This window comes from Hyla sarda, chromosome 1 (assembly GCF_029499605.1).
Source record: "Hyla sarda isolate aHylSar1 chromosome 1, aHylSar1.hap1, whole genome shotgun sequence".
Taxonomy (NCBI): domain Eukaryota; kingdom Metazoa; phylum Chordata; class Amphibia; order Anura; family Hylidae; genus Hyla; species Hyla sarda.
The window spans coordinates 421,052,187-421,124,275 of NC_079189.1; the positions used below are offsets into that span (position 1 = coordinate 421,052,187).

At 45.5% G+C, this 72,089-nt stretch overlaps 1 long non-coding RNA gene across 1 annotated transcript; it reads left to right on the forward strand.

Moving 5' to 3' along the window:
• Positions 1-597: 597 nt before the first annotated feature.
• LOC130308987 (uncharacterized) lies at positions 598-51,163 on the forward strand. Its single transcript, XR_008857744.1, has 3 exons — positions 598-617; positions 2,845-3,019; positions 51,082-51,163. It is a non-coding gene; the product is annotated as an uncharacterized LOC130308987 (long non-coding RNA).
• Positions 51,164-72,089: the final 20,926 nt, after the last annotated feature.

Genomic DNA, 72,089 nt, shown 5'->3' on the forward strand with positions numbered 1-72,089 from the left:
CCCGACCTCCTATCCCGTCCTCCTATCCCGTCGTCATATTCCGACCTCCTATCTCGACCCGTAATATGAGTACCAGGTATTGAAATATCTCCAGCCGTATGGAAGTTATGTGGGAACATATATTTCCCATTGATTTGCATGGGACTTTAAACAATAACCCCGACCATCACAAATGGGGGTAGTTAAGGGTTAAATTAACTGTCTAATATTTTAAGTGGACATATACGTAACATGTGACCAAGTGTTATCAAAATACCAGTCATTTGGAAGTTACATATATTTCCCATAGACTTGTATGGGACTTTAAACAAAAGCTCCGACCCTGGCAAATGGGGGTGAGTAAGGGTTAAATCCTATGTTTGTTGTTGACATATAAGTAACATGTGTGCCAAGTTTCATGTTAATATCTATAGCCGTTCGGACGTGATGCTGGAACATACACACATACAAACACACATTGGGGGAGATTTATCAAAAACTGTGCAGAGGAAAACTTGCCCAGTTGCCCATAGCAACCAATCAGCTTGCTGCTTTAATTTTTATGAAGGCCTGTGAAAAATGAAAGTAGCGATCTGATTGGTTGCTATGGGCAACTGGGAAAGTTTTCCTCTGCACAGGTTTTGATAAATCTCCCCCATAGAGTTTTAGATATATAGATATAGATTACTCATGTTTTAAAAAAAAATCAAAATTAAATAAAAAAATAATAAATAAATAAGTCTTTCCTTTGTAAAAGAAATGGCTTTCCTCCTAGTTTGCATAGATTCTACACAGTCCATAATGGCACAAAAAAAAAATCCCCTTTAACCCCTTAACCCCTTAAGGACGCAGGACGTAAATGTACGTCCTGGTGCGGTGGTACTTAACGCACCAGGACGTACATTTACGTCCTGTGCATAACCGCGGGCATCGGAGCGATGCCTGTGTCATGCGCGGCTGATCCCGGCTGCTGATCGCAGCCAGGGACCCGCCGGCAATTGCCGACGCCCGCGATCTCGCGGGCGTCCGCCATTAACCCCTCAGGTGCCGGGATCAATACAGATCCCGGCATCTGCGGAAGTGCGCGATTTGAATGAATGATCGGATCGCCCGCAGCGCTGCTGCGGGGATCCGATCATTCAGAATGCTGCACTGAGATCCCCTCACCTGCCTCTGTCCGGCTCCCGGCGTCTTCTGCTCTGGTCTGTGATCGAGCAGACCAGAACAGAAGATCGCCGATAACACTGATCTGTTCTATGTCCCATACATAGAACAGATCAGTATTAGCAATCATGGTATTGCTATGAATAGTTCCCTATGGGGACTATTCAAGTGTAAAAAAAAATGTAAAAAAATGTAAAAGTAAAAGTAAAAAAAAAATGAAAAATCCCCTCCCCCAATAAAAAAGTTAAACGTCCGTTTTTTCCTATTTTACCCCCAAAAAGCGTAAAAAATTAATTTTATAGACATATTTGGTATCGCCATGTGCGTAAATGTCCGAACTATTAAAATAAAATGTTAATGATCCCGTACGGTGAACGGCGTGAACGAAAAAAAAAAAGTCCAAAATTGCTACTTTTTTAATACATTTTATTAAAAAAAATTATAAAAAATTTATAAAAAGTTTTTTATATGCAAATGTGGTATCAAAAAAAAGTACAGATCATGGCGCAAAAAATGAGCCCCCATACCGCCGCTTATAGAGAAAAATAAAAAAGTTAGAGGTCATCAAAATAAAGGGATTATAAACGTACTAATTTGGTTAAAAAGTTTGTTATTTTTTTTAAGCGCAACAATAATAGAAAAGTATGTAATAATGGGTATCATTTTAATCGTAACCCTCAGAATAAAGAACACACGTCATTTTTAGCATAAATTGTACGTCGTGAAAACGAAACCTTCCAAAATTAGCAAAATTGCGTTTTTCGTTTTAATTTCCCCACAAAAATAGTGTTTTTTGGTTGCGCCATACATTTTATGATATAATCAGTTATGTCATTACAAAGGACAACTGGTCGCGCAAAAAAACAAGCCCTCATACTAGTCTGTGGATGAAAATATAAAAGAGTTATGATTTTTAGAAGGCGAGGAGGAAAAAACTGAAAACGTAAAAATTTAATTGTCTGAGTCCTTAAGGCCAAAATGGGCTGAGACCTTAAGGGGTTAACGACCAGGTGTTTTTCCGTTTTTGCACTTTCGTTTTTTTCTCCTTACCTTTAAAAAAATCATAACTCTTTCAATGTTGCACCTAAAAAGCCATATGATGGCTTATTTTTTGCGCCACCAATTCTATTTTGTAATGACATCAGTCATTTTACCCAAAAATCTACAGTGAAACAGGAAAAAAAATCATTATGACACATGCTCTTTATTCTGTAGGTCCATACGGTTAAAATTATACCCTACTTATATAGGTTTGATTTTGTCGTACTTCTGGAAAAAAATCATAACTACATGCAGAAAAATGTATACGTTTAAAATTGTCATCTTTGGACCCCTATAACTTTTTTATTTTTTACGTGTATGAGGTCTCAATTTTTGCGCTGTGATCTGAAGTTTTTGGCGGTACCATTTGTGTATTGATTGGACTTATTGATCATTTTTACATGATATAAAAAGTGACCAAAATACACAAATTTTAATTTTTTTGCGCGTACGCCATTGTCTGTGTGGTTTAATTAATGATATACTTTTATAGTTCGGACATTTCTGCAAGTGACAATACCACATATGTTTATTTTCATTTACACAGTTTTTTTTAAATGGGAAAAGGGGGGTGATTCAAACTTTTAATTGGGTAATAGGGAATGGGTTAAATGATCTTTATTCCCTTTTTTTTCCCCTTTTTTTTTTGCAATGTTATAGCTCACCAGAGCCCACCACCCAGGTCGCTACCCCCGACACGGCTCGACTACACAGGTAGCTGGGCAAGGCGAGGTACCGAAGTATAGGGCAGTAGCGTTGTCAAATGTAGCAGAAGGTCAAGGCAGGCAGCAAAGGTGCGAAGTCAAACAACGTAGTAGAAGGTCTGGATCCACAGGTAAGGCAAATAGGCAATATGGAATGCTTAAAGGAGATATCCAATAGTGAAAAATCTGAAAATAAGCACTTTTCATTATATGTCTGCCCCATCCCGTTTGTATGCTATGCCACTGTGAAAATAGCAGCACTTCCTGGTTATGGAGCCTGAGCTCCCATCATCCTCTTCACTCTGAAAAAAATGACTTCCTCTCAAGTCTGTAACATAATGTACCCCCCAAAGCCAGCCCATATCACGCCCTACTGTGCTAAATCTCTGCCCTTCTTATTGCTTACAGCTCCTCCCCCCCAACTCCCCCCCCCCCTCTCTGTTTACACAGGACCTAACTTATCATGGGGAGGTTTCAAGTTTGCACAGGGAAAGCACTGAGCAGGAAATGTGTGAGGAGACATACCTCACTGCACGGGCTAGGGATGATTTCTATATGTGAGGAGACATATTACACTGCAGAGGCTGGGGATGATTTCTATATGTGAGGAGACATATTACACTGCAGGGGCTGGGGATGATTTCTATATGTGAGGAGACATATTACACTGCAGGGGCTGGGGATGATTTCTATATGTGAGGAGACATATTACACTGCAGAGGCTGGGGATGATTTCTATATGTGAGGAGACATATTACACTGCAGGGGCTGGGGATGATTTCTATATGTGAGGAGACATATTACACTGCAGGGGCTGGGGATGATTTCTATATGTGAGGAGACATATTACACTGCAGGGGCTGGGGATGATTTCTATATGTGAGGAGACATACTGCACTGCACGGGCTGGGGATGATTTCTATATGTGAGGAGACATACTGCACTGCACGGGCTGGGGATGATTTCTATATGTGAGGAGACATATTACACTGCATGGGCTGGGGATGATTTCTATATGTGAGGAGACATATTACACTGCAGGGGCTGGGGACGATTTCTATATGTGAGGAGACATATTACACTGCAGGGGCTGGTGATGATTTCTATATGTGAGGGGACATACTGCACTGCAGGGGCTGGTGATGATTTCTATATGTGAGGGGACATACTGCACTGCAGGGGCTGGGGATGATTTCCATATGTGAGGAGACATATTACACTGCAGGGGCTGGGGATGATTTCTATATGCGAGGAGACATATTACACTGCAGGGGCTGGGGATGATTTCTATATGTGAGGAGACATATTACACTGCAGGGGCTGGGGACAATTTCTATATGTGAGGAGACATATTACACTGCAGGGGCTGGTGATGATTTCTATATGTGAGGGGAAATACTGCACTGCAGGGGCTGGGGATGATTTCTATACGTGAGGGGACATACTGCACTGCAGGGGCTGGGGATGATTTCTATATGTGAGGAGACATATTACACTGCACGGGCTGGGGATGATTTCTATATGTGAGGAGACATATTACACTGCAGGGGCTGGGGATGATTTCTATATGTGAGGAGACATAGTACACTGCAGGGGCTGGGGATGATTTCTATATGTGAGGAGACATATTACACTGCAGAGGCTGGGGATGATTTCTATATGTGAGGAGACATATTAAACTGCAGGGGCTGGGGATGATTTCTATATGTGAGGAGACATATTACACTGCAGGGGCTGGTGATGATTTCTATATGTGAGGAGACATACTGCACTGCACGGGCTGGGGATGATTTCTATATGTGAGGAGACATATTACACTGCACGGGCTGGGGATAATTTCTATATGTGAGGAGACATATTACACTGCAGGGGCTGAGGATGATTTCTATATGTGAGGAAACATATTACACTGCAGGGGCTGGGGATGATTTCTATATGTGAGGAGACATATTACACTGCAGGGGCTGGGGATGATTTCTATATGTGAGGAGACATATTACACTGCAGGGGCTGGGGATGATTTCTATATGTGAGGAGACATATTACACTGCAGAGGCTGGGGATGATTTCTATATGTGAGGAGACATATTACACTGCAGGGGCTGGGGATGATTTCTATATGTGAGGAGACATACTGCACTGCACGGGCTGGGGATGATTTCTATATGTGAGGAGACATACTGCACTGCACGGGCTGGGGATGATTTCTATATGTGAGGAGACATATTACACTGCAGGGGCTGGGGATGATTTCTATATGTGAGGAGACATATTACACTGCAGGGGCTGGGGACGATTTCTATATGTGAGGAGACATATTACACTGCAGGGGCTGGTGATGATTTCTATATGTGAGGGGACATACTGCACTGCAGGGGCTGGGGATGATTTCCATATGTGAGGAGACATATTACACTGCAGGGGCTGGGGATGATTTCTATATGTGAGGAGACATATTACACTGCAGGGGCTGGGGATGATTTCTATATGTGAGGAGACATATTACACTGCAGGGGCTGGGGACGATTTCTATATGTGAGGAGACATATTACACTGCAGGGGCTGGTGATGATTTCTATATGTGAGGGGACATACTGCACTGCAGGGGCTGGGGATGATTTCTATATGTGAGGGGACATACTGCACTGCAGGGGCTGGGGATGATTTCTATATGTGAGGAGACATATTACACTGCACGGGCTGGGGATGATTTCTATATGTGAGGAGACATATTACACTGCAGGGGCTGGGGATGATTTCTATATGTGAGGAGACATATTACACTGCAGGGGCTGGGGATGATTTCTATATGTGAGGAGACATATTACACTGCAGAGGCTGGGGATGATTTCTATATGTGAGGAGACATATTAAACTGCAGGGGCTGGGGATGATTTCTATATGTGAGGAGACATATTACACTGCAGGGGCTGGTGATGATTTCTATATGTGAGGAGACATACTGCACTGCACGGGCTGAGGATGATTTCTATATGTGAGGAGACATACTGCACTGCACGGGCTGGGGATGATTTCTATATGTGAGGAGACATACTGCACTGCACGGGCTGGGGATGATTTCTATATGTGAGGAGACATATTACACTGCAGGGGCTGGGGATGATTTCTATATGTGAGGAGACATATTACACTGCAGGGGCTGGGGACGATTTCTATATGTGAGGAGACATATTACACTGCAGGGGCTGGTGATGATTTCTATATGTGAGGGGACATACTGCACTGCATTGGCTGGGGATGATTTCTATATGTGAGGGGACATACTGCACTGCAGGGGCTGGGGATGATTTCTATATGTGAGGAGACATATTACACTGCACGGGCTGGGGATGATTTCTATATGTGAGGAGACATATTACACTGCAGGGGCTGGGGATGATTTCTATATGTGAGGAGACATATTACACTGCAGGGGCTGGGGATGATTTCTATATGTGAGGAGACATATTACACTGCAGAGGCTGGGGATGATTTCTATATGTGAGGAGACATATTAAACTGCAGGGGCTGGGGATGATTTCTATATGTGAGGAGACATATTACACTGCAGGGGCTGGTGATGATTTCTATATGTGAGGAGACATACTGCACTGCACGGGCTGGGGATGATTTCTATATGTGAGGAGACATATTACACTGCACGGGCTGGGGATGATTTCTATATGTGAGGAGACATATTACACTGCAGGGGCTGGGGATGATTTCTATATGTGAGGAGACATATTACACTGCAGGGGCTGGGGATGATTTCTATATGTGAGGAGACATATTACACTGCAGAGGCTGGGGATGATTTCTATATGTGAGGGGACATACTGCACTGCAGGGGCTGGGGATGATTTCCATATGTGAGGAGACATATTACACTGCAGGGGCTGGGGATGATTTCTATATGTGAGGAGACATATTACACTGCAGGGGCTGGGGATGATTTCTATATGTGAGGAGACATATTACACTGCAGGGGCTGGGGACGATTTCTATATGTGAGGAGACATATTACACTGCAGGGGCTGGTGATGATTTCTATATGTGAGGGGACATACTGCACTGCAGGGGCTGGGGATGATTTCCATATGTGAGGAGACATATTACACTGCAGGGGCTGGGGATGATTTCTATATGTGAGGAGACATGTTACACTGCAGGGGCTGGGGATGATTTCTATATGTGAGGAGACATATTACACTGCAGGGGCTGGGGACGATTTCTATATGTGAGGAGACATATTACACTGCAGGGGCTGGTGATGATTTCTATATGTGAGGGGACATACTGCACAGCAGGGGCTGGGGATGATTTCTATATGTGAGGGGACATACTGCACTGCAGGGACTGGGGATGATTTCTATATGTGAGGAGACATATTACACTGCACGGGCTGGGGATGATTTCTATATGTGAGGAGACATATTACACTGCAGGGGCTGGGGATGATTTCTATATGTGAGGAGACATATTACACTGCAGGGGCTGGGGATGATTTCTATATGTGAGGAGACATATTACACTGCAGAGGCAGGGGATGATTTCTATATGTGAGGAGACATATTAAACTGCAGGGGCTGGGGATGATTTCTATATGTGAGGAGACATATTACACTGCAGGGGCTGGTGATGATTTCTATATGTGAGGAGACATACTGCACTGCACGGGCTGGGGATGATTTCTATATGTGAGGAGACATATTACACTGCAGGGGCTGGGGATGATTTCTATATGTGAGGAGACATATTACACTGCAGGGGCTGGGGATGATTTCTATATGTGAGGAGACATATTACACTGCAGAGGCTGGGGATGATTTCTATATGTGAGGAGACATATTACACTGCAGGGGCTGGGGATGATTTCTATATGTGAGGAGACATACTGCACTGCACGGGCTGGGGATGATTTCTATATGTGAGGAGACATACTGCACTGCACGGGCTGGAGATGATTTCTATATGTGAGGAGACATATTACACTGCAGGGGCTGGGGATGATTTCTATATGTGAGGAGACATATTACACTGCAGGGGCTGGGGACGATTTCTATATGTGAGGAGACATATTACACTGCAGGGGCTGGTGATGATTTCTATATGTGAGGGGACATACTGCACTGCAGGGGCTGGGGATGATTTCTATATGTGAGGAGACATACTGCACTGCACGGGCTGGGGATGATTTCTATATGTGAGGAGACATACTGCACTGCACGGGCTGGGGATGATTTCTATATGTGAGGAGACACATTACACTGCAGGGGCTGGGGATGATTTCTATATGTGAGGAGACATATTACACTGCAGGCGCTGGGGATGATTTCTATATGTGAGGAGACATATTACACTGCACTGCAGAGGCTGCGGATGATTTCTATATGTGAGGAGACATATTACACTGCAGGGGCTGGGGATGATTTCTATATGTGAGGAGACATACTGCACTGCAGGGGCTGGGGATGATTTCTATATGTGAGGAGACATACTGCACTGCACGGGCTGGGGATGATTTCTATATGAGAGGAGACATATTACACTGCAGGGGCTGGTGATGATTTCTATATGTGAGGAGACATATTACACTGCAGGGGCTGGGGATGATTTCTATATGTGAGGAGACATATTACACTGCACGGGCTGGGGATGATTTCTATATGTGAGGAGACATATTACACTGCAGGGGCTGGGGATGATTTCTATATGTGAGGAGACATAGTACACTGCAGGGGCTGGGGATGATTTCTATATGTGAGGAGACATATTACACTGCAGAGGCTGGGGATGATTTCTATATGTGAGGAGACATATTAAACTGCAGGGGCTGGGGATGATTTCTATATGTGAGGAGACATATTACACTGCAGGGGCTGGTGATGATTTCTATATGTGAGGAGACATACTGCACTGCACGGGCTGGGGATGATTTCTATATGTGAGGAGACATATTACACTGCACGGGCTGGGGATAATTTCTATATGTGAGGAGACATATTACACTGCAGGGGCTGAGGATGATTTCTATATGTGAGGAAACATATTACACTGCAGGGGCTGGGGATGATTTCTATATGTGAGGAGACATATTACACTGCAGGGGCTGGGGATGATTTCTATATGTGAGGAGACATATTACACTGCAGGGGCTGGGGATGATTTCTATATGTGAGGAGACATATTACACTGCAGAGGCTGGGGATGATTTCTATATGTGAGGAGACATATTACACTGCAGGGGCTGGGGATGATTTCTATATGTGAGGAGACATACTGCACTGCACGGGCTGGGGATGATTTCTATATGTGAGGAGACATACTGCACTGCACGGGCTGGGGATGATTTCTATATGTGAGGAGACATATTACACTGCAGGGGCTGGGGATGATTTCTATATGTGAGGAGACATATTACACTGCAGGGGCTGGGGACGATTTCTATATGTGAGGAGACATATTACACTGCAGGGGCTGGTGATGATTTCTATATGTGAGGGGACATACTGCACTGCAGGGGCTGGGGATGATTTCCATATGTGAGGAGACATATTACACTGCAGGGGCTGGGGATGATTTCTATATGTGAGGAGACATATTACACTGCAGGGGCTGGGGATGATTTCTATATGTGAGGAGACATATTACACTGCAGGGGCTGGGGACGATTTCTATATGTGAGGAGACATATTACACTGCAGGGGCTGGTGATGATTTCTATATGTGAGGGGACATACTGCACTGCAGGGGCTGGGGATGATTTCTATATGTGAGGGGACATACTGCACTGCAGGGGCTGGGGATGATTTCTATATGTGAGGAGACATATTACACTGCACGGGCTGGGGATGATTTCTATATGTGAGGAGACATATTACACTGCAGGGGCTGGGGATGATTTCTATATGTGAGGAGACATATTACACTGCAGGGGCTGGGGATGATTTCTATATGTGAGGAGACATATTACACTGCAGAGGCTGGGGATGATTTCTATATGTGAGGAGACATATTAAACTGCAGGGGCTGGGGATGATTTCTATATGTGAGGAGACATATTACACTGCAGGGGCTGGTGATGATTTCTATATGTGAGGAGACATACTGCACTGCACGGGCTGAGGATGATTTCTATATGTGAGGAGACATATTACACTGCACGGGCTGGGGATGATTTCTATATGTGAGGAGACATATTACACTGCAGGGGCTGGTGATGATTTCTATATGTGAGGAGACATATTACACTGCAGGGGCTGGGGATGATTTCTATATGTGAGGAGACATATTACACTGCAGGGGCTGGGGATGATTTCTATATGTGAGGAGACATATTACACTGCAGGGGCTGGGGATGATTTCTATATGTGAGGAGACATATTACACTGAGGAGGCTGGGGATGATTTCTATATGTGAGGAGACATATTACACTGCAGGGGCTGGGGATGATTTCTATATGTGAGGAGACATACTGCACTGCACGGGCTGGGGATGATTTCTATATGTGAGGAGACATACTGCACTGCACGGGCTGGGGATGATTTCTATATGTGAGGAGACATATTACACTGCAGGGGCTGGGGATGATTTCTATATGTGAGGAGACATATTACACTGCAGGGGCTGGGGACGATTTCTATATGTGAGGAGACATATTACACTGCAGGGGCTGGTGATGATTTCTATATGTGAGGGGACATACTGCACTGCATTGGCTGGGGATGATTTCTATATGTGAGGAGACATATTACACTGCAGGGGCTGGGGATGATTTCTATATGTGAGGAGACATATTACACTGCAGGGGCTGGGGATGATTTCTATATGTGAGGAGACATATTACACTGCAGGGGCTGGGGATGATTTCTATATGTGAGGAGACATATTACACTGCAGAGGCTGGGGATGATTTCTATATGTGAGGGGACATACTGCACTGCAGGGGCTGGGGATGATTTCCATATGTGAGGAGACATATTACACTGCAGGGGCTGGGGATGATTTCTATATGTGAGGAGACATATTACACTGCAGGGGCTGGGGATGATTTCTATATGTGAGGAGACATATTACACTGCAGGGGCTGGGGACGATTTCTATATGTGAGGAGACATATTACACTGCAGGGGCTGGTGATGATTTCTATATGTGAGGGGACATACTGCACTGCAGGGGCTGGGGATGATTTCCATATGTGAGGAGACATATTACACTGCAGGGGCTGGGGATGATTTCTATATGTGAGGAGACATATTACACTGCAGGGGCTGGGGATGATTTCTATATGTGAGGAGACATATTACACTGCAGGGGCTGGGGACGATTTCTATATGTGAGGAGACATATTACACTGCAGGGGCTGGTGATGATTTCTATATGTGAGGGGACATACTGCACTGCAGGGGCTGGGGATGATTTCTATATGTGAGGAGACATATTACACTGCACGGGCTGGGGATGATTTCTATATGTGAGGAGACATATTACACTGCAGGGGCTGGGGATGATTTCTATATGTGAGGAGACATATTACACTGCAGGGGCTGGGGATGATTTCTATATGTGAGGAGACATATTACACTGCAGAGGCAGGGGATGATTTCTATATGTGAGGAGACATATTAAACTGCAGGGGCTGGGGATGATTTCTGTATGTGAGGAGACATATTACACTGCAGGGGCTGGTGATGATTTCTATATGTGAGGAGACATACTGCACTGCACGGGCTGGGGATGATTTCTATATGTGAGGAGACATATTACACTGCAGGGGCTGGGGATGATTTCTATATGTGAGGAGACATATTACACTGCAGGGGCTGGGGATGATTTCTATATGTGAGGAGACATATTACACTGCAGAGGCTGGGGATGATTTCTATATGTGAGGAGACATATTACACTGCAGGGGCTGGGGATGATTTCTATATGTGAGGAGACATACTGCACTGCACGGGCTGGGGATGATTTCTATATGTGAGGAGACATACTGCACTGCACGGGCTGGGGATGATTTCTATATGTGAGGAGACATATTACACTGCAGGGGCTGGGGATGATTTCTATATGTGAGGAGACATATTACACTGCAGGGGCTGGGGACGATTTCTATATGTGAGGAGACATATTACACTGCAGGGGCTGGTGATGATTTCTATATGTGAGGGGACATACTGCACTGCAGGGGCTGGGGATGATTTCTATATGTGAGGAGACATACTGCACTGCACGGGCTGGGGATGATTTCTATATGTGAGGAGACATACTGCACTGCACGGGCTGGGGATGATTTCTATATGTGAGGAGACATATTACACTGCAGGGGCTGGGGATGATTTCTATATGTGAGGAGACATATTACACTGCAGAGGCAGGGGAAGATTTCTATATGTGAGGAGACATATTAAACTGCAGGGGCTGGGGATGATTTCTATATGTGAGGAGACATATTACACTGCAGGGGCTGGTGATGATTTCTATATGTGAGGAGACATATTACACTGTAGGGGCTGGGGATGATTTCTATATGTGAGGAGACATATTACACTGCACGGGCTGGGGATGATTTCTATATGTGAGGAGACATATTACACTGCAGGGGCTGTGGATGATTTCTATATGTGAGGAGACATATTACACTGCACGGGCTGGGGATGATTTCTATATGTGAGGAGACATATTACACTGCAGGAGCTGGGGATGATTTCTATATTTGAGGAGACATATTACACTGCACGGGCTGGGGATGATTTCTATATGTGAGGAGACATATTACACTGCAGGGGCTGGGGATGATTTCTATATGTGAGGAGACATATTACACTGCAGGGGCTGGGGATGATTTCTATATGTGAGGAGACATATTACACTGCAGAGGCTGGGGATGATTTCTATATGTGAGGAGACATATTACACTGCAGGGGCTGGGGATGATTTCTATATGTGAGGAGACATACTGCACTGCACGGGCTGGGGATGATTTCTATATGTGAGGAGACATACTGCAATGCACGGGCTGGGGATGATTTCTATATGTGAGGAGACATATTACACTGCAGGGGCTGGGGATGATTTCTATATGTGAGGAGACATATTACACTGCAGGGGCTGGGGATGATTTCTATATGTGAGGGGACATATTACACTGCAGTGGCTGGGGATGATTTCTATATGTGAGGAGACATATTACACTGCAGGGGCTGGGGATGATTTCTATATGTGAGGAGACATATTACACTGCTGAGGCTGGGGATGATTTCTATATGTGAGGAGACATATTACACTGCAGGGGCTGGGGAAGATTTCTATATGTGAGGAGACATACTGCACTGCACGGGCTGGGGATGATTTCTATATATGAGGAGACATAATGCACTGCATGGGCTGGGGATGATTTCTATATGTGAGGAGACATATTACACTGCAGGGGCTGGGGATGATTTCTATATGTGAGGAGACATACTGCACTGCACGGGCTGGGGATGATTTCTATATGTGAGGAGACATATTACACTGCACGGGCTGGGGATGATTTCTATATGTGAGGAGACATATTACACTGCAGGGGCTGGGGATGATTTCTATATGTGAGGAGACATATTACACTGCAGGGGCTGGGGATGATTTCTATATGTGAGGAGACATATTTCACTGCACGGGCTGGGGATGATTTCTATATGTGAGGAGAGATATTACACTGCAGGCGCTGGGGATGATTTCTATATGTGAGGGGACATATTACACTGCAGGGGCTGGGGATGATTTCTATATGTGAGGAGACATATTACACTGCACGGGCTGGGGATGATTTCTATATGTGAGGAGACATATTACACTGCAGGGGCTGGGGATGATTTCTATATGTGAGGAGACATACCGCACTGCATGGGCTGGGGATGATTTCTATATGTGAGGAGACATACTGCACTGCACGGGCTGGGGATGATTTCTATATATGAGGAGACATACTGCACTGCACGTGCTGGGGATGATTTCTATATGTGAGGAGACATATTACATTGCAGGGGCTGGGGATGATTTCTATATGTGAGGAGACATATTACACTGCAGGGGCTGGGGATGATTTCTATATGTGAGGAGACATATTACACTGCAGGGGCTGGGGATGATTTCTATATGTGAGGAGACATATTACACTGCAAGGGCTGGGGATGATTTCTATATGTGAGGAGAGATATTACACTGCAGGGGCTGGGGATGATTTCTATATGTGAGGAGACATATTACACTGCAGGGGCTGGGGATGATTTCTATGTGTGCGGAGACATATTACACTTCACTGCAGAGGCTGGGGATGATTTCTATATGTGAGGAGACATATTACACTGCAGGGGCTGGGGATGATTTCTATATGTGAGGAGACATACTGCACTGCACGGGCTGGGGATGATTTCTATATGTGAGGAGACATACTGCAATGCACGGGCTGGGGATGATTTCTATATGTGAGGAGACATATTACACTGCAGGGGCTGGGGATGATTTCTATATGTGAGGAGACATATTACACTGCAGGGGCTGGGGATGATTTCTATATGTGAGGGGACATATTACACTGCAGTGGCTGGGGATGATTTCTATATGTGAGGAGACATATTACACTGCAGGGGCTGGGGATGATTTCTATATGTGAGGAGACATATTACACTGCTGAGGCTGGGGATGATTTCTATATGTGAGGAGACATATTACACTGCAGGGGCTGGGGAAGATTTCTATATGTGAGGAGACATACTGCACTGCACGGGCTGGGGATGATTTCTATATATGAGGAGACATAATGCACTGCATGGGCTGGGGATGATTTCTATATGTGAGGAGACATATTACACTGCAGGGGCTGGGGATGATTTCTATATGTGAGGAGACATACTGCACTGCACGGGCTGGGGATGATTTCTATATGTGAGGAGACATATTACACTGCACGGGCTGGGGATGATTTCTATATGTGAGGAGACATATTACACTGCAGGGGCTGGGGATGATTTCTATATGTGAGGAGACATATTACACTGCAGGGGCTGGGGATGATTTCTATATGTGAGGAGACATATTTCACTGCACGGGCTGGGGATGATTTCTATATGTGAGGAGAGATATTACACTGCAGGCGCTGGGGATGATTTCTATATGTGAGGGGACATATTACACTGCAGGGGCTGGGGATGATTTCTATATGTGAGGAGACATATTACACTGCACGGGCTGGGGATGATTTCTATATGTGAGGAGACATATTACACTGCAGGGGCTGGGGATGATTTCTATATGTGAGGAGACATACCGCACTGCATGGGCTGGGGATGATTTCTATATGTGAGGAGACATACTGCACTGCACGGGCTGGGGATGATTTCTATATATGAGGAGACATACTGCACTGCACGTGCTGGGGATGATTTCTATATGTGAGGAGACATATTACATTGCAGGGGCTGGGGATGATTTCTATATGTGAGGAGACATATTACACTGCAGGGGCTGGGGATGATTTCTATATGTGAGGAGACATATTACACTGCAGGGGCTGGGGATGATTTCTATATGTGAGGAGACATATTACACTGCAAGGGCTGGGGATGATTTCTATATGTGAGGAGAGATATTACACTGCAGGGGCTGGGGATGATTTCTATATGTGAGGAGACATATTACACTGCAGGGGCTGGGGATGATTTCTATGTGTGCGGAGACATATTACACTTCACTGCAGAGGCTGGGGATGATTTCTATATGTGAGGAGACATATTACACTGCAGGGGCTGGGGATGATTTCTATATGTGAGGAGACATATTACACTGCAGGCGCTGGGGATGATTTCTATATGTGAGGAGACATATTACACTGCACTGCAGAGGCTGCGGATGATTTCTATATGTGAGGAGACATATTACACTGCAGGGGCTGGGGATGATTTCTATATGTGAGGAGACATACTGCACTGCAGGGGCTGGGGATGATTTCTATATGTGAGGAGACATACTGCACTGCAGGGGCTGGAGATGATTTCTATATGTGAGGAGACATATTACACTGCAGGGGCTGGGGATGATTTCTATATGTGAGGAGACATATTACACTGCAGGGGCTGGGGATGATTTCTATATGTGAGGAGACATACTGCACTGCAGGGGCTGGGGATGATTTCTATATGTGAGGAGACATATTACACTGCATTGGCTGGGGATGATTTCTATATGTGAGGAGACATATTACACTGCACTGCAGAGGCTGGGGATGATTTCTATATGTGAGGAGACATATTACACTGCAGGGGCTGGGGATGATTTCTATATGTGAGGAGACATATTACACTGTAGGGGCTGGGGATGATTTCTATATGTGAGGAGACATATTACACTGCACGGGCTGGGGATGATTTCTATATGTGAGGAGACATACTGCACTGCACGGGCTGGGGATGATTTCTATATGTGAGGAGACATATTACACTGCAGGGGCTGGGGATGATTTCTATATGTGAGGAGACATATTACACTGCAGGGGCTGGGGATGATTTCTATATGTGAGGAGACATATTACACTGCAGGGGCTGGGGGTGATTTCTATATGTGAGGAGACATACTGCACTGCAGGGGTTGGGATGATTTCTATATGTGAGGAGACATATTACACTGCAGGGGCTGGGGTGATTTCTATATGTGAGGAGACATACTGCACTGCAGGGGCTGGGATGATTTCTATATGTGAGGAGACATATTACACTGCAGGGGCTGGGGATGATTTCTATATGTGAGGAGACATATTACACTGCACGGGCTGGGGATGATTTCTATATGTGAGGAGACATACTGCACTGCACGGGCTGGGGATGATTTCTATATGTGAGGGGACATATTACACTGCACGGGCTGGGGATGATTTCTATATGTGAGGAGACATATTACACTGCACGGGCTGGGGATGATTTCTATATGTGAGGAGACATATTACACTGCAGGGGCTGGGGATGATTTCTATATGTGAGGAGACATACTGCACTGCACGGGCTGGGGATGATTTCTATATGTGAGGGGACATATTACACTGCAGGGGCTGGTGATGATTTCTATATGTTAGGAGACATATTACACTGCACGGGCTGGGGATCATTTCTATATGTGAGGATACATATTACACTGCAGGGGCTGTTGATGATTTCTATATGTGAGGAGACATATTACACTGCAGGGGCTGGGGATGATTTCTATATGTGAGGAGACATATTACACTGCAGGGGCTGGGGATGATTTCTATATGTGAGGAGACATATTACACTGCAGGGGCTGGGGATGATTTCTATATGTGAGGAGACATATTACACTGCAGGGGCTGGGGATGATTTCTATATGTGAGGAGACATATTACACTGCACGGGCTGGGGATGATTTCTATATGTGAGGAGACATACTGCACTGCACGGGCTGGGGATGATTTTTATATGTGAGGAGACATACTGCACTGCACGGCCTGGGGATGATTTCTATATGTGAAGGGACATATTACACTGCAGGGGCTGGGGATGATTTCTATATGTGAGGAGACATATTACACTGCAGGGGCTGGGGATGATTTCTATATGTGAGGGGACATATTACACTGCAGGGGCTGTGGATCATTTCTATATGTGAGGATACATATTACAACGCAGGGGCTGTTGATGATTTCTATATGTGAGGAGACATATTACACTGCAGGGGCTGGGGATGATTTCTATATGTGAGGAGACATATTACACTGCAGGGGCTGGGGATGATTTCTATATGTGAGGAGACATATTACACTGCAGGGGCTGGGGATGATTTCTATATGTGAGGAGACATATTACACTGCAGGGGCTGGGGATGATTTCTATATGTGAGGAGACATATTACACTGCAGGGGCTGGGGATGATTTCTATATGTGAGGAGACATATTACACTGCACGGGCTGGGGATGATTTCTATATGTGAGGAGACATACTGCACTGCACGGGCTGGGGATGATTTCTATATGTGAGGAGACATACTGCACTGCACGGGCTGGGGATGATTTCTATATGTGAGGGGACATATTACACTGCAGGGGCTGGGGATGATTTCTATATGTGAGGAGACATATTACACTGCAGGGGCTGGGGATGATTTCTATATGTGAGGGGACATATTACACTGCAGGGGCTGGGGATGATTTCTATATGTGAGGAGACATATTACACTGCAGGGGCTGGGGATGATTTCTATATGTGAGGAGACATATTACACTGCAGAGGCTGGGGATGATTTCTATATGTGAGGAGACATATTACACTGCAGGGGCAGGGGAAGATTTCTATATGTGAGGAGACATACTGCACTGCACGGGCTGGGGATGATTTCTATATGTGAGGAGACATACTGCACTGCATGGGCTGGGGATGATTTCTATATGTGAGGAGACATATTACACTGCAGGGGCTGGGGATGATTTCTATATGTGAGGAGACATATTACACTGCAGGGGCTGGGGATGATTTCTATATGTGAGGAGACATATTACACTGCACGGGCTGGGGATGATTTCTATATGTGAGGAGACATATTACACTGCAGGGGCTGTTGATGATTTCTATATGTGAGGAGACATATTACACTGCAGGGGCTGGGGATGATTTCTATATGTGAGGAGACATATTACACTGCAGGCGCTGGGGATGATTTCTATATGTGAGGGGACATATTACACTGCAGGGGCTGGGGATGATTTCTATATGTGAGGAGACATATTACACTGCACGGGCTGGGGATGATTTCTATATGTGAGGAGACATATTACACTGCAGAGGCTGGGGATGATTTCTATATGTGAGGATACATATTACACTGCAGGGGCTGGGGATGATTTCTATATGTGAGGAGACATACCGCACTGCATGGGCTGGTGATGATTTCTATATGTGAGGAGACATATTACACTGCACGGGTTTGGGATGATTTCTATATGTGAGGAGACATATTACACTGCAGGGGCTGGGGATGATTTCTATATGTGAGGAGACATATTACACTGCACGGGCTGGGGATGATTTCTATATGTGAGGAGACATATTACACTGCAGGCGCTGGGGATGATTTCTATATGTGAGGGGACATATTACACTGCAGGGGCTGGGGATGATTTCTATATGTGAGGAGACATATTACACTGCACGGGCTGGGGATGATTTCTATATGTGAGGAGACATATTACACTGCAGAGGCTGGGGATGATTTCTATATGTGAGGAGACATATTACACTGCAGGGGCTGGGGATGATTTCTATATGTGAGGAGACATACCGCACTGCATGGGCTGGGGATGATTTCTATATGTGAGGAGACATACTGCACTGCACGGGCTGGGGATGATTTCTATGTGTGCGGAGACATATTTCACTTCACTGCAGAGGCTGGGGATGATTTCTATATGTGAGGAGACATATTACACTGCAGGGGCTGGGGATGATTTCTATATGTGAGGAGACATACTACACTGTAGGGGCTGGGAATGATTTCTATATGTGAGGAGACATACTGTACTGCACGGGCTGGGGATGATTTCTATATGAGAGGAGACATATTACACTGCAGGGGCTGGGGATGATTTCTATATGTGAGGAGACATATTACACTGCAGGGGCTGGGGATGATTTCTATATGTGAGGAGACATACTGCACTGCAGGGGCTGGGGATGATTTCTATATGTGAGGAGACATATTACACTGCAGGGGCTGGGGATGATTTCTATATGTGAGGAGACATATTACACTGCAGGGGCTGGGGATGATTTCTATATGTGAGGAGACATATTACACTGCAGGGGCTGGGGATGATTTCTATATGTGAGGAGACATATTACACTGCAGGGGCTGGGGATGATTTCTATATGTGAGGAGACATATTACACTGCAGGGGCTGGGGACGATTTCTATATGTGAGGAGACATATTACACTGCAGGGGCTGGTGATGATTTCTATATGTGAGGGGACATACTGCACTGCAGGGGCTGGGGATGATTTCTATATGTGAGGGGACATACTGCACTGCAGGGGCTGGGGATGATTTCTATATGTGAGGAGACATATTACACTGCACGGGCTGGGGATGATTTCTATATGTGAGGAGACATATTACACTGCAGGGGCTGGGGATGATTTCTATATGTGAGGAGACATATTACACTGCAGGGGCTGGGGATGATTTCTATATGTGAGGAGACATATTACACTGCAGAGGCTGGGGATGATTTCTATATGTGAGGAGACATATTAAACTGCAGGGGCTGGGGATGATTTCTATATGTGAGGAGACATATTACACTGCAGGGGCTGGTGATGATTTCTATATGTGAGGAGACATACTGCACTGCACGGGCTGAGGATGATTTCTATATGTGAGGAGACATATTACACTCCACGGGCTGGGGATGATTTCTATATGTGAGGAGACATATTACACTGCAGGGGCTGGTGATGATTTCTATATGTGAGGAGACATATTACACTGCAGGGGCTGGGGATGATTTCTATATGTGAGGAGACATATTACACTGCAGGGGCTGGGGATGATTTCTATATGTGAGGAGACATATTACACTGCAGGGGCTGGGGATGATTTCTATATGTGAGGAGACATATTACACTGCAGAGGCTGGGGATGATTTCTATATGTGAGGAGACATATTACACTGCAGGGGCTGGGGATGATTTCTATATGTGAGGAGACATACTGCACTGCACGGGCTGGGGATGATTTCTATATGTGAGGAGACATACTGCACTGCACGGGCTGGGGATGATTTCTATATGTGAGGAGACATATTACACTGCAGGGGCTGGGGATGATTTCTATATGTGAGGAGACATATTACACTGCAGGGGCTGGGGACGATTTCTATATGTGAGGAGACATATTACACTGCAGGGGCTGGGGACGATTTCTATATGTGAGGAGACATATTACACTGCAGGGGCTGGTGATGATTTCTATATGTGAGAGGACATACTGCACTGCAGGGGATGGGGATGATTTCTATATGTGAGGAGACATATTACACTGCACGGGCTGGGGATGATTTCTATATGTGAGGAGACATATTACACTGCACGGGCTGGGGATGATTTCTATATGTGAGGAGACATATTACACTGCAGGGGCTGGGGATGATTTCTATATGTGAGGAGACATATTACACTGCAGGGGCTGGGGATGATTTCTATATGTGAGGAGACATATTACACTGCAGAGGCTGGGGATGATTTCTATATGTGAGGAGACATATTAAACTGCAGGGGCTAGGGATGATTTCTATATGTGAGGAGACATATTACACTGCAGGGGCTGGTGATGATTTCTATATGTGAGGAGACATACTGCACTGCACGGGCTGGGGATGATTTCTATATGTGAGGAGACATATTACACTGCACGGGCTGGGGATGATTTCTATATGTGAGGAGACATATTACACTGCAGGGGCTGGGGATGATTTCTATATGTGAGGAGACATATTACACTGCAGGGGCTGGGGATGATTTCTATTTGTGAGGAGACATATTACACTGCAGGGGCTGGGGATGATTTCTATATGTGAGGAGACATATTACACTGCAGAGGCTGGGGATGATTTCTATATGTGAGGGGACATACTGCACTGCAGGGGCTGGGGATGATTTCCATATGTGAGGAGACATATTACACTGCAGGGGCTGGGGATGATTTCTATATGTGAGGAGACATATTACACTGCAGGGGCTGGGGATGATTTCTATATGTGAGGAGACATATTACACTGCAGGGGCTGGGGACGATTTCTATATGTGAGGAGACATATTACACTGCAGGGGCTGGTGATGATTTCTATATGTGAGGGGACATACTGCACTGCAGGGGCTGGGGATGATTTCCATATGTGAGGAGACATATTACACTGCAGGGGCTGGGGATGATTTCTATATGTGAGGAGACATATTACACTGCAGGGGCTGGGGATGATTTCTATATGTGAGGAGACATATTACACTGCAGGGGCTGGGGACGATTTCTATATGTGAGGAGACATATTACACTGCAGGGGCTGGTGATGATTTCTATATGTGAGGGGACATACTGCACTGCAGGGGCTGGGGATGATTTCTATATGTGAGGGGACATACTGCACTGCAGGGGCTGGGGATGATTTCTATATGTGAGGAGACATATTACACTGCACGGGCTGGGGATGATTTCTATATGTCAGGAGACATATTACACTGCAGGGGCTGGGGATGATTTATATATGTGAGGAGACATATTACACTGCAGGGGCTGGGGATGATTTCTATATGTGAGGAGACATATTACACTGCAGAGGCAGGGGATGATTTCTATATGTGAGGAGACATATTAAACTGCAGGGGCTGGGGATGATTTCTATATGTGAGGAGACATATTACACTGCAGGGGCTGGTGATGATTTCTATATGTGAGGAGACATACTGCACTGCACGGGCTGGGGATGATTTCTATATGTGAGGAGACATATTACACTGCAGGGGCTGGGGATGATTTCTATATGTGAGGAGACATATTACACTGCAGGGGCTGGGGATGATTTCTATATGTGAGGAGACATATTACACTGCAGAGGCTGGGGATGATTTCTATATGTGAGGAGACATATTACACTGCAGGGGCTGGGGATGATTTCTATATGTGAGGAGACATACTGCACTGCACGGGCTGGGGATGATTTCTATATGTGAGGAGACATATTGCACTGCACGGGCTGGGGATGATTTCTATATGTGAGGAGACATATTACACTGCAGGGGCTGGGGATGATTTCTATATGTGAGGAGACATATTACACTGCAGGGGCTGGGGACGATTTCTATATGTGAGGAGACATATTACACTGCAGGGGCTGGTGATGATTTCTATATGTGAGGGGACATACTGCACTGCAGGGGCTGGGGATGATTTCTATATGTGAGGAGACATACTGCACTGCACGGGCTGGGGATGATTTCTATATGTGAGGAGACATACTGCACTGCACGGGCTGGGGATGATTTCTATATGTGAGGAGACATATTACACTGCAGGGGCTGGGGATGATTTCTATATGTGAGGAGACATATTACACTGCAGAGGCAGGGGATGATTTCTATATGTGAGGAGACATATTAAACTGCAGGGGCTGGGGATGATTTCTATATGTGAGGAGACATATTACACTGCAGGGGCTGGTGATGATTTCTATATGTGAGGAGACATATTACACTGTAGGGGCTGGGGATGATTTCTATATGTGAGGAGACATATTACACTGCACGGGCTGGGGATGATTTCTATATGTGAGGAGACATATTACACTGCAGGGGCTGTGGATGATTTCTATATGTGAGGAGACATATTACACTGCACGGGCTGGGGATGATTTCTATATGTGAGGAGACATATTACACTGCAGGAGCTGGGGATGATTTCTATATGTGAGGAGACATATTACACTGCACGGGCTGGGGATGATTTCTATATGTGAGGAGACATATTACACTGCAGGGGCTGGGGATGATTTCTATATGTGAGGAGACATATTACACTGCAGGGGCTGGGGATGATTTCTATATGTGAGGAGACATATTACACTGCAGAGGCTGGGGATGATTTCTATATGTGAGGAGACATATTACACTGCAGGGGCTGGGGATGATTTCTATATGTGAGGAGACATACTGCACTGCACGGGCTGGGGATGATTTCTATATGTGAGGAGACCTACTGCATTGCACGGGCTGGGGATGATTTCTATATGTGAGGAGACATATTACACTGCAGGGGCTGGGGATGATTTCTATATGTGAGGAGACATATTACACTGCAGGGGCTGGGGATGATTTCTATATGTGAGGGGACATATTACACTGCAGTGGCTGGGGATGATTTCTATATGTGAGGAGACATATTACACTGCAGGGGCTGGGGATGATTTCTATATGTGAGGAGACATATTACACTGCTGAGGCTGGGGATGATTTCTATATGTGAGGAGACATATTACACTGCAGGGGCTGGGGAAGATTTCTATATGTGAGGAGACATACTGCACTGCACGGGCTGGGGATGATTTCTATATATGAGGAGACATAATGCACTGCATGGGCTGGGGATGATTTCTATATGTGAGGAGACATATTACACTGCAGGGGCTGGGGATGATTTCTATATGTGAGGAGACATATTACACTGCACGGGCTGGGGATGATTTCTATATGTGAGGGGACATATTACACTGCAGGGGCTGGGGATGATTTCTATATGTGAGGAGACATACCGCACTGCATGGGCTGGGGATGATTTCTATATGTGAGGAGACATACTGCACTGCACGGGCTGGGAATGATTTCTATATGTGAGGAGACATACTGCACTGCACGTGCTGGGGATGATTTCTATATGTGAGGAGACATACTGCACTGCAGGGGCTGGGGATGATTTCTATATGTGAGGAGACATATTACACTGCAGGGGCTGGGGATGATTTCTATATGTGAGGAGACATATTACACTGCAGAGGCTGGGGATGATTTCTATATGTGAGGAGACATATTACACTGCAGGGGCTGGGGATGATTTCTATATGTGAGGAGACATACTGCACTGCACGGGCTGGGGATGATTTCTATATGTGAGGAGACCTACTGCATTGCACGGGCTGGGGATGATTTCTATATGTGAGGAGACATATTACACTGCAGGGGCTGGGGATGATTTCTATATGTGAGGAGACATATTACACTGCAGGGGCTGGGGATGATTTCTATATGTGAGGGGACATATTACACTGCAGTGGCTGGGGATGATTTCTATATGTGAGGAGACATATTACACTGCAGGCGCTGGGGATGATTTCTATATGTGAGGGGACATATTACACTGCAGGGGCTGGGGATGATTTCTATATGTGAGGAGACATATTACACTGCACGGGCTGGGAATGATTTCTATATGTGAGGAGACATATTACACTGCAGGGGCTGGGGATGATTTCTATATGTGAGGAGACATACCGCACTGCATGGGCTGGGGATGATTTCTATATGTGAGGAGACATACTGCACTGCACGGGCTGGGAATGATTTCTATATGTGAGGAGACATACTGCACTGCACGTGCTGGGGATGATTTCTATATGTGAGGAGACATATTACACTGCAGGGGCTGGGGATGATTTCTATATGTGAGGAGACATATTACACTGCAGGGGCTGGGGATGATTTCTATATGTGAGGAGACATATTACACTGCAGGGGCTGGGGATGATTTCTATATGTGAGGAGACATATTACACTGCAAGGGCTGGGGATGATTTCTATATGTGAGGAGAGATATTACACTGCAGGGGCTGGGGATGATTTCTATATGTGAGGAGACATATTACACTGCAGGGGCTGGGGATGATTTCTATGTGTGCGGAGACATATTACACTTCACTGCAGAGGCTGGGGATGATTTCTATATGTGAGGAGACATATTACACTGCAGGGGCTGGGGATGATTTCTATATGTGAGGAGACATATTACACTGCAGGCGCTGGGGATGATTTCTATATGTGAGGAGACATATTACACTGCACTGCAGAGGCTGCGGATGATTTCTATATGTGAGGAGACATATTACACTGCAGGGGCTGGGGATGATTTCTATATGTGAGGAGACATACTGCACTGCAGGGGCTGGGGATGATTTCTATATGTGAGGAGACATACTGCACTGCACGGGCTGGGGATGATTTCTATATGAGAGGAGACATATTACACTGCAGGGGCTGGGGATGATTTCTATATGTGAGGAGACATATTACACTGCAGGGGCTGGGGATGATTTCTATATGTGAGGAGACATACTGCACTGCAGGGGCTGGAGATGATTTCTATATGTGAGGAGACATATTACACTGCAGGGGCTGGGGATGATTTCTATATGTGAGGAGACATATTACACTGCAGGGGCTGGGGATGATTTCTATATGTGAGGAGACATACTGCACTGCAGGGGCTGGGGATGATTTCTATATGTGAGGAGACATATTACACTGCATTGGCTGGGGATGATTTCTATATGTGAGGAGACATATTACACTGCACTGCAGAGGCTGGGGATGATTTCTATATGTGAGGAGACATATTACACTGCAGGGGCTGGGGATGATTTCTATATGTGAGGAGACATATTACACTGTAGGGGCTGGGGATGATTTCTATATATGAGGAGACATATTACACTGCACGGGCTGGGGATGATTTCTATATGTGAGGAGACATACTGCACTGCACGGGCTGGGGATGATTTCTATATGTGAGGAGACATATTACACTGCAGGGGCTGGGGATGATTTCTATATGTGAGGAGACATATTACACTGCAGGGGCTGGGGATGATTTCTATATGTGAGGAGACATATTACACTGCAGGGGCTGGGGGTGATTTCTATATGTGAGGAGACATACTGCACTGCAGGGGTTGGGATGATTTCTATATGTGAGGAGACATATTACACTGCAGGGGCTGGGGGTGATTTCTATATGTGAGGAGACATACTGCACTGCAGGGGCTGGGATGATTTCTATATGTGAGGAGACATATTACACTGCAGGGGCTGGGGATGATTTCTATATGTGAGGAGACATATTACACTGCACGGGCTGGGGATGATTTCTATATGTGAGGAGACATACTGCACTGCACGGGCTGGGGATGATTTCTATATGTGAGGGGACATATTACACTGCACGGGCTGGGGATGATTTCTATATGTGAGGAGACATATTACACTGCACGGGCTGGGGATGATTTCTATATGTGAGGAGACATATTACACTGCAGGGGCTGGGGATGATTTCTATATGTGAGGAGACATACTGCACTGCATGGGCTGGGGATGATTTCTATATGTGAGGGGACATATTACACTGCAGGGGCTGGTGATGATTTCTATATGTTAGGAGACATATTACACTGCACGGGCTGGGGATCATTTCTATATGTGAGGATACATATTACACTGCAGGGGCTGTTGATGATTTCTATATGTGAGGAGACATATTACACTGCTGGGGCTGGGGATGATTTCTATATGTGAGGAGACATATTACACTGCAGGGGCTGGGGATGATTTCTATATGTGAGGAGACATATTACACTGCAGGGGCTGGGGATGATTTCTATATGTGAGGAGACATATTACACTGCACGGGCTGGGGATGATTTCTATATGTGAGGAGACATACTGCACTGCACGGGCTGGGGATGATTTCTATATGTGAGGAGACATACTGCACTGCACGGGCTGGGGATGATTTCTATATGTGAAGGAACATATTACACTGCAGGGGCTGGGGATGATTTCTATATGTGAGGAGACATATTACACTGCAGGGGCTGGGGATGATTTCTATATGTGAGGGGACATATTACACTGCAGGGGCTGTGGATCATTTCTATATGTGAGGATACATATTACACTGCAGGGGCTGTTGATGATTTCTATATGTGAGGAGACATATTACACTGCAGGGGCTGGGGATGATTTCTATATGTGAGGAGACATATTACACTGCAGGGGCTGGGGATGATTTCTATATGTGAGGAGACATATTACACTGCAGGGGCTGGGGATGATTTCTATATGTGAGGAGACATATTACACTGCAGGGGCTGGGGATGATTTCTATATGTGAGGAGACATATTACACTGCAGGGGCTGGGGATGATTTCTATATGTGAGGAGACATATTACACTGCACGGGCTGGGGATGATTTCTATATGTGAGGAGACATACTGCACTGCACGGGCTGGGGATGATTTCTATATGTGAGGAGACATACTGCACTGCACGGGCTGGGGATGATTTCTATATGTGAGGGGACATATTACACTGCAGAGGCTGGGGATGATTTCTATATGTGAGGAGACATATTACACTGCAGGGGCTGGGGATGATTTCTATATGTGAGGGGACATATTACACTGCAGGGGCTGGGGATGATTTCTATATGTGAGGAGACATATTACACTGCAGGGGCTGGGGATGATTTCTATATGTGAGGAGACATATTACACTGCAGAGGCTGGGGATGATTTCTATATGTGAGGAGACATATTACACTGCAGGGGCTGGGGAAGATTTCTATATGTGAGGAGACATATTACACTGCAGGGGCTGGGGATGATTTCTATATGTGAGGAGACATACCGCACTGCATGGGCTGGGGATGATTTCTATATGTGAGGAGACATATTACACTGCACGGGCTGGGGATGATTTCTCTATGTGAGGAGACATATTACACTGCAGGGGCTGGGGATGATTTCTATATGTGAGGAGACATATTACACTGCAGGGGCTGGGGATGATTTCTATATGTGAGGAGACATATTACACTGCAGGCGCTGGGGATGATTTCTATATGTGAGGGGACATATTACACTGCAGGGGCTGGGGATGATTTCTATATGTGAGGAGACATATTACACTGCACGGGCTGGGGATGATTTCTATATGTGAGGAGACATATTACACTGCAGAGGCTGGGGATGATTTCTATATGTGAGGAGACATATTACACTGCAGGGGCTGGGGATGATTTCTATATGTGAGGAGACATACCGCACTGCATGGGCTGGGGATGATTTCTATATGTGAGGAGACATATTACACTGCACGGGCTGGGGATGATTTCTATATGTGAGGAGACATATTACACTGCAGGGGCTGGGGATGATTTCTATATGTGAGGAGACATATTACACTGCACGGGCTGGGGATGATTTCTATATGTGAGGAGACATATTACACTGCAGGCGCTGGGGATGATTTCTATATGTGAGGGGACATATTACACTGCAGGGGCTGGGGATGATTTCTATATGTGAGGAGACATATTACACTGCACGGGCTGGGGATGATTTCTATATGTGAGGAGACATATTACACTGCAGAGGCTGGGGATGATTTCTATATGTGAGGAGACATATTACACTGCAGGGGCTGGGGATGATTTCTATATGTGAGGAGACATACCGCACTGCATGGGCTGGGGATGATTTCTATATGTGAGGAGACATACTGCACTGCACGGGCTGGGGATGATTTCTATGTGTGCGGAGACATATTACACTTCACTGCAGAGGCTGGGGATGATTTCTATATGTGAGGAGACATATTACACTGCAGGGGCTGGGGATGATTTCTATATGTGAGGAGACATATTACACTGTAGGTGCTGGGAATGATTTCTATATGTGAGGAGACATATTACACTGCACTGCAGAGGCTGCGGATGATTTCTATATGTGAGGAGACATATTACACTGCAGGGGCTGGGGATGATTTCTATATGTGAGGAGACATACTGCACTGCAGGGGCTGGGGATGATTTCTATATGTGAGGAGACATACTGCACTGCACGGGCTGGGGATGATTTCTATATGAGAGGAGACATATTACACTGCAGGGGCTGGGGATGATTTCTATATGTGAGGAGACATATTACACTGCAGGGGCTGGGGATGATTTCTATATGTGAGGAGACATACTGCACTGCAGGGGCTGGGGATGATTTCTATATGTGAGGAGACATATTACACTGCAGGGGCTGGGGATGATTTCTATATGTGAGGAGACATATTACACTGCAGGGGCTGGGGATGATTTCTATATGTGAGGAGACATATTACACTGCAGGGGCTGGGGATGATTTCTATATGTGAGGAGACATATTACACTGCAGGGGCTGGGGATGATTTCTATATGTGAGGAGACATATTACACTGCAGGGGCTGGGGACGATTTCTATATGTGAGGAGACATATTACACTGCAGGGGCTGGTGATGATTTCTATATGTGAGGGGACATACTGCACTGCAGGGGCTGGGGATGATTTCTATATGTGAGGGGACATACTGCACTGCAGGGGCTGGGGATGATTTCTATATGTGAGGAGACATATTACACTGCACGGGCTGGGGATGATTTCTATATGTGAGGAGACATATTACACTGCAGGGGCTGGGGATGATTTCTATATGTGAGGAGACATATTACACTGCAGGGGCTGGGGATGATTTCTATATGTGAGGAGACATATTACACTGCAGAGGCTGGGGATGATTTCTATATGTGAGGAGACATATTAAACTGCAGGGGCTGGGGATGATTTCTATATGTGAGGAGACATATTACACTGCAGGGGCTGGTGATGATTTCTATATGTGAGGAGACATACTGCACTGCACGGGCTGAGGATGATTTCTATATGTGAGGAGACATATTACACTACACGGGCTGGGGATGATTTCTATATGTGAGGAGACATATTACACTGCAGGGGCTGGGGATGATTTCTATATGTGAGGAGACATATTACACTGCAGGGGCTGGGGATGATTTCTATATGTGAGGAGACATATTACACTGCAGGGGCTGGGGATGATTTCTATATGTGAGGAGACATATTACACTGCAGGGGCTGGGGATGATTTCTATATGTGAGGAGACATATTACACTGCAGAGGCTGGGGATGATTTCTATATGTGAGGAGACATATTACACTGCAGGGGCTGGGGATGATTTCTATATGTGAGGAGACATACTGCACTGCACGGGCTGGGGATGATTTCTATATGTGAGGAGACATACTGCACTGCACGGGCTGGGGATGATTTCTATATGTGAGGAGACATATTACACTGCAGGGGCTGGGGATGATTTCTATATGTGAGGAGACATATTACACTGCAGGGGCTGGGGACGATTTCTATATGTGAGGAGACATATTACACTGCAGGGGCTGGTGATGATTTCTATATGTGAGGGGACATACTGCACTGCATTGGCTGGGGATGATTTCTATATGTGAGGGGACATACTGCACTGCAGGGGCTGGGGATGATTTCTATATGTGAGGAGACATATTACACTGCACGGGCTGGGGATGATTTCTATATGTGAGGAGACATATTACACTGCAGGGGCTGGGGATGATTTCTATATGTGAGGAGACATATTACACTGCAGGGGCTGGGGATGATTTCTATATGTGAGGAGACATATTACACTGCAGAGGCTGGGGATGATTTCTATATGTGAGGAGACATATTAAACTGCAGGGGCTGGGGATGATTTCTATATGTGAGGAGACATATTACACTGCAGGGGCTGGTGATGATTTCTATATGTGAGGAGACATACTGCACTGCACGGGCTGGGGATGATTTCTATATGTGAGGAGACATATTACACTGCACGGGCTGGGGATGATTTCTATATGTGAGGAGACATATTACACTGCAGGGGCTGGGGATGATTTCTATATGTGAGGAGACATATTACACTGCAGGGGCTGGGGATGATTTCTATATGTGAGGAGACATATTACACTGCAGGGGCTGGGGATGATTTCTATATGTGAGGAGACATATTACACTGCAGAGGCTGGGGATGATTTCTATATGTGAGGGGACATACTGCACTGCAGGGGCTGGGGATGATTTCCATATGTGAGGAGACATATTACACTGCAGGGGCTGGGGATGATTTCTATATGTGAGGAGACATATTACACTGCAGGGGCTGGGGATGATTTCTATATGTGAGGAGACATATTACACTGCAGGGGCTGGGGACGATTTCTATATGTGAGGAGACATGTTACACTGCAGGGGCTGGTGATGATTTCTATATGTGAGGGGACATACTGCACTGCAGGGGCTGGGGATGATTTCCATATGTGAGGAGACATATTACACTGCAGGGGCTGGGGATGATTTCTATATGTGAGGAGACATATTACACTGCAGGGGCTGGGGATGATTTCTCTATGTGAGGAGACATATTACACTGCAGGGGCTGGGGACGATTTCTATATGTGAGGAGACATATTACACTGCAGGGGCTGGTGATGATTTCTATATGTGAGGGGACATACTGCACTGCAGGGGCTGGGGATGATTTCTATATGTGAGGGGACATACTGCACTGCAGGGGCTGGGGATGATTTCTATATGTGAGGAGACATATTACACTGCACGGGCTGGGGATGATTTCTATATGTGAGGAGACATATTACACTGCAGGGGCTGGGGATGATTTCTATATGTGAGGAGACATATTACACTGCAGGGGCTGGGGATGATTTCTATATGTGAGGAGACATATTACACTGCAGAGGCAGGGGATGATTTCTATATGTGAGGAGACATATTAAACTGCAGGGGCTGGGGATGATTTCTATATGTGAGGAGACATATTACACTGCAGGGGCTGGTGATGATTTCTATATGTGAGGAGACATACTGCACTGCACGGGCTGGGGATGATTTCTATATGTGAGGAGACATATTACACTGCAGGGGCTGGGGATGATTTCTATATGTGAGGAGACATATTACACTGCAGGGGCTGGGGATGATTTCTATATGTGAGGAGACATATTACACTGCAGAGGCTGGGGATGATTTCTATATGTGAGGAGACATATTACACTGCAGGGGCTGGGGATGATTTCTATATGTGAGGAGACATACTGCACTGCACGGGCTGGGGATGATTTCTATATGTGAGGAGACATACTGCACTGCACGGGCTGGGGATGATTTCTATATGTGAGGAGACATATTACACTGCAGGGGCTGGGGATGATTTCTATATGTGAGGAGACATATTACACTGCAGGGGCTGGGGACGATTTCTATATGTGAGGAGACATATTACACTGCAGGGGCTGGTGATGATTTCTATATGTGAGGGGACATACTGCACTGCAGGGGCTGGGGATGATTTCTATATGTGAGGAGACATACTGCACTGCACGGGCTGGGGATGATTTCTATATGTGAGGAGACATACTGCACTGCACGGGCTGGGGATGATTTCTATATGTGAGGAGACATATTACACTGCAGGGGCTGGGGATGATTTCTATATGTGAGGAGACATATTACACTGCAGAGGCAGGGGATGATTTCTATATGTGAGGAGACATATTAAACTGCAGGGGCTGGGGATGATTTCTATATGTGAGGAGACATATTACACTGCAGGGGCTGGTGATGATTTCTATATGTGAGGAGACATATTACACTGTAGGGGCTGGGGATGATTTCTATATGTGAGGAGACATATTACACTGCACGGGCTGGGGATGATTTCTATATGTGAGGAGACATATTACACTGCAGGGGCTGTGGATGATTTCTATATGTGAGGAGACATATTACACTGCACGGGCTGGGGATGATTTCTATATGTGAGGAGACATATTACACTGCAGGGGCTGGGGATGATTTCTATATGTGAGGAGACATATTACACTGCACGGGCTGGGGATGATTTCTATATGTGAGGAGACATATTACACTGCAGGGGCTGGGGATGATTTCTATATGTGAGGAGACATATTACACTGCAGGGGCTGGGGATGATTTCTATATGTGAGGAGACATATTACACTGCAGAGGCTGGGGATGATTTCTATATGTGAGGAGACATATTACACTGCAGGGGCTGGGGATGATTTCTATATGTGAGGAGACATACTGCACTGCACGGGCTGGGGATGATTTCTATATGTGAGGAGACATACTGCACTGCATGGGCTGGGGATGATTTCTATATGTGAGGAGACATATTACAGTGCAGGGGCTGGGGATGATTTCTATATGTGAGGAGACATATTACACTGCAGGGGCTGGGGATGATTTCTATATGTGAGGGGACATATTACACTGCAGTGGCTGGGGATGATTTCTATATGTGAGGAGACATATTACACTGCAGGGGCTGGGGATGATTTCTCTATGTGAGGAGACATATTACACTGCTGAGGCTGGGGATGATTTCTATATGTGAGGAGACATATTACACTGCAGGGGCTGGGGAAGATTTCTATATGTGAGGAGACATACTGCACTGCACGGGCTGGGGATGATTTCTATATATGAGGAGACATAATGCACTGCATGGGCTGGGGATGATTTCTATATGTGAGGAGACATATTACACTGCAGGGGCTGGGGATGATTTCTATATGTGAGGAGACATATTACACTGCACGGGCTGGGGATGATTTCTATATGTGAGGAGACATATTACACTGCACGGGCTGGGGATGATTTCTATATGTGAGGAGACATATTACACTGCAGGGGCTGGGGATGATTTCTATATGTGAGGAGACATATTACACTGCAGGGGCTGGGGATGATTTCTATATGTGAGGAGACATATTTCACTGCACGGGCTGGGGATGATTTCTATATGTGAGGAGACATATTACACTGCAGGCGCTGGGGATGATTTCTATATGTGAGGGGACATATTACACTGCAGGGGCTGGGGATGATTTCTATATGTGAGGAGACATATTACACTGCACGGGCTGGGGATGATTTCTATATGTGAGGAGACATATTACACTGCAGGGGCTGGGGATGATTTCTATATGTGAGGAGACATACCGCACTGCATGGGCTGGGGATGATTTCTATATGTGAGGAGACATACTGCACTGCACGGGCTGGGGATGATTTCTATATGTGAGGAGACATACTGCACTGCACGTGCTGGGGATGATTTCTATATGTGAGGAGACATATTACACTGCAGGGGCTGGGGATGATTTCTATATGTGAGGAGACATATTACACTGCAGGGGCTGGGGATGATTTCTATATGTGAGGAGACATATTACACTGCAGGGGCTGGGGATGATTTCTATATGTGAGGAGACATATTACACTGCAAGGGCTGGGGATGATTTCTATATGTGAGGAGAGATATTACACTGCAGGGGCTGGGGATGATTTCTATATGTGAGGAGACATATTACACTGCAGGGGCTGGGGATGATTTCTATGTGTGCGGAGACATATTACACTTCACTGCAGAGGCTGGGGATGATTTCTATATGTGAGGAGACATATTACACTGCAGGGGCTGGGGATGATTTCTATATGTGAGGAGACATATTACACTGCAGGCGCTGGGGATGATTTCTATATGTGAGGAGACATATTACACTGCACTGCAGAGGCTGCGGATGATTTCTATATGTGAGGAGACATATTACACTGCAGGGGCTGGGGATGATTTCTATATGTGAGGAGACATACTGCACTGCAGGGGCTGGGGATGATTTCTATATGTGAGGAGACATACTGCACTGCACGGGCTGGGGATGATTTCTATATGAGAGGAGACATATTACACTGCAGGGGCTGGGGATGATTTCTATATGTGAGGAGACATATTACACTGCAGGGGCTGGGGATGATTTCTATATGTGAGGAGACATACTGCACTGCAGGGGCTGGAGATGATTTCTATATGTGAGGAGACATATTACACTGCAGGGGCTGGGGATGATTTCTATATGTGAGGAGACATATTACACTGCAGGGGCTGGGGATGATTTCTATATGTGAGGAGACATACTGCACTGCAGGGGCTGGGGATGATTTCTATATGTGAGGAGACATATTACACTGCAGGGGCTGGGGATGATTTCTATATGTGAGGAGACATATTACACTGTAGGGGCTGGGGATGATTTCTATATGTGAGGAGACATATTACACTGCACGGGCTGGGGATGATTTCTATATGTGAGGAGACATACTGCACTGCACGGGCTGGGGATGATTTCTATATGTGAGGAGACATATTACACTGCAGGGGCTGGGGATGATTTCTATATGTGAGGAGACATATTACACTGCAGGGGCTGGGCATGATTTCTATATGTGAGGAGACATATTACACTGCAGGGGCTGGGGGTGATTTCTATATGTGAGGAGACATACTGCACTGCAGGGGTTGGGATGATTTCTATATGTGAGGAGACATATTACACTGCAGGGGCTGGGGGTGATTTCTATATGTGAGGAGACATACTGCACTGCAGGGGCTGGGATGATTTCTATATGTGAGGAGACATATTACACTGCAGGGGCTGGGGATGATTTCTATATGTGAGGAGACATATTACACTGCACGGGCTGGGGATGATTTCTATATGTGAGGAGACATACTGCACTGCACGGGCTGGGGATGATTTCTATATGTGAGGGGACATATTACAATGCACGGGCTGGGGATGATTTCTATATGTGAGGAGACATATTACACTGCACGGGCTGGGGATGATTTCTATATGTGAGGAGACATATTACACTGCAGGGGCTTGGGATGATTTCTATATGTGAGGAGACATACTGCACTGCACGGGCTGGGGATGATTTCTATATGTGAGGGGACATATTACACTGCAGGGGCTGGTGATGATTTCTATATGTTAGGAGACATATTACACTGCACGGGCTGGGGATCATTTCTATATGTGAGGATACATATTACACTGCAGGGGCTGTTGATGATTTCTATATGTGAGGAGACATATTACACTGCAGGGGCTGGGGATGATTTCTATATGTGAGGAGACATATTACACTGCAGGGGCTGGGGATGATTTCTATATGTGAGGAGACATATTACACTGCAGGGGCTGGGGATGATTTCTATATGTGAGGAGACATATTACACTGCAGGGGCTGGGGATGATTTCTATATGTGAGGAGACATATTACACTGCACGGGCTGGGGATGATTTCTATATGTGAGGAGACATACTGCACTGCACGGGCTGGGGATGATTTCTATATGTGAGGAGACATACTGCACTGCACGGGCTGGGGATGATTTCTATATGTGAAGGGACATATTACACTGCAGGGGCTGGGGATGATTTCTATATGTGAGGAGACATATTACACTGCAGGGGCTGGGGATGATTTCTATATGTGAGGGGACATATTACACTGCAGGGGCTGTGGATCATTTCTATATGTGAGGATACATATTACACTGCAGGGGCTGTTGATGATTTCTATATGTGAGGAGACATATTACACTGCAGGGTCTGGGGATGATTTCTATATGTGAGGAGACATATTACACTGCAGGGGCTGGGGATGATTTCTATATGTGAGGAGACATATTACACTGCAGGGGCTGGGGATGATTTCTATATGTGAGGAGACATATTACACTGCAGGGGCTGGGGATGATTTCTATATGTGAGGAGACATATTACACTGCAGGGGCTGGGGATGATTTCTATATGTGAGGAGACATATTACACTGCACGGGCTGGGGATGATTTCTATATGTGAGGAGACATACTGCACTGCACGGGCTGGGGATGATTTCTATATGTGAGGAGACATACTGCACTGCACAGGCTGGGGATGATTTCTATATGTGAGGGGACATATTACACTGCAGGGGCTGGGGATGATTTCTATATGTGAGGAGACATATTACACTGCAGGGGCTGGGGATGATTTCTATATGTGAGGGGACATATTACACTGCAGGGGCTGGGGATGATTTCTATATGTGAGGAGACATATTACACTGCAGGGGCTGGGGATGATTTCTATATGTGAGGAGACATATTACACTGCAGAGGCTGGGGATGATTTCTATATGTGAGGAGACATATTACACTGCAGGGGCTGGGGAAGATTTCTATATGTGAGGAAACATACTGCACTGCACGGGCTGGGGATGATTTCTATATGTGAGGAGACATACTGCACTGCATGGGCTGGGGATGATTTCTATATGTGAGGAGACATATTACACTGCAGGGGCTGGGGATGATTTCTATATGTGAGGAGACATATTACACTGCAGGGGCTGGGGATGATTTCTATATGTGAGGAGACATATTACACTGCACGGGCTGGGGATGATTTCTATATGTGAGGAGACATATTACACTGCAGGGGCTGGGGATGATTTCTATATGTGAGGAGACATATTACACTGCAGGGGCTGGGGATGATTTCTATATGTGAGGAGACATATTACACTGCAGGCGCTGGAGATGATTTCTATATGTGAGGGGACATATTACACTGCAGGGGCTGGGGATGATTTCTATATGTGAGGAGACATATTACACTGCAGAGGCTGGGGATGATTTCTATATGTGAGGAGACATATTACACTGCAGGGGCTGGGGATGATTTCTATATGTGAGGAGACATACCGCACTGCATGGGCTGGGGATGATTTCTATATGTGAGGAGACATATTACACTGCACGGGCTGGGGATGATTTCTATATGTGAGGAGACATATTACACTGCAGGGGCTGGGGATGATTTCTATATGTGAGGAGACATATTACACTGCACGGGCTGGGGATGATTTCTATATGTGAGGAGACATATTACACTGCAGGCGCTGGGGATGATTTCTATATGTGAGGGGACATATTACACTGCAGGGGCTGGGGATGATTTCTATATGTGAGGAGACATACTGCACTGCACGGGCTGGGGATGATTTCTATGTGTGCGGAGACATATTACACTTCACTGCAGAGGCTGGGGATGATTTCTATATGTGAGGAGACATATTACACTGCAGGGGCTGGGGATGATTTCTATATGTGAGGAGACATATTACACTGTAGGGGCTGGGAATGATTTCTATATGTGAGGAGACATATTACACTGCAGTGCAGAGGCTGCGGATGATTTCTATATGTGAGGAGACATATTACACTGCAGGGGCTGGGGATGATTTCTATATGTGAGGAGACATACTGCACTGCAGGGGCTGGGGATGATTTCTATATGTGAGGAGACATACTGCACTGCACGGGCTGGGGATGATTTCTATATGAGAGGAGACATATTACACTGCAGGGGCTGGGGATGATTTCTATATGTGAGGAGACATATTACACTGCAGGGGCTGGGGATGATCTCTATATGTGAGGAGACATACTGCACTGCAGGGGCTGGGGATGATTTCTATATGTGAGGAGACATACTGCACTGCAGGGGCTGGGGATGATTTCTATATGTGAGGAGACATATTACACTGCAGGGGCTGGGGATGATTTCTATATGTGAGGAGACATATTACACTGCAGGGGCTGGGGATGATTTCTATATGTGAGGAGACATATTACACTGCAGGGGCTGGGGATGATTTCTATATTTGAGGAGACATATTACACTGCAGGGGCTGGGGATGATTTCTATATGTGAGGAGACATACTGCACTGCCGGGGCTGGGGATGATTTCTATATGTGAGGAGACATACTGCACTGCAGGGGCTGGAGATGATTTCTTTATGTGAGGAGACATATTACACTGCAGGGGCTGGGGATGATTTCTATATGTGAGGAGACATATTACACTGCAGGGGCTGGGGATGATTTCTATTTGTGAGGAGACATACTGCACTGCAGGGGCTGGGGATGATTTCTATATGTGAGGAGACATACTGCACTGCAGGGGCTGGGGATGATTTCTATATGTGAGGAGACATATTACACTGCATTGCCTGGGGATGATTTCTATATGTGAGGAGACATATTACACTGCACTGCAGAGGCTTGGGATGATTTCTATATGTGAGGAGACATATTACACTGCAGGGGCTGGGGATGATTTCTATATGTGAGGAGACATATTACACTGTAGGGGCTGGGGATGATTTCTATATGTGAGGAGACATATTACACTGCACGGGCTGGGGATGATTTCTATATGTGAGGAGACATACTGCACTGCACGGGCTGGGGATGATTTCTATATGTGAGGAGACATATTACACTGCAGGGGCTGGGGATGATTTCTATATGTGAGGAGACATATTACACTGCAGGGGCTGGGGATGATTTCTATATGTGAGGAGACATATTACACTGCAGGGGCTTGGGGGTGATTTCTATATGTGAGGAGACATACTGCACTGCAGGGGCTGGGATGATTTCTATATGTGAGGAGACATATTACACTGCAGGGGCTGGGGATGATTTCTATATGTGAGGAGACATATTACACTGCAGGGGCTGGGGATGATTTCTATATGTGAGGAGACATATTACACTGCAGGGGATGGGATGATTTCTATATGTGAGGAGACATATTACACTGCAGGGGCTGGGGATGATTTCTATATGTGAGGAGACATATTACACTGCACGGGCTGGGGATGATTTCTATATGTGAGGAGACATATTACACTGCACGGGCTGGGGATGATTTCTATATGTGAGGAGACATACTGCACTGCACGGGCTGGGGATGATTTCTATATGTGAGGAGACATATTACACTGCAGGGGCTGGGGATGATTTCTATATGTGAGGAGACATATTACACTGCAGGGGCTGGGATGATTTCTATATGTGAGGAGACATATTACACTGCAGGGGCTGGGGATGATTTCTATATGTGAGGAGACATATTACACTGCACGGGCTGGGGATGATTTCTATATGTGAGGAGACATATTACACTGCACGGGCTGGGGATGATTTCTATATGTGAGGAGACATACTGCACTGCACGGGCTGGGGATGATTTCTATATGTGAGGAGACATACTGCACTGCACGGGCTGGGGATGATTTCTATATGTGAGGGGATACATTACACTGCAGGGGCTGGGGATGATTTCTATATGTGAGGAGACATATTACACTGCAGGGGCTGGGGATTATTTCTATATGTGAGGAGACATACTGCACTGCACGGGCTGGGGATGATTTCTATATGTGAGGGGACATATTACACTGCAGGGGCTGGGGATGATTTCTATATGTGAGGAGACATATTACACTGCACAGGCTGGGGATGATTTCTATATGTGAGGAGACATATTACACTGCAGGGGCTGGGGATGATTTCTATATGTGAGGAGACATACTGCACTGCACGGGCTGGGGATGATTTCTATATGTGAGGGGACATATTACACTGCAGGGGCTGGTGATGATTTCTATATGTTAGGAGACATATTACACTGCACGGGCTGGGGATGATTTCTATATGTGAGGATGCATATTACACTGCAGGGGCTGTTGATGATTTCTATATGTGAGGAGACATATTACACTGCAGGGGCTGGGGATGATTTCTATATGTGAGGAGACATATTACACTGCAGGGGCTGGGGATAATTTCTATATGTGAGGAGACATACTGCACTGCAGGGGCTGGGGACGATTTCTATATGTGAGGAGACATACTGCACTGCAGGGGCTGGGGAGGATTTCTATATGTGAGGAGACATACTGCACTGCAGGGACTGGGGATGATTTCTATATGTGAGGAGACATATTACACTGCAGGGGCTGGGGATGATTTCTATATGTGAGGAGACATATTACACTGCAGGGGCTGGGGATGATTTCTATATGTGAGGAGACATATTACACTGCACGGGCTGGGGATGATTTCTATATGTGATGAGACATATTACACTGCACGGGCTGGGGATGATTTCTATATGTGAGGAGACATATTACACTGCAGGGGCTGGGGACGATCTCTATATGTGAGGAGACATATTACACTGCAGGGGCTGGGGATGATTTCAATATGTGAGGAGACATATTACACTGCAGGGGCTGGGGATGATTTCTATATGTGAGGAGACATACTGCACTGCAGGGGCTGGGGATGATTTCTATATGTGAGGAGACATACTGCACTGCACGGGCTGGGGATGATTTCTATATGAGAGGAGACATATTACACTGCAGGGGCTGGGGATGATTTCTATATGTGAGGAGACATATTACACTGCAGGGGCTGGGGATGATCTCTATATGTGAGGAGACATACTGCACTGCAGGGGCTGGGGATGATTTCTATATGTGAGGAGACATACTGCACTGCAGGGGCTGGGGATGATTTCTATATGTGAGGAGACATATTACACTGCAGGGGCTGGGGATGATTTCTATATGTGAGGAGACATATTACACTGCAGGGGCTGGGGATGATTTCTATATGTGAGGAGACATATTACACTGCAGGGGCTGGGGATGATTTCTATATTTGAGGAGACATATTACACTGCAGGGGCTGGGGATGATTTCTATATGTGAGGAGACATACTGCACTGCCGGGGCTGGGGATGATTTCTATATGTGAGGAGACATACTGCACTGCAGGGGCTGGAGATGATTTCTTTATGTGAGGAGACATATTACACTGCAGGGGCTGGGGATGATTTCTATATGTGAGGAGACATATTACACTGCAGGGGCTGGGGATGATTTCTATTTGTGAGGAGACATACTGCACTGCAGGGGCTGGGGATGATTTCTATATGTGAGGAGACATACTGCACTGCAGGGGCTGGGGATGATTTCTATATGTGAGGAGACATATTACACTGCATTGCCTGGGGATGATTTCTATATGTGAGGAGACATATTACACTGCACTGCAGAGGCTGGGGATGATTTCTATATGTGAGGAGACATATTACACTGCAGGGGCTGGGGATGATTTCTATATGTGAGGAGACATATTACACTGTAGGGGCTGGGGATGATTTCTATATGTGAGGAGACATATTACACTGCACGGGCTGGGGATGATTTCTATATGTGAGGAGACATACTGCACTGCACGGGCTGGGGATGATTTCTATATGTGAGGAGACATATTACACTATAGGGGCTGGGGATGATTTCTATATGTGAGGAGACATATTACACTGCAGGGGCTGGGGATGATTTCTATATGTGAGGAGACATATTACACTGCAGGGGCTTGGGGGTGATTTCTATATGTGAGGAGACATACTGCACTGCAGGGGCTGGGATGATTTCTATATGTGAGGAGACATATTACACTGCAGGGGCTGGGGATGATTTCTATATGTGAGGAGACATATTACACTGCAGGGGCTGGGGATGATTTCTATATGTGAGGAGACATATTACACTGCAGGGGATGGGATGATTTCTATATGTGAGGAGACATATTACACTGCAGGGGCTGGGGATGATTTCTATATGTGAGGAGACATATTACACTGCACGGGCTGGGGATGATTTCTATATGTGAGGAGACATATTACACTGCACGGGCTGGGGATGATTTCTATATGTGAGGAGACATACTGCACTGCACGGGCTGGGGATGATTTCTATATGTGAGGAGACATACTGCACTGCACGGGCTGGGGATGATTTCTATATGTGAGAGGATATATTACACTGCAGGGGCTGGGGATGATTTCTATATGTGAGGAGACATATTACACTGCAGGGGCTGGGGATTATTTCTATATGTGAGGAGACATACTGCACTGCACGGGCTGGGGATGATTTCTATATGTGAGGGGACATATTACACTGCAGGGGCTGGGGATGATTTCTATATGTGAGGAGACATATTACACTGCACAGGCTGGGGATGATTTCTATATGTGAGGAGACATATTACACTGCAGGGGCTGGGGATGATTTCTATATGTGAGGAGACATACTGCACTGCACGGGCTGGGGATGATTTCTATATGTGAGGGGACATATTACACTGCAGGGGCTGGTGATGATTTCTATATGTTAGGAGACATATTACACTGCACGGGCTGGGGATGATTTCTATATGTGAGGATGCATATTACACTGCAGGGGCTGTTGATGATTTCTATATGTGAGGAGACATACTGCACTGCACGGGCTGGGGATGATTTCTATATGTGAGGAGACATATTACACTGCAGGGGCTGGGGATGATTTCTATATGTGAGGAGACATATTACACTGCAGGGGCTGGGGATGATTTCTATATGTGAGGAGACATATTACACTGCAGGGGCTGGGGGTGATTTCTATATGTGAGGAGACATACTGCACTGCAGGGGCTGGGATGATTTCTATATGTGAGGAGACATATTACACTGCAGGGGCTGGGGATGATTTCTATATGTGAGGACACATATTACACTGCAGGGGCTGGGGATGATTTCTATATGTGAGGAGACATATTACACTGCAGGGGCTGGGATGATTTCTATATGTGAGGAGACATATTACACTGCAGGGGCTGGGGATGATTTCTATATGTGAGGAGACATATTACACTGCACGGGCTGGGGATGATTTCTATATGTGAGGAGACATATTACACTGCACGGGCTGGGGATGATTTCTATATGTGAGGAGACATACTGCACTGCACGGGCTGGGGATGATTTCTATATGTGAGGAGACATACTGCACTGCACGGGCTGGGGATGATTTCTATATGTGAGGGGATATATTACACTGCAGGGGCTGGGGATGATTTCTATATGTGAGGAGACATATTACACTGCAGGGGCTGGGGATTATTTCTATATGTGAGGAGACATACTGCACTGCACGGGCTGGGGATGATTTCTATATGTGAGGGGACATATTACACTGCAGGGGCTGGGGATGATTTCTATATGTGAGGAGACATATTACACTGCACAGGCTGGGGATGATTTCTATATGTGAGGAGACATATTACACTGCAGGGGCTGGGGATGATTTCTATATGTGAGGAGACATACTGCACTGCACGGGCTGGGGATGATTTCTATATGTGAGGGGACATATTACACTGCAGGGGCTGGTGATGATTTCTATATGTTAGGAGACATATTACACTGCACGGGCTGGGGATGATTTCTATATGTGAGGATGCATATTACACTGCAGGGGCTGTTGATGATTTCTATATGTGAGGAGACATATTACACTGCAGGGGCTGGGGATGATTTCTATATGTGAGGAGACATATTACACTGCAGGGGCTGGGGATAATTTCTATATGTGAGGAGACATACTGCACTGCAGGGGCTGGGGACGATTTCTATATGTGAGGAGACATACTGCACTGCAGGGGCTGGGGAGGATTTCTATATGTGAGGAGACATACTGCACTGCAGGGACTGGGGATGATTTCTATATGTGAGGAGACATATTACACTGCAGGGGCTGGGGATGATTTCTATATGTGAGGAGACATATTACACTGCAGGGGCTGGGGATGATTTCTATATGTGAGGAGACATATTACACTGCACGGGCTGGGGATGATTTCTATATGTGATGAGACATATTACACTGCACGGGCTGGGGATGATTTCTATATGTGAGGAGACATATTACACTGCAGGGGCTGGGGACGATCTCTATATGTGAGGAGACATATTACACTGCAGGGGCTGGGGATGATTTCAATATGTGAGGAGACATACTGCACTGCAGGGACTGGGGATGATTTCTATATGTGAGGAGACATGCTGCACTGCACGGGCTGGGGATGATTTCTATATGTGAGGAGACATATTACACTGCAGGGGCTGGGGATGATTTCTATATGTGAGGAGACATATTACACTGCAGGGGCTGGGGATGATTTCTATATGTGAGGAGACATATTACACTGCAGGGGCTGGGGATGATTTCTATATGTGAGGAGACATATTACACTGCAGGGGCTGGGGATGATTTCTATATGTGAGGAGACATATTACACTGCACGGGCTGGTGATGATTTCAATATGTGAGGAGACATATTACACTGCAGGGGCTGGGGATGATTTCTATATGTGAGGAGACATATTACACTGCAGTGGCTGGGGATGATTTCTATATGTGAGGAGACATATTACACTGCAGGGGCTGGGGATGATTTCTATATGTGAGGAGACATATTACACTGCAGGGGCTGAGGATGATTTCTATATGTGAGGGGACATATTACACTGCAGGGGCTGGGGATGATATCTATATGTGAGGAGACATATTACACTGCAGGGGCTGGGGATGATTTCTATATGTGAGGAGACATATTACACTGCAGGGGCTGGGGATGATTTCTATATGTGAGGAGACATATTACACTGCAGAGGCAGGGGATGATTTCTATATGTGAGGAGACATATTAAACTGCAGGGGCTGGGGATGATTTCTATATGTGAGGAGACATATTACACTGCAGGGGCTGGGGATGATTTCTATATGTGAGGAGACATATTACACTGCAGGGGCTGGGGATGATTTCTATATGTGAGGAGACATATTACGCTGCACGGGCTGGGGATGATTTCTATATGTGAGGAGACATATTACGCTGCACGGGCTGGGGATGATTTCTATATGTGAGGAGACATATTACACTGCAGGGACTGGGGATGATTTCTATATGTGAGGAGACATATTACACTGCACGGGCTGGGGATGATTTCTATATGTGAGGAGACATATTACACTGCACGGGCTGTGGATGATTTCTATATGTGAGGAGACATATTACACTGCAGGGGCTGGGGATGATTTCTATATGTGAGGAGACATACTGCACTGCACTGCAGGGGATGATTTCTATATGTGAGGAGACATACTGCACTGCAGGGGCTGGGGATGATTTCTATTTGTGAGGAGACATATTACACTGTAGGGGCTGGGGATGATTTCTATATGTGAGGAGACATATTACACTGCAGGGGCTGGGGATGATTTCTATATGTGAGGAGACATATTACACTGCAGGGGCTGGGGATGATTTCTATATGTGAGGAGACATATTACACTGCAGGGGCTGGGGATGATTTCTATATGTGAGGAGACATATTACACTGCAGGGGCTGGGGATGATTTCTATATGTGAGGAGACATATTACACTGCAGGAGCTGGGGATGATTTCTATATGGGGATATGATAAACGTATATAAGTATATTAATGGCCCATACAAAAAATATGGAGAAAAACTGTTCCAGGTTAAACCCCCCCAAAGGACGAGGGGGCACTCCCTCCGTCTGGAGAAAAAAAAGTTTAGTCTCAAGGGGCGACACGCCTTCTTTACCGTGAGGACTGTGAATTTATGGAACGGTCTACCTCAGGAACTGGTCACAGCAGGAACAATTAACAGCTTTAAAACAGGATTAGATACATTCCTGGAACAAAATAAGATTAATGCTTATGAAGAAATATAAAATCTCATCCCTTCCCCAATATCGCGCCACACCCCTACCCCTTAATTCCCTGGTTGAACTTGATGGACATATGTCTTTTTTCGACCGTACTAACTATGTATTTATGTAACTATGTAACTATGTGAGGAGACATATTACACTGCAGGAGCTGGGGATGATTTCTATATGTGAGGAGACATATTACACTGCACGGGCTGGGGATGATTTCTATATGTGAGGAGACATACTGCACTGCAGGGGCTGGGGATGATTTCTATATGTGAGGAGACATATTACACTGCAGGGGCTGGGGATGATTTCTATATGTGAGGAGACATATTACGCTGCACGGGCTGGGGATGATTTCTATATGTGAGGAGACATATTACGCTGCACGGGCTGGGGATGATTTCTATATGTGAGGAGACATATTACACTGCAGGGACTGGGGATGATTTCTATATGTGAGGAGACATATTACACTGCACGGGCTGGGGATGATTTCTATATGTGAGGAGACATATTACACTGCACGGGCTGTGGATGATTTCTATATGTGAGGAGACATATTACACTGCAGGGGCTGGGGATGATTTCTATATGTGAGGAGACATACTGCACTGCACTGCAGGGGATGATTTCTATATGTGAGGAGACATACTGCACTGCAGGGGCTGGGGATGATTTCTATTTGTGAGGAGACATATTACACTGTAGGGGCTGGGGATGATTTCTATATGTGAGGAGACATATTACACTGCAGGGGCTGGGGATGATTTCTATATGTGAGGAGACATATTACACTGCAGGGGCTGGGGATGATTTCTATATGTGAGGAGACATATTACACTGCAGGGGCTGGGGATGATTTCTATATGTGAGGAGACATATTACACTGCAGGGGCTGGGGATGATTTCTATATGTGAGGAGACATATTACACTGCAGGAGCTGGGGATGATTTCTATATGGGGATATGATAAACGTATATAAGTATATTAATGGCCCATACAAAAAATATGGAGAAAAACTGTTCCAGGTTAAACCCCCCCAAAGGACGAGGGGGCACTCCCTCCGTCTGGAGAAAAAAAAGTTTAGTCTCAAGGGGCGACACGCCTTCTTTACCGTGAGGACTGTGAATTTATGGAACGGTCTACCTCAGGAACTGGTCACAGCAGGAACAATTAACAGCTTTAAAACAGGATTAGATACATTCCTGGAACAAAATAAGATTAATGCTTATGAAGAAATATAAAATCTCATCCCTTCCCCAATATCGCGCCACACCCCTACCCCTTAATTCCCTGGTTGAACTTGATGGACATATGTCTTTTTTCGACCGTACTAACTATGTAACTATGTAACTATGTAACTATGTGAGGAGACATATTACACTGCAGGAGCTGGGGATGATTTCTATATGTGAGGAGACATATTACACTGCACGGGCTGGGGATGATTTCTATATGTGAGGAGACATACTGCACTGCAGGGGCTGGGGATGATTTCTATATATGAGGAGACATATTACACTGCAGGGGCTGGGGATGATTTCTATATGTGAGGAGACATACTGCACTGCAGGGGCTGGGGATGATTTCTATATGTGAGGAGACATACTGCACTGCAGGGGCTGGGGATGATTTCTATATGTGAGGAGACATATTACACTGCAGGGACTGGGGATGATTTCTATATGTGAGGAGACATATTACACTGCACGGGCTGGGGATGATTTCTATATGTGAGGAGACATATTACACTGCACGGGCTGTGGATGATTTCTATATGTGAGGAGACATATTACACTGCAGGGGCTGGGGATGATTTCTATATGTGAGGAGACATACTGCACTGCACTGCAGGGGATGATTTCTATATGTGAGGAGACATACTGCACTGCAGGGGCTGGGGATGATTTCTATTTGTGAGGAGACATATTACACTGTAGGGGCTGGGGATGATTTCTATATGTGAGGAGACATATTACACTGCAGGGGCTGGGGATGATTTCTATATGTGAGGAGACATATTACACTGCAGGGGCTGGGGATGATTTCTATATGTGAGGAGACATATTACACTGCAGGGGCTGGGGATGATTTCTATATGTGAGGAGACATATTACACTGCAGGGGCTGGGGATGATTTCTATATGTGAGGAGACATATTACACTGCAGGAGCTGGGGATGATTTCTATATGGGGATATGATAAACGTATATAAGTATATTAATGGCCCATACAAAAAATATGGAGAAAAACTGTTCCAGGTTAAACCCCCCCAAAGGACGAGGGGGCACTCCCTCCGTCTGGAGAAAAAAAAGTTTAGTCTCAAGGGGCGACACGCCTTCTTTACCGTGAGGACTGTGAATTTATGGAACGGTCTACCTCAGGAACTGGTCACAGCAGGAACAATTAACAGCTTTAAAACAGGATTAGATACATTCCTGGAACAAAATAAGATTAATGCTTATGAAGAAATATAAAATCTCATCCCTTCCCCAATATCGCGCCACACCCCTACCCCTTAATTCCCTGGTTGAACTTGATGGACATATGTCTTTTTTCGACCGTACTAACTATGTAACTATGTAACTATGTAACTATGTGAGGAGACATATTACACTGCAGGAGCTGGGGATGATTTCTATATGTGAGGAGACATATTACACTGCACGGGCTGGGGATGATTTCTATATGTGAGGAGACATACTGCACTGCAGGGGCTGGGGATGATTTCTATATGTGAGGAGACATATTACACTGCACGGGCTGGGGATGATTTCTATATGTGAGGAGACATACTGCACTGCCGGGGCTGGGGATGATTTCTATATGTGAGGAGACATATTGCACTGCAGGGGCTGGGGATGATTTCTATATGTGAGGAGACATATTACACTGCACGGGCTGGGGATGATTTCTATATGTGAGGAGACATATTACACTGCACGGGCTGGGGATGATTTCTATATGTGAGGAGACATATTACACTGCAGGGGCTGGGGATGATTTCTATATGTGAGGAGACATATTACACTGCAGGGGCTGGGGATGATTTCTATATGTGAGGAGACATATTACACTGCACGGGCTGGGGATGATTTCTATATGTGAGGAGACATATTACACTGTAGGGGCTGGGGATGATTTCTATATGTGAGGAGACATATTACACTGTAGGGGCTGGGGATGATTTCTATATGTGAGGAGACATATTACACTGTAGGGGCTGGTGGTGTATAGATTACAGGGAATAAATATCATACTGAGATTATTTCTATGTGTGAGGGGGGGACTCCTGAATGACATGCTGGGAGTTGTAGTCCCTGTTATGTGTGTGTATGCTAGTCTTTCTCAACAAGGGAACGCTGGTAGTAGTAGTTTTGCAACTTCTGGAGGCACCCTGGTTGGGAAACACTGGTGTAACATGATGTGTATGCTTAATAGGCTAGAACAGTGTTTCCAAAACAGTGTGCCTCCAGCTGTTGCAAATATACAACTCCCAGCATTCCCAAAGTCTGTCAGGGCATGCTGGAAGTTGTAATTTTGCAATAGCTGGAGGCACACTGGTTTGGAAATACTAGCATACACACATAATAGGGACTACAACTCCCAGCATGTCATTCAGGAGTCCCCCCCTCACACATATAAATCATCCCCAGTATGATATTTATTCCCCTGCAGTCTGCACATTCCCAGACCGTTATTATGTCTCCTCACACACGTCCTCCCTCCCTCCCTTCCCCCCCCCCCCCAATGCAAACTTGAAACCTCCCCATGATAAGTTAGGTCCTGTGTAGACAGAGCTGGGGGGGAGGAGCTGTGTACGTCCTCATTCTCCCCCTCACACTTCTCCTGGCTTACAGCATGGCACCCACGTGACCAGGCTCAAGCAGGAGTGCTGTGATTGGTTCAATGTGTGAGTGCTGTGATTGGTTCAATGCATGAGTGCTGTGATTGGTTCAGTGTGTGAGTGCTGTAATTGGTGAGCACTCACATATTGAGAACTATGAGGAAAGGAATGACGAGCTGACCACAGGCTGTAGAAGAAGTGTAGGTCGAGATGCTGGATTATGAAGCTTCCTGTCTAGAGAGAAATCACTGAAAAAGGTACTTTCCGTTCCAGATGGGTTATGTGAGTATATTACAAAGTTATATAACTTTTTAAACTGTTGCTAACTGTATAGAATTTTTCACCATTGGACTACTCCTTTAATCTCAGGCTAGGGGCACTGAAGATCCGGCAGGGAAGTGTGGGAGGTGCAGGGACTTTATAATGTAGTGTCAGGTGCAAACAACTTATTTTGGGCGCACTGGCCCTTTAAATTTCAGAGCTCGGGCGCGCGCGCGCCATAGGAGACGGGGACGCCCCGCCGGAGCTGAGACACAGAGGAGGAGGCAGCAGCTGAACGTGGTGAGTGACGGGCTGGGTTTCGCATGCGGGCGCTTCCCGCGTCAGACGGGGACACAGGGACACTGCGCTGACGGCCGGAGCGCAGAGTGTAACACAAACTCCATTACATCCGGGAAACCTTGTTCTCTGTAATATAAAGAATTGAATTTATTTAGATTATGTTATGGAGACAAGCAATAGCAATCTAGAAAACAACAAGTATGTGCTGTAGAGGCAAAATGAGTCACACTAGGCAGACTCTGTGTAAGATCATAAATTCCCTGTAAATGAATACATGGCCTCTAATCTCAATCTCCTTGTTACCGCTTCCATAAATATCTTTGCAATTACTGGAACTAATGCTGAAAATGTTCTTAATGGAAAATAATTTACAATTAAAAGAATTGTTTGTCTCATTGTGCAAAAACTTTTTAATTGTGTCATATTTTTTCTGTACAGCCATATAACCACAAAGTTCTGGGCTATTTACAAAGTTCAATGTGCTAAGACTTTCTTTCCTCTCATTAATTTTGTCTTCCCATGGCCAGTGCTACACCCCATCCGTTCAGCACAGGCATTTTTGTTTATCAGCAGGAGACTGCATGAGGCTTAGTTTCCACTTGGTGTTTTCTTTTGTCCTAAAATAAAACCCTACAGAAGACTGCCCTTTTATTTTACACTTCCAAGATGTAGTCTGTGTGGTGTGTGTGTTTATTTATTTTTTAATTTTTTTTAGAAATAGTGGGTTTTATGTGTTTTTTATTTTGTTTTTTTCCCCCTGCATTTTTATTATGACAAGTCATGTGATTATTTTATCACGTGACTCAAGAATTTCTATTAAATATGGAATGTTTTTTTTTTGTCTCAAAAAGACTTCTATGGGAGAGAAACGCCAAGATTTTATCCACAAAAAAACAAAAAAAAAAAACCCAAAATGGACAAAAAATGCCAAAGATGAGCAGAAAAAGTCAAAGGAAAAAACAACAAGTGGGTTTGCTGTTGAAGCCTTATTGACTTACAGCTAACATCTGACCACAGAGTTTTTGCAAAAAAAAAAAAAAAGTGAAAACTTGAAGCTTAACCCCTTAATGAAGGAGGGTATTTAGCGTTTTTGCATTTTCATTTTTTCTTTATTTTTTGCGCCACCATTTCTACTTTGCTGTGACATTAGTCATTGTACCCCAAAATTCACGGAAAAACGGAAAAAAAATCATTGGGCGACAAAGTTGAAGGAAAAAATGCAATTTTGAAAATTTTGGGGGCTTCTGTTTCTACACAGTGCATTTTCCGGTAAAAATAACACCTTCTCTTTATTCTGTAGGTCCATATGGTTAAAATTATACTTATATAGGTTTGATTTTGTCGCACTTCTGGAAAAAATCATAACTACATGCAGGAAAATGAATATGTTTAACCCCTTAAGGACCTGGGGTTTTTCCGTTTTGGCATTTTCGTTTTTTGCTCCTTGCCTTTAAAAAATCATAACTCTTTCAATTTTGCACCTAAAAATCCATATGATTGCTTATTTTTTGCACCACCAATTCTACTTTGTAATGACGTCAGTCATTTTGCCCAAATATCTACGGTGAAACGGAAAAAAAAATCATTGTGCGACAAAATTGAAAAAAAAAACGCAGTTTTGTAAATTTTGGGGGCTTCCGTTTCTACGTTATACATTTTTCGGTAAAAATGACACCTTATCTTTATTCTGTAGGTCCATACGATTAAAATGATACCCTACTTGTATAGGTTTGATTTTGTCATACTTCTGGAAAAAATCATAACTACATGCAGGAAAATTAATTCGTTTAAAATTGTCATCTTCTGACCCCTATAACTTTTTAATTTGCATTGATAGGACTTATTGATCGATTTTAATTCATTTTTAAATTATTTAAAAGTGACCAAAAATGCACTATTTTGGACTTTGGAATTTTTTTGCGCGCACGCCATTGACCGAGCGGTTTAATTAATGATATATTTTTATAATTCGGACATTTCCGCACGCGGTGATACCATATATGTTTATTTTTATTTACACTGTGTTTCTTTTTTTATGGGAAAAGGGGGGTGATTCAAACTTTTAATAGAGGAGGGGTTAAATGATCTTTATTCACTTTTTTTTTCACTTTTTTTTGCAGTGTTATAGGTCCCATAGGGACCTATAACACTGCACACACTGATCTTTATCATTGATCACTGGTTTCTCATAGGAAACCAGTGATCGATGATTCTGCCGCATGACTGCTCATGCCTGGATCTCAGGCACTGAGCAGTCATTCGGCGATCGGACAGCGAGGAGGCAGGTAGGGGCCCTCTCGCTGTCCTGTAAGCTGTTCGGGATGCCGCGATTTTGCCGCGGCTATCCCGAACAGCCCACTGAGTTAACCGGCAGCTTTCACTTTCGCTTTTAGCCGCGCGGCTCAGCTCTTAGCGGCGGGTCCCGGCTTCACTATGACCCTGGGCCCGCTGTGATATGATGCGGGGTTACCGTGTAACCCCCGCGTTATATCACGGGAGCAGGACCAAGGATGTACCAGTACGTCCTTGGTCCTTAAGGGGTTAAAAATGTCCTCTTCTGACCCCTATAACTTTTTTCCACATATGGGGATGTATGAGGGCTCTTTTTTTTTGCGCCGTGATCTGACGTTTTTATCGGTATCATTTTGTTTTGATTGGACTTTATTATCGCTTTTTATTCACTTTTTTATGGTATAAAAAGTCACCAAAAAGACGCTATTTTGGACTTTGGAATTTTTTTACGTCTACGCCATAGACCGTGCGGTTTAATTAACGATATATTTTTATAATTCGGACATTTACACACGCGGTGATACCACATATGTTTATTTTTATTTACACAGTTTTTTTTATTGGGAAAAGGGGGGTGATTCAAACTTTTATTATGGAAGGGGTTAAAAGATCTTTATTATCACTTTATTTTCACTTTTTGCAGTGTTATAGCTCCCTTAGGGGGATGTAACACTGCACACACTGATCTTCTACACTGATCACTGCCTGGCAATAGCCGGGCATTGATCAGTGCTATCGCCGCTCGACTGCTCCTGCCTGGATCTCAGGCACGGGGCAGTCATTCGGCGATCGGACAGCAAGAAGGCAGGTAGGGACCCTCCAGCTGTCCTGCAAGCTGTTCGGGACACCGTGATTTTATCGCGGCGGTCCCGAACAGCTCCACTGAGTTGACCGGCAAAGTTTACTTTCCCTTTAGACATGGCGATCAACTTTGATCGCCGCATCTGAAGGGTTAATACCGGGCATCACCCCGATCAGTGATGTCCGGTATTAGCCATGGGTCCCGGCCGTTGATGGCCGCCGGTTCCGATGCGATATGACGTGAGGTCAGTGCTTGACCGTGCGTTCTATGGCGGGAGCCCGCTCATGACGTATGCATACGTCATGTAGTGGGAAGGAGTTAAAGGGGTACTCCGGTGGAAAAAACATTTTTTGAATCAACTTGTGCCAGAAAGTTAAACAGATTTGTTTACTACTTCTATTTAAAAATCTTAATTATTCCAGTACTTATCAGCTGCTGCATGCTCCACATGCATTTATTTATTTTCTGTCTGACCACAGTGCTCTCTGCTGACACCTCTGTCCATGTCAGTAACTGTCCAGAGCAGGATAGGTTTGCTATGGGAATTTGCTCCTGCTCTGGAAATTGCTTTCCACCAGAGTACCCCTTTAACCTGTTAAGGACCAATGGCGTAAACTTACGGTAACCCTGCATCATATCACGGCGGGCCTGGCGTCATAGTGAAGCCGGGACCCGCCACTAATAGAGCGTGGCACTGATCGCGGTGCCACGCCCTAATAACCCTTTAGCCGCTCGCCCTAATAACCCTTTAGCCGCTCGCTCAAACCTGAGCCGCGCAGCTAAAAGTGAAAGCAAAATGTGCCGGTTAGCTCAGGGAGCTGTTCGGGGATCGCCGCGGTATAATTGCGGCATCCCGAACAGCTGTACTTCAGGAGGAAGCTCTCTTGCCTTCCTTCCTGCTGTCCGATCGCCGAATGAATGCTTCAAGCCTGAGATCCAGGCTTGAGCATTCAATCGCCGAAAACACTGATTGATCCATTCCTATGGAGATGCATCAATCAGTGGTAAAGATCAGTACATGCAGTGTTATAGCCCCCTATAGGAGCTATAATATGGCATGAGAAAAGTGTAAAAAAGTCATTAACCCTTTCAATTATCCCTTCCCCTAATAAAAGTTTGAATCACCCGGCATTTCCAAGAATAAAAAAAAACACAGTGTAAATAAAAATAAAAATAAACATATGTGGTATCACCGCGTACCGAAATGTCCGAATTATAACAAGATACCGCTTTTTAAACCGCACGTTCAATGGCGTGCGCGCAAAAAAATTCCAAAATCCAAAATAGCGTATTTTTGGCCACTTTTTATATAATGAAAAGATGAATAAAAAGCGATCAAAAAGTCCGATCAATGCAAAAACGGTACCGACAAAAATTTCATATCACGGCGCAAAAAATGAGCCCTCATAGTCCCCTGAACATGGAAAAATTAAAAAGTTATAGGGCTCAGAAAATGACAATTTTAAACGTATACATTTTCCTGCATGTATTTATGATTTTTTTCAGTAGTAATACAAAATCAAACCTATACAAGTAGGATATCATTTTAACCGTATGGACCTAGTGAATAAAGAAAAGGTGTCATTTTTAACGAAAAATGTACTACGTAGAAACGGAAGCCCCCAAAAGTTACAAAATTGCATTTTTTTTTCAATTTTGTCGCACAATGATTTTTTTTCTGTTTCGTCATAGATTTTTGGGTACAATGACTGATGCCATTACAAAGTAGAATTGGTGGCACAAAAAATACGCCATAATACAGATTTTTAGGTGCAAAATTTAAAGAGTTATGATTTTTTAAAGGTAAGGAGGAAAAAACTAAAGTGCAAAAAAACGAAAAACGTTTGGTCCTTAAGGGGTTAAAGGCTTCCTCTTAGCGTTCTCCCAGCCCCTTTGACAGGGAGCACATGGTAGGTGTTCATGCTGGTGTGGTGCTTTGTGGCGGCTATTGTTGCTGTGGTGCTTTATAAGATGGGTGTTGTTGCCCAGAGTCAGGGATTGGTTGGGCAGCAGTGGGGTTGCGCCGCCACTCAGTCATTCCCCCTGTGGGCTTGGTGTCTCTGTGGTGGTTATTGAGTGGCGAGTGGGCTTGCACTTTTTGATCTAAAGGTACACTAACAACCTGTTAGGTTTTGAAATTATTCTGAGAAACAATTTGATCATAGTACAAGTTGTGGATGTGCGGCCATACAAAATAACCCGAATTATTTTGCATTTATTTATGTTTGCATTTGCCTTGGCATGCTGCTGTGATATAGCATGCATTTATTTCATTATTTTCTGGAAGCGCTTACTATTTATTGTTTGGCTTACCACAGCATTGTTGTATTGTCACAGCCAGCACGTTCTTCAGCTGCAGCCCAGTAGAGAACAGCAAAGGAATTTAGCATAATTCAGGTAAAAAAATACAGTTTGTTATGAGCAAAAGAAAAAATAGACAACCTCTCCCCAGTCCCATATATTACATGTTAGCTTCTTACATGCCAATATTTGGTAACAATCTGAGCTTTAAATGCATGCGATAGATGTTTGCCCTTAAAAGTAATGTTTATTAAAAAATTACCTATTGTTTAAATCAGGTTTTATGTTAACCATATTTAAAAAAAATTTCTGGTGTTTTTTTTATTTTTAAATAATTTTTCATTTTCCTTTCTATATTTTAAAATAACCCTGAAGTCGTGCAGTTTCCATTCTGGCCACTGGTGGCCATCCTGTTCTTTACCGATAATTTCCCAGTAATGCCTTTACCGATAATTTCCTAGTAATGCCTTTCCAGTGAGGGGTGACACCAGTATAAGATGGATCCATCATCATTCACAATACAGTTCAGCATGCCCCTTCCCTATAGATTGACCTCTGAAAAGGTTACACAGAGTGCTGCAATAATAATGCTGCAATAATAATGCTGCAATAAGAATGCAATATTAATGCACAAAAAAAAACATCAGAAAATAGAAACAGATTAGGAAAAAGAACATTTTTCAGTATCTGACTCTAAAAATGTTTTTAAAAAAATCTAGGTGACACATTCACTTTAGATCTTTAAGTTTCCTACCAAAATTATTTGACAATGCAAGGTTTCAGTTGCCCACAAAAGAGAAGACACCAAATTAACTTCAGATAAAGTAGTATTGCAAAGTTTAAAAGATAAATAAATCAAATTGATAATAAAAAATGTCCTTCTTTTCTTCCTTCTCTTCCCTTCCCTTTAGAAGTTTTTTTTCTTCCTTTACCAATGATTTACTTATTTAACAATGTGTCATTTGTATCTATTTGCTTACTTGGTTATGCAATCTACAGTACATTTTTGGATGCTAAACTTTATTAATTGGACACATTAAGTTAATTCAAGTCTCCATCTCTCTAACAATGAGTTATCCTTTGATAAAAATGAGTCATGTCAACTGTAGGCTGTTTCAATTACATTTCTTTGGTCTCTAATAATTTACATTTTTTCACAAGGTTTTGTACACATATAAAACTATCATACATGATGCATTTATTAAAGAACTAGGGTGACATGATGTATGCAATGTATGATAAAAGAAGGTTATACACATGATTTAGTTGGGTATATGATACATCCTCTGAAATGTTTTGTAATGTTACTGCATTGCATCTCTGAATTATGAGGCAAAAACAGTATTAGACCACTCCCAAGATGTCTGATGGGGTGTGATGTCACCAGGGGACATCACGAGGTGCACCAGATGACAGTGGGTGCTGCAGGAGAGATTGCGGTGGTTCCCAGTGGCAGGACCCCCGTGATCAAACATCTTATCCTCTATCCGTTGGAAAAACGGAGCCAAGCTGCAGCTGTTTCCTGATTTATCCAGGCACACTCTTCGCTCCGGGCATCACTGGAACCGTTTCTTGTTGTTCTCCTGTCTTGTCAGATTGTGTACCGCTGGGGATTGCCATTTGCGCTCCACGCACATCACCACAGAACTTCGGCCTCACTACGCTCTATGGAGGACCTCCCCCGCTTCCTGCAGACCTTTGGCTTGGATCCAATTCCTCTTCCCGGCTAAGCAGAATTGTTGGCGCACCCGTTTTCCTCCCTCCAGATGCCGGTGACTCGACAGAGACAGATTCCTCAGGATCACCCTTCTCCTCGGCCCCAGTGCTTCCGATGCCGATGACTCAGCATTTCTGGTTCCGGTGATGATCCTTGGGGCTCCATGGAACATTGATGACTAATAGTCCCCCAATAGCTCTCTATGTTGAGTAGGGTAAGTTTCCTGTCCCTGCAGCAAGTCCCCCAGGGATGTTCAGCAACAGTAAGGGGGCCTCCTCCTTCCCCCTGTTAATTGGCCCTGTTCATCCCTGGGGGTGGGTGTGCTGGGTAATTTGTTTTGCCTTCAGTTAGTTCTCCCAGATCCCTCAGCTTTAGTTTATGCCCTTTGGGCTCGTAGTGCCTTGTTGGGATGACTTTTTGGTTTTTTGCTCTCCCCAGCTCTTTCTCTCTGGGTCCACTCCACCAGTTTTTCTCTTGCACTCTGCCTCTGACCCTGTCTCTCGTTCTTTTATTCTACTGCCTTTTTGCCCCTCTGTTGTCCCTTCCTTCCTTCCCCTTCCCCATGGTGGTGTTTTTCTCTATCCTTCAGTCATTGGCTTCCCCTGGCTTCTGGTGGCAGAGTAGCTGCCACCGCTCTTGTTGTATTGTTCATCTATACTATGTTGAGGTGCTCTTCTCACCTCTTCTTTTTCTTCCCCCAATAGGATTTAGGTAAGGATTTTCTCCCTTCTTCTTCCCCCTTTCTGCTCTTCTCTCTTCTTTGTGTAGGTTTTTTCTCCTCTCTATTTTTTGTGTGTTTTTCTTCCCCCCATTCTCTACCGCCCCTGCCTTTCCCCTCTCCTCTCTCCTTTCCCTGACCACCCCCAGTGTCGCCCTCCCTAAAGTGGTCCTTGTCACGATTCGGCTACAGGTAGTGGATCCTCTGTGTCAGCGAGGGATTGGCGTGGACCGTGCTGGTGGACCGGTTCTAAGAGGCTACTGGTGTTCACCAGAGCCCGCCTTAAAGCGGGATGGTCTTGCTGCGGCAGTAGCAACCAGGTCGTATCCACTAGCAACGGCTCAACCTCGCTGACTGCTGAGAAGGCGTGGGACAGAAGGACTAGGCAGAGGCAAGGTCAGACGTAGCAGAAGGTCGGGGCAGGCGGCGAGGTTCGTAGTCAAGATGGATAGCAGAAGTTCAGGTAACACAGGCTTTGGACAACACTAAACGCTTTCACTGGCACAAGGCAACAAGATCCGGCAAGGGAGTGCAGGGGCAGTGAGCAGATATAGTCTGGGAGCAGATGGAAGCCAATTAAGCTAATTGGGCCAGGCACCAATCATTGGTGCACTGGCCCTTTAAGTCTCAGAGAGCTGGCGCGCGCGCGCCCTAGAGAGCGGAGCCGCGCGCGCCAGCACATGACAGCAGGGGACCGGGACGGGTAAGTGACTTGGGATGCGATTCGCGAGCGGGCGCGTCCCGCTGTGCGAATCGCATCCCCGACGGCCATGTCAGTGCAGCGCTTCCGGTCAGCGGGACCGACCGGGGCGCTGCAGGGAGAGAGATGCCGTGAGCGCTCCGGGGAGGAGCAGGGACCCGGAGCGCTCGGCGTAACAGTACCCCCCCCCCTTAGGTCTCCCCCTTTTTTTGTCCGACAACTGCTTTACCTGGGACGAGGACACCGGGAAAGAATGGAGGGTTTCCTCAACGGCAGGCAGTACAGCAGGAGTGGGAATGGGGAGGGAGGGCAGAGGGCGAAGCCTGGCACGGGGCAGTGTGTCACCAGGACGGGGGCCATGAGGAGGCACTGAGGCTTGCCTGATGGGACTGGGAGGGGGGGAGAGGCACTTCCTATGGCAGGCAGGGTCCCAGTTCTTGATCTCCCCGGTGGTCCAGTCAAGGGTGGGAGAATGAAGCCGGAGCCATGGCAGACCGAGGAGGACCTCAGAGGTACAGTTGGGAAGGACGAAGAACTCAATCCTTTCGTGGTGGGGTCCAATGCACATTAAGAGGGGTTTTGTGCGGTAACGCACGGTGCAATCCAATCTGACTCCGTTGACCGCGGAAATGTAGAGCGGCTTGACGAGACGGGTCACCGGGATGCAGAATTTATTCACCAAAGACTCCAAAATAAAATTCCCAGAGGCACCAGAGTCCAAGCAGGCCACGGCTGAGAGGGAGGAGTTGGCTGAAGGAGAAATCCGCACGGGCACCGTGAGACGTGGAGAAGCAGACTTTGAACCAAGAGACGCCACACCCACGTGAGCTGGGTGCGTGCGTGCGTTTCCCAGACGTGGAGGACGAACAGGGCAATCCACCAAGAAATGCTCGGTACTGGCACAGTACAGACAAAGATTTTCTTCCCTACGGCGATTCCTCTCTTCCTGGGTCAGGCGAGACCGATCCACTTGCATGGCCTCCTCGGCGGGAGGCCCAGGCGTAGATTGCAACGGATACTGTGGGAGAGGTGCCCAGAGATCTAAGTCTTTTTCCTGGCGGAGCTCTTGATGTCGCTCAGAAAAACGCATGTCAATGCGGGTGGCCAAATGGATAAGTTCTTGCAGGTTGGCAGGAATCTCTCGTGCGGCCAGCACATCCTTGATGCGACTGGATAGGCCTTTTTTAAAGGTCGCGCAGAGAGCCTCGTTATTCCATGATAATTCGGAAGCAAGAGTACGAAATTGGATGGCGTACTCGCCCACTGAAGAATTACCCTGGACCAGGTTCAGCAGGGCAGTCTCGGCAGAAGAAGCTCGGGCTGGCTCCTCGAAGACACTACGGACCTCAACGAAGAAGGACTGGACTGTGGCTGTGGCAGGATCATTGCGGTCCCAGAGCGGTGTGGCCCAAGACAAGGCCTTTCCTGAAAGAAGGCTTACTACGAACGCCACCTTAGACCGTTCTGTAGGAAACAAGTCCGACAACATCTCCATGTGCAGGGAACATTGAGACAGAAATCCACGGCAGAGTCTAGAGTCCCCATCAAATTTGTCCGGCAGGGATAAGCGGAGGCTAGGAGCGGCCACTCGCTGCGGAGGAGGTGCAGGAGCTGGCGGAGGAGATGGTTGCTGCTGTAGCAGAGACAGAAGTTGCTGTAACGTGGCGGTCAACTGCGACAGCTGCTGTCCTTGTTGGGCAATCTGCTGCGATTGCTGAGCGACCACCGTGGTAAGGTCAGCGAGACTTGGCAGTGGCACCTCAGCGGGATCCATGGCCGGATCTACTGACACGATTCGGCTACAGGTAGTGGATCCTCTGTGTCAGCGAGGGATTGGCGTGGACCGTGCTGGTGGACCGGTTCTAAGAGGCTACTGGTGTTCACCAGAGCCCGCCGCAAAGCGGGATGGTCTTGCTTCGGCAGTAGCAACCAGGTCGTATCCACTAGCAACGGCTCAACCTCGCTGACTGCTGAGAAGGCGTGGGACAGAAGGACTAGGCAGAGGCAAGGTCAGACGTAGCAGAAGGTCGGGGCAGGCGGCGAGGTTCGTAGTCAAGATGGATAGCAGAAGTTCAGGTAACACAGGCTTTGGACAACACTAAACGCTTTCACTGGCACAAGGCAACAAGATCCGGCAAGGGAGTGCAGGGGCAGTGAGCAGATATAGTCTGGGAGCAGATGGAAGCCAATTAAGCTAATTGGGCCAGGCACCAATCATTGGTGCACTGGCCCTTTAAGTCTCAGAGAGCTGGCGCGCGCTCGCCCTAGAGAGCGGAGCCGCGCGCGCCAGCACATGACAGCAGGGGACCGGGACGGGTAAGTGACTTGGGATGCGATTCGCGAGTGGGCGCGTCCCGCTGTGCGAATCGCATCCCCGACGGCCATGTCAGTGCAGCGCTCCCGGTCAGCGGGACCGACCGGGGCGCTGCAGGGAGAGAGACGCCGTGAGCGCTCCGGGGAGGAGCAGGGACCCGGAGCGCTCGGAGTAACAGTCCTCTTGCTCTCTCCTGCGGTTTTGCTCATCGCTGTGCTGTGTGCAAAGTCTGCCCCATGGCCTCACTTAAAATTGTATCCCTGAATTTCCAGGGCTCTAATATCTCAGAGAACAGAGCAAAGGTCCTTTATTCTGGTTTCTGTTGAGGCAATTGTTACTGGTGGGGCATAATGTAATTGGGGTCCCTTCCCCATAGGAAGTGTCCCCTGTATAGTCACACCTGCAGACTGAAAGGATTTGATATGTTCTAACCCCTTGACTTTATTGTCTAACTTATTCACTCGAGATTATGTATTACTGCTGTATTCATATTAATTATTCCTTTCAAGCTCTGATCCATGCTTCCACCCAACCCAGTTTATCAAATGATGGGAACATAAAGTAGACATATTGTAGATATGAATTAATCATTAATTTGGTGCGGCATGATTATTTGTCGCACAAGCAGAAAATATAAAATGTAGAACAATGCAAATTTTTTTATTTTTTTTGCAATTTTCTTAACAAAAAACGCTAAATATATCAATCAACATTTACCAATTATGTAAAGTAGAAAATGTCACAAAAAACTATCTCAGAATCACTTTCATAAGTGAAAGTGTTTCAAAGTTATTACCAAATAAGTGGACGCGGGTCAGATTTTGAATATTTGCCTTGGTCATTAAAGGGGTATTCTGGGCAAAAACATATTATCCACTATCGAAAGGATAGGGGATAAGATGTCTGATCGTGGGGGGCCCATCGCTGGGATCCCCCACGATCTACCTGCAGCAGCCCGCATTCTACGCGTAGCTGCATCTGAAGTTTCGGAAACCTCCGGGCTTCTGAGATGGGTATGTGATGTCACGCCACGCCCCCTCCATTCATGTCCATGGGAGGGTGCGTTGCGGCCGTTACGCCCCCTCCCATAGAAATGAATGGAGGGGGCAAGGCATGACGTCACTTCCCCGTCTCGGAAGCCCGGAGGTTTCAGAAACTTTAAATGCTGCTATATATAGAATGTGGGCTGCTGCAGGGAGATTGCGGGGGTCCCAGCAGCAGGTCCCCCGCGATCAGACATATTATCCCCTATCCTTTCGATAGGGGATAAGATGTTTTTGCCCGGAATACCCCTTTAAGGTCAAAACAGGCCATTGAGTAAAGGGGTTTATCCACACTGGTTTAACCTCCTGGGGATGCAGGGCATACCTGTATGTCCTGTGCCCGCTCCCGCGATATAACGCATGATTACGCGGTGGCCTTCCGTCATATCGGGCGATTAACAGGACTAAGAGCGCGTGTCACTGATACCAGTGATGTGCGCTATTAACCCTTTAGATGCGGGGATCAACTTTGTAAAATGTAATAAAAGCATTCCCGGCAGCTCAGTCGAGCTGATTGGGAAAACCTCGGTTTCACCTCACTATTAACCCTTTAGACACGGCAATCAAAGCTGATCACCCAGTCAAAAATGTAAAAGGCATTCCCGGCATCTTAGTCAGGCTGATCGGGATCAACGTGGTAAGACTGCGGTGTCCCAATCAGCTAGGACGCAGCAGGAGGGTCCCTTTCCTGCCTCCGGCATGTCCGATCGGTGATTGATTGCTCCAAGCCTGAGATTCAGGCTTGAGCAATCGACAGCTGATAACACTGGTCAATGCAATGCTATGGCATAGCATTGAACAGTGCTGGCAATCAATGTATTGCATGTTATAGCCTCCTAAGGGGGTTATAACATTGCAAAAAAAAAGTGAAAAAAGAGTTAATAAATGTGATTTAACCCCTTCCCTAATAAAATCACCCACCTTTTCCCATAAAAAAAAACATGTAAATAAAAATAATATATAAACATATGTGGTATTGCCGCTTGCGTAAATGTCCGAACTATAAAAATATATTGTTACTTAAAGCGCAAGGTCAATGGCGTACACGTAAAAAAAAAATCCGAATTCGAAAATAATGTATTTTGGTCACTTTTTATACCATAAAAAATGGATAAAAGGTGATCAAAAAGTCCGATCAAAACAAAAATGGTACCGATAAAAACCTCAGATCACAGCGCAAAAAATACACAGAAAAATAAAACAGTTTTTTGTGTCAGAAGATGACAATTTTAAACGTATACATTTTCCTGCACGTAGTTATGATTTTTTTTCAGAAGTAATACAAAATCAAACCTATGTAAGTAGGGTGTTATTTTAATCGTATAGACCTACAGAATAAAGATAAGGTATCATTTTTACTGAAAAATGCACTGTGTAGAAACAGAAGCCCCCAAAATTTCTTCTTCAATTTTGTCGCACAATGATTATTTTTTGGTTTCACCGTAGACTTTTGGGTAAAATGACTGATGTCATTACAAATTAGAATTGGTTAAATATGGTTCTGTTATAATAATTTTGTCAGACTGAAAAATGCAGGTTGAGTACATTTTTGCTGATCCAACAATTTCTTGTGGCATGTAGCTGGAAATTTGATGGTCAAAAGCATATAAACCCTACTAATCTCCATTATCCTAATGCACCTTTTGAAACATCCCTTAGTAAAGTGAACTGATAGCAAACATAGTTCGAAAACTGTTATTTGAGAGACATTTTGCTGTAGAAAGTAAGGATGAAATACCAGAAGCCCTTATCAAAGCTATGAGAATATTCTAAGAGAATATTCAAAGCTCTTCATTTAAATTTTTACTTTCCCTCTATCAGTGGTTGGTAGATACCAAATGTATTATTTTGATGTTTCGTCAGATTACTGAATGAAAACGATGGGATATTGAGGGCACAATATTTACTGCCTGAGCTAACTGTGAAAGCATCTTGTTCCTAAAATCCTTTTCCAAACAGCTTATTAAGAGATCCTTAGTTAATGGATGGAGTTCTGTAGTATGAAACACCCATGAGTGAGCTAGAGGAAGTATCGGCTACAAATAGTGTACGTGGTGTAGTTTACATCATCTCCAGGCCTCAAGGCTCCCCAACTAGTCACGAGTTGACTCATGCACTGTCTATAGTTATACCCTAAAATATTAAGGTGCTATTGAAAATATGACATGTTTATGAGGTCCGGATGAGTTGACAAATCCTGCTCTAGAGACCTTGGCGGGTCCATGCATTGCAGGGACAACCCATAGATTTCAGTGATGGCATACAATGTTTTTTTCCCCTGAGGTAGCACAGCATAACCCTAAGATACCCTTAGGGTTATGCTGTGCTACCTCAGGGGAAAAAAAACATTGTATGCTGTTCACAGATAGCTAAATTTAGTAGCATATTTTATTTTCATCCCACATTTCTGTCTATAATCTGCAAAAATGATGGCCTTATTTTTGGAGATTGTGGTCAAACATGTGCACAAAATTTACACTGTGTAAGCAAGATTAAAGGGGTACTCCACCCCTAGACATCTTATCCCCTATCCAAAGGATAGGGGATAAGATGTCAGTACGCCGCGGTCCCGCTGCTGGGGACCCCGGGGATCGCTGCTGCAGCACCCCGCTATCATTACTGCGCAGAGCGAGATCGCTCTGCACGTAATGACGGGTAATACAGGGGCCGGAGCATTGTTATGTTATGGCTCCGCCCCTCGTGACATCACGACCCGCCCCCGTCAATACAAGTCTATGGGAGGAGGCATGGCGGTCGTCACGCCCCCTGCCATAGACTTGCATTAAGGGGACGGGCCGTGATGTCATGAGGGGCGGAGCCATGACGTCACGCTGCTCCGGCAACTGTATCGCCCGCCATTACGCACAAAGCGAACTCGCTCTGTGCAGTAATGATGGCGGGAGGCCGCAGCGGCGATCCCCGGGGTCCCCAGCAGCGGGACCCCGGCGATCTGACATCTTATTCCCTATCCTTTGGATAGGGGATAAGATGCCAGGGGCAGAGTACCCCTTTAAGCATGAATAAGGACTATGTGTAATTAATTCTATTGTTTAATGAAATATATATATTTTTTATATTCCTGTAAATTTATGATTTAGGGTTTAAACTTTGTGCCTTAAAATAGCTTATGTTCAACCAACTAAATATAAATTGTCCTCTAGTTTACAGATAACTCAAAGTAATCATTTAATGAGTGTTTCTCCCATTTATAAGTGTGTTCCTTTCCACGGACTATAAAATTAAAGGAACAAATCTGAAGTGACAAGAAATCTGGAGTAGCACTGCTACTGTATGCATTTAAATGTCCATTAACATGTCTTCATCAAAGTACAAAGACGAGTGCTGATAATGACTACTGAAGGAAAATAACAGGTTACGCACTGTCAAATAGAACACTTTTGGAGTCAAGTGCAGCAAACCTTCCTAAATGTGTGGAACATTGCATGATTATATAGTATCTGATCTCAGCTATCCAAATAAAGCACTGATGGAACAATGAACATCGAGTACTGTCAGTGACCAAATGCATATAGAAAGCCATTGCAACTTTTTTTTTATTGTTATAGAGATGAGTGAATTTAATCTGCCGAATCTGAATTTGTCATGAATTTCAGGAAAAATTGGATTTGCAATGAATGTGAATACTGCCACGACTCTATTGCGCGAATCACTTAATTAAACTCTGTTTAGTGTGGTCCAGGCTCCAGAGCATCTAAAATGGCGGATCCACATGTGGCAAGGAATCCTGGGAAGGTGGGAACAAGGGTAGGTGAAATGACTCAAAATCACATGCAGGATGCAGCCTATCTGCAGCCAGCCATCCCTGTGATGTCACAGCCCTATATAATCAGCAGCCATATTGCGGCCAGTCACTTCATCCTTTCACTGTAGAGAGATATATAGGGACAGACAGCGCTGTGGGTTACACAGAAAAGCTTTTTTCAGCAGCAACTCACCTCCTAGTCAATTCAGCATTCTGTTGCACAGAGGAACAGAGAGCAGTGTGTGTTTCACAGAAAAGCATTCTTACTGCAGCAATTCACCTCCCAGTCACTGTCTACAGCGTTCTATTACAGAGAGCAGTGTGTTGCACAAAAGAACAGCAGCGATTCAGCTCAAGCACAAATCCTGCCTAGAAGCATTGATAGGGAAGGGAGTGAGATTGAGACAGAAAGTGTACTTTTGGGTGTAGTACACAGCGACTGTGTGCTGCAGCACTGGTGTCTACTGCTGCTGTTGTGCACAGATACATTTTTAAGCGTACTGTAGTGCATTTTTCTGCCCTCATAAATGCATACCACATACCTACATCTAAGTGGTGTACTATTTTGCTCCTGTTAAACTCTCAAGGGCCTAGATACTGTGAAAAAACAGCCAAAGGTTCATACCTGCTGCTGTTCTAGACAAATACTGTTAAGCGTAGTGGAGCACATTTTACTGCCCACCCAACTGCATAACACATACGTACATCTAAGTGTTGTACAATTTTGTTCCTGATAAAGTTTTAAGGGCCTAGTTACTGTAAAAGGCCAGCCAAAAGTACACACCTGCTGCTGTTCTAGACAAATACTGTTTTAAGCGTAGTGAAACATATTGTACTCCCCTCATATACGCACTTCTATGTCAGGCAGAGAAGCGCCAGGATGTGCACAGAGGAGTGGCAGTGGCTTAAATTCATCAGGCACAGCAGAGGTCGCAGCAGACTAAGGGCGAGTGGCAGTAGGAGTCGCAGCGAGAGGCCTGAGCTCCCGGTATCAGCTAGCGGTCGTGACTCGACCAGCAACCCATCTGCCATCATTGATTGGTTAACACGGTTATCCACTTAATCACAAGTGACATCTGATACCTCCAGTCAACAGTCAGTGGGTTCCTCAGACACATCCCTCAGTTGGCATTGCCGGGAGCAGTCCATGTTCTCCCATTGCCTCTGTCTTATGCTTTTCCCTCCCCCACAGAAGTATCTGATGCTGTGGGTTCAGCTCCACTATTCAGTGAGGACTATCTAATGGAGGACAGTCAGCAGATACTGCCCAGCCAAGAAGTGGGGGAGACATCCACTGCTTCCTCCACTAGGTGGGCAAGTAGTGATGAGGAGAGTGACGTGGGAGGTGGTGTTGCCAGCGTTAAGGATCCTGTAGCAGACACTGTTGAGAAACCTGAGGAGGACAACAGTGACATGCAGACACTTATTGATGATGATGAAGCAGATAGCAATTGGGAGCCGCGTGCAGTAGGGGGTTCATCCATCATCATCAGGAGAAGAGGGTTGCAAGTTGCCCATGAGGCAGCAGCTGAGCCAGCAAGGTGGTAGAAGTGTAAAGTCTGGAGCCAAACGTGGCAAGGGGAGACCACCTACTTCCTGGGAGGTAGTGGAACATGGGTTCCTGGAGATGGCGGCAGTACCAGTCAGTTAGTGCGGACTGTTGGTGGCAAAATCAGCTATTCAGTGTGGTGGCAGTTTTTCATCAAGCATCTGGAGGAGGTTGACATAGCCACATGCAAGATATGTCGGCAGAAGGTGAAGCGTGGCCAGGTTCCCAATTTTGGCACCGTGGCCCTGCGTCAACATATGCTGCGCCACCTTAAAGCGGCCTGGGAGAAATGTGGCTCCGATGTGGTGGTCCAGCCTGCTGCATCACCCAGTGGCACGCTGCTCCCTGTTTCAGCCAGCCAAGGCTCCACAACCTCAGCTGAAGGGAGCTGTGTGTCATACCCTTCTTCTGTTGCTCCATATGCTCCTGCTCCTCCTACTTTGAGTCAGGAATTCCGCCAGCAATCCATCGGCGAAGCCATGTCCAAGAGACAACAGTATGCGCCTACTCATCCAACGGTGCAGAAGCTGAATGTGCTCCTGTCCAAGTTGCTGGTGCTTTAGTCCCTCCCTCTTCAAATCGTGGACTCTGCACCTTTCAGAGAACTGATGGCTTGTGCCGAGCCGAGGTGGAGAGTCCCAAGCCTTCATTTCTTTGCTAAGAAGGCAGTACCAGTCCTGCACAATTTTGTGGAAGAGAAGGTGAGCCTGTCGGTGTGTACCAAAGAGCATGTCAGCGCAGACGTCTGGAGCTGTAACTATGGTCACGGACAACACATGTCCTTTACGGCCCACTGGGTCAATGTGGTTCCTGCACAGCCACAACACCAACTTGGAAAGGTCATGCAGCTTTCTCCTCCACGCTCTCAGGCTGTTGGTCCTGTGACAGTGTATGCGACTCCGCCTCCTCATCCTCCACTGTGTCCTCAGCCTCCACTGCTCGGACAAGTCTCAGTGCCTCTTCAGAATACCATGTGTGCAGGGCACGGCGGTGTCACATTGTTTCTTCACATAGTTTGCCTTGGTGAATAAAGTCACACAAGGGAGGAACTGCTAAAAGTCATTCATAAAGAAATCGGAGCATGGCTTACTCCACGAAAACTTGAAATGGGAACCAAGGTGACTGACAACGGGTAGAAAATCTTGTCTGCGTTACATAGTTACATAATTAGTATGGTTGAAAAAAGACATACGTCCATCAAGTCCAACCAGGGAATTGAAGGGAAGGGTGTAAGGGGATAAGGGAAAGGGATGTAGTTTTATAATTCTGCATAAGCATTTATGTTATTTTGTTCCAGGAATGTATCTAACTCTGTTTTAAAGCTGTTAATTGTTCCTGCTGTGACCAGTTCCTGAGGTAGACCGTTCCATAAATTCACAGTCCTCACGGTAAAGAAGGCATGTCGCCCCTTTAGGCTAAACCTTTTCTTCTCCAGACGGAGGGAGTGCCCCCTCGTCCTTTGGGGAGGTTTAACCTGGAACAGTTTTTCTCCATATTTTTTGTATGGGCCATTTATATACTTATATACGTTTATCATATCCCCCCTTAAACGTCTCTTCTCAAGACTAAACAATTGTAACTCCTTTAATCACTCCTCATAGTTAAGATGATCCATGCCCCATATTAGTTTAGTCGCACGTCTCTGCACCCTTTCCAACTCCGCAGTGTCCCTTTTATGGACAGGTGCCCAAAACTGAACAACATATTCCAGGTGAGGCCGTACCAATGCTTTATAAAGGGGGAGTATTATGTCCCTGTCCCTCGAGTCCATGCCTCTTTTGATACATGACAATATCCTGCCGGCTTTGGAAGCAGCAGCCTGACATTGCATGCTATTCTGTAGTCTGTGATCTACAAGTACACCCAGATCCTTCTCTACCAGTGACTCTGCCAGTTTAATCGCCCCTAAGACATATGATGCATGCATGTTCTTAGTACCCAGATGCATAACTTTACATTTATGCACATTGAACCTCATTTGCCAAGTGGATGCCCAGACACTTAGTCTATCCAAGTCATCTTGTAACTTATGCACATCCTCTATAGACTGTACCGTGCTACAAAGCTTGGTGTCATCTGCAAAGATAGAAACAGAGCTGTTAATACCATCCTCTATATCATTGATAAATAAATTAAACAGCAGCGGGCCCAGTACTGAACCTTGGGGTACACCACCAATAACCGGGGACCAATCAGAGTACGAATCATTGACCACCACTCTCTGGGTACGATCCATGAGCCAGTGTTCAATCCAGTTACAAACTAAAGTTTCCAAGCCCAAGGACCTTAACTTACCTGTCAGACGTCTGTGAGGGACAGTATCAAACGCTTTGGCAAAATCCAGAAACACTATATCCACAGCCATTCCTCTGTCAAGGCTTCTACTCACCTCTTCATAAAAGCAAATTAGATTGGTTTGACAACTTCTATCCTTAGTAAACCCATGCTGGCTATTACTTATAATACTATTATCCCCTATGTATTCTTGTATGTAATCCCTTATAAGTCCTTCAAACAATTTACCCACAATGCACGTTAGACTTACCGGTCTATAATTGCCTGGCGAAGACCTAGAGCCCTTCTTGAAGATTGGTACCACATTCGCCTTGCGCCAGTCCCTTGGCACAATACCAGACACCAGAGAATCTTTAAATATCATGAACAAGGGTACAGATATTACTGAACTTACCTCTCTAAGAACTCTTGGGTGTAGTCCATCCGGCCCTGGAGATTTGCTTACATTTACTTTACTTAACTTACCTTGTACCATCTCTACATTAAGCCAGTTCAGTACATTACATAATGTGTTACCAGCACTGACCTGGCCAATGTCAGCTCCTTTTTCCATAATGTATACAGAACTAAAGAACCCATTCAGTAGCTCCGCCTTCTCTTGATCGCCCATGACAACCTCCACATTATCATTATTAAGGGGTCCTACATGTTCTGTCCTTGTTTTTTTTGTATTTATATATCTAAAAAAATATTTAGGATTATTTTTGCTTTCTTTGGCCACCTGTTTTCATTTTGAATTTTTGCTGTTTTTATTACATTTTTACAGATTTTATTAAGCTCCTTGTACTGTTTAAATGTTATAGCTGACCCATCAGATTTGAATTTTTTGAAGGCTATTTTTTTTGTTGTTTATTGCTCTTTTAACCTCATTTGTCAGCCATGTAGGATTTAGTTTTAATCGTTTATAATTGTTCCCCTTTGGTATATATTTAGCTGTAGAGTTGATTTAAAGATGTCCCATTTATCTTCTGTATCAGTATTTGAGAACACCTCCCCCCCCCCCCCCGACAAGGACAAGGAAGGCTGAACCATAAGCCCTGCATGAAAAAAGCCATGACTGATTTCTTGATTATCCAACTAGATAGGGGGACTCCCCTGTGTAACTTGTCAACCAGTGGCAACCAGTGGCAGCTCATACGTGACACCTGCCATTTGCTCAGGCCCTTGGAGGAAGCCACATTATTAGTCAGTCGTCGGGATTATGGGATAAGCGTCATTCCACTGCTTCATTTCCTACAACACGTGTTGGAAAAAATGGCTGGTCAGGGCACTGGAGATGTGGCGCCTACATCTCACGGCCGCATGAGCCCTGTGGGGGCTGAACTGGAGGAGGTGGGGGAGGGAGAGGGGCACAGTGGAGCACAGTTTTGGTTTTGCGAAATGGGTGGTTTTTCTAGTCATCTGACAGGAGAGGAGGAGCAGGAGCAGCTAG